Consider the following 72,089-nt stretch of genomic DNA (forward strand, 5'->3'; position numbering starts at 1 on the left):
AGCTATAGGGAGAGACTGAATAGGCTGGGGGCTGTTTTCCCTGGAGTGTCAGAGGCTGAGGGGTGACCTTATAGAGGTTTATAAAATCATGCGGGGCATGGATAGGATAAATATGCAAGTTCTTTTCCCTGGGATGGGACAGTCCAAAACTCGAAGATGTAGGTTTAAGGTGAGAGGGGAAAAGAATAAAAGGGACCTAAGGAGTAAATTTTTCATGCAGAGCGTGGTGTGTCTATGGAATTATCTGCCAGAGGAAGTGGTGGAAGCAGGTGCAATTACAATGTTTAAAAGGCATCTGGATGGCTACATGAATAGAAAGGGTTTAGAGGGATATGGGCCAAATGCTGGCAAATGAGTCTAGATTTATTTAGGATATCTGGTCAGCATGGACAAATTGGACCGAAGGATCTGTTTCCATGCCGTGTATCGCTATGACTCTATGACTTACAGGATTTCAGTTTTCAAAACTTATGACATCTGAGAACTTGCATCCACTGTTAACTTTGGTCAAAAAGTCCAGTTCCAGAGACCCTCAATTCTACCTAAATCTCAGGAAGAAGTCAGTGAACCAACAGATGAAATACAGCTGGTTTTTACCTGCATGTTTCAATACTTGGAGAATTTCACTTAAACGATTACTATTTCTAGACTTGTAAGCTTAATCTGGTGAGCACATCACTGATACTTACCTGTGCAGGTCAAGGAAGAAATGTCCCAAATCTTTAAACTCAAAGTCTTTTCCATTGCCTCTGGACTATCAAAATGTTTCACTGACATTCACCTTGAGATATACTGTTATTGCCTCAGATAAATCATTAAAAAAGACTGGACTATTATTTTTATCTCCTTCCATAGACTTACTTGCACCAAAATCTTCATCCTCTTCCTCAGTCCCTGGTCTCTATTTCATGGTGAAACAGACTGTCTGTAAATATAGTGCCCTGTACAAAATGGAGCTCAGCTTCCAATCCTTTCTTTTTTACCATCGCAAAGGCTACCTTGGACAATACCCATAATATCAACCATTTTCACCCTACCTCCAACATTGTCCATATGCCCCAGCCCAGTAGAAATGCTGCTGAAGCCTTCATTCAAATGTTTGTCACCTCCATGTATGATAACAGGATAATGGTTTTCTTGCTGGTATCCCATCCATCGCTTGCCATGTGCTTCTGAACATCCAAAATTCCATTCTAATAGTCTGTCTGGAATCAGGTTTTACTCATTCCCAATGCCAGAAGACTTCAAACTTTAAACTCATCCTCATCACAATTGTTATAGCATGGAAGGAAATTACTCAGCATGTTGATGCCAACTCTACAAATAAACAATTAACTTAGTTTCATTTCCATACCTACTTGCCATCACCCTGTACGATTTTTACTTTTAGATAACCATCAAATTCTCTTTTGAATGGCTCAATCAACACACTTCATCCATACTCAGGAGCATCCCAAATCGCAATCCATTGCTGCATGAAAAACATTTTTCTCATGTCATCATTGTAAATGACTTAATCTGTGCACTCTAGTTGGTCCTTTCACAAGTGGGAACCATCTCCTCTGTCTATGCCGTCCTAACACCTTTTAATTTTGAAAACTTCTATGAAATTTCTTCTTGTTCTTTTCTCTAATCTACCTTTGTAACTGAATTTCATCATCACTGGAATTCTTTTTCTCTGCCCTGACCATTACCTTCACACCTGTCCTGGCATGAGTGGCCAGAACAGATCATAATATACCAGTTTAGGACAAACCAACATTTTAGACAATTTTAACATACCCTCCCTACCCTTGTGCACACCTTCCCCCATTAGTAATGCTAAGGATACTGTATGTTTTATTAGCTTTTTTCAACATTTACACCCATGTTCCTCTGCTCCTATACACTCTTTAGAGTTCATATTTTATACTTCCTATATTTTATATATTTTCTATACATTTTATATTTTCTCTCCATTTTCATCCTATCAAAATGAATTACTTCATATAGTACTGCATGGAACTTCACCTGCCACTTATTCATACATTTCAGAAACTTGTCTATGTCTTTTTCCGAACTATGCTATGGTTCACAGCACGTCAAAGTTTTGTATCATCTGCAAATTTGAATATTGTGCCCCATACACCAAGATCAAGATGATTCATTATCATGGAGGGGGGTTGGGTGGGGAGAGAGAGAGACCCCAGATTTGATAAACTACTCGAGTTGAAGGAAACCCCAATTCATCTCATTCAGGATTCTTGGACTAATTCTGACCCACGGCCTCAGAGTTTTTGATCAAGTCAGTGACATTAGTAATTAACTTGTAGAAATGCAACGTTAATGCTTAATAATGGCAATAGATATTCCACAAGACTTGGTCCAGTGGTTCTGTCTTCTGAAATCTCTGGGGCACACACTTTCCTTCTTCTTGTCTTGTGTTCTTGTTCCAATAGCCTGTCTTCTTCTAGATGTGCGTGAATGATGTCCCATACCTTATCTCTTTTATTCCAATTGAAAGACTTTACTATGCTATATTAAGCCCTGGTTTGCCCCAGCCAATACAACTGGATCAATTTAAAGTCATTGATGGTCCATCAATTCTCGACACTCTAACATTGGACACTTACAGGTGCTTTCTGTTTTCTAAGATTTATATTTCTGTTATTTGTTTCACATTTGCAGGTAGGAAGGAAGATAAACAGGTAGGACAGTTCAAGAGGGTGGTGCCGACCTTGGAAAGTTGGATCTAGGATAAGGTGGGGGGAGGGGAAGTGAGAAAACTGGTGAGATACACATTGATGCCGAGTAGTTAGAGGGTCCCAAGGCAGAAGATGAGACGTTCTTACTCCAGGCATTAGGTGGCAAGAGTTTGGCGGCAGAGAAGGGTCTGTGTAAGTGTATGGGTCTGTAGGAGAGTGTGTGTGTCTGTAGGGGTGTGTGTGTGTGTGTGTCTGGAGGAGTTTGTCTGCCTGTGAGTGTGTGTCTGTGTGTGTGACTGTGTGTGTGTCGTGCAGTGGGGTCACCTGCAGTGTGACACGAACCCAAGGTCCCAGTTGAGGCCATCCCCATGGATACCGAACTTGGCTATCAGTCTCTGTTTGGCCATTTTGTGTTGTTGCCTGTCCTGAAGTCCATCTTGGAGAATGGTCACCCAAAGGTGCAAGGTCAAATGTCCTGGACTGCTGAAGTGTTCTCCAACTGGGAGGGAACACTCCTGTCTGTTGATTGTTGTGCGGTGACCACTCATCTGTTACCGTAGCCTCTGCTCAGTCTCACCAATGTACCTTGCCTCAGGGCATTGTTGCCTGCAGCGTGTGAGATAGACAACATTGACCGAGTCACATGAGTACCTGCCATGTACATATTGGGAGGAGTCCCCACCTGTAATGGTGGTATCCGTGTCGACATTCTGACATGTCCTGCAGCATCTACTGTGACAAGGTTGTATGGTGTTGTCCTGACGCCAGAGAGTTTACTACGAACAGTGACCTGTTTGAGGTTTGGTGGTTGCTTAAAGGTGAGAAGTGGAGGTGTGGGGAAGGTGCTGGCAAGGTGCTCATCTTCATTGATAATGTGTTGCAGGCTGCAAAGAACATGGCGTAGTTTTTTGGCTCCTGGGAAGTACTGGACAATGAAGGGTACCCTCTCTCATACACAAGTTTTCTCTCATATGCTCACACACACATGCACCCTCTCACAGACTTAGACCCCTTTACACTCACATTCATGCACATACACGTACAAACACTCTCTCACTGACACTCATACTCCCCCGCCCTCCGCACATACATCCACATACCCACCCACATACACACACACATATAAGTTTGTGGGGTGTATTTGTACTTGCAGAATTACATGTTATTTTGCTCAAAAGCTGCATGAATGCATGTAAGATTCTGTTTTAGATAGAATCAGTCTGAACAGTGGGGTACAGACAGCCTCACACAGGGAAGGAACACCTTCAATGTATTATCTGGGCCAACATGGCACCTACGGTTAAAGTTCACTTGATAATGTAACTTTAAAAAAGTTCTGGGATTTACATTTGAAAGAACTGAAACCAACATGCCCTTGCTAAAAGATGACAAACTTAACAAACAATCCAGGTCTTTTTCAATATACAATTTCAGTTACATCACACTGCAAACTTTTGCTATAAATTCTGTGTCTCATGATCTTATACTCCACAAGCACCAGATGAAGGAGCAGCACTCCGAAAGTTAGTACTTCCAAATAAGCCTGTCGGACTATAACCTGGTGTTGTGTGATTTTTAACTTTGAACGATAAGTGTCAGTATGTGACGCTCTGTGCTTGTATATCTTCCCCTTTATCAGATGTGAATGGTTTCACATACACATATTCACATACACATTATCTTTTTGTTATATTAATTACTCTAATATTAATCTATTAGACAACCAATAGAAATCTACTAACTCCTAAACTTATAGATCAGGTAAAGCAAGGGTCCAAAAACTGATCCCTGGAGAACTCCACTCCAAACTCTCTTTCAGTCCAAAAGATATCAATTATCCACCACTCTCGTTCCTAAAACTCAGTCAGTATCACACCAATGTTAGTCCTATCTTTTTAATGCATGAGCTTATAAGTCTGGCCTTGTGGCATTTTGTGAATTGTGTTTTTGGAAGTTTACACACACCACATCAAGAGCATTTTCCTCATCAAACCATTCAGCAAGTTAGAATCAAAGAATCCCTACAGTATGGAAAGACGTTTTTTGAACTATTGAGTCTAAATTGACCCTCCAAAGAATATCCCTCACAAAATTAACCCCTCCGCCATATCCCTGTAACCCCATATTTACCATGGCTAATCCAACTGGCCTGTACAGCTGGAGGAAACTGGAGAACCTGGTGGAAACCCACACAGGAAAAATACTAGCACCTAAAATGGGACATGAGCACATGACTCTGGAATTAAGAGTCCTCTGCTCTACCAACTGAGCTAGCCAGGCCACAACTGAACTAGCGAGGTCATAAGTTAGTTAAACAAGATTTTCTCTTCTGAATCCTATATTTGTCCAAGTAATAATTAGTTTTGTCCTGATTCTCAAAATGTCTCCACCATGCACCCTTGGATTGATTTGCCCACATTGCTGGGCTTATGTTTATGTTCTTTTTTGAACGAAAGCGACACATGGGTCATTCTTCATTTCTCTGGCACCATTCTTGAGTTCAACACAACTGAGAAATTATTGTGGTGCCTCCATAATTTCCACCCTCACCTTGCTCAACATGTTTGGATGCAAGTTTACAGGTCCTGGTGCCTTATCAATTTAAAACTTTCTCTTTATCAGTTTAAAATTCTCTTTGTTCACCAAGGGACCACTTTTTCCTTGATAAATACAAATGCAAAGTTTTGACTTAATACCACAACTGTATCCCCTGCATCCATGAATAGATTCCCCTTTGGTCCCTAATCAGCCCCACTCCTTTTACTGTCTCTTTACCATTTATATGCATTTAGAAGACTTCCAAGTCAACTGCCTGACCCTTTCCATATGTCCTCTTTCTTTCTCTTCTTTGCTTTTACATTTGTCCTCTGAGCCTTCTATGATCAACCTAGCTCTTTGTTGTACTATTCATTTGATATCTGCCGTAAGCACAGAGGTTCTGCATTCATTCGTCCTATCTTTCTCTGGCATAGGCATATTCTTTAACTGTACCCAAAATATCACTCCTTTGAAAGTAGCCCATTATTTCTGCCAACCATTGATTCAATTATTTAGTCCTGATCCATTCTTACCCCTCAACAAATCTGATAAACATCCTTCTTGCAAAGGAAAAAGCAAAAGCAAGTCTTTCTTCCACATTGCTTTATTTACAATAGCCTGTACAATAGAAACCTAGGCTATTTTTCCTTTCCAAAGAGCTACTTCAACCGGTAGAAACTGGCATTAATAATATTTTAATAGCCTAACTAAGTCACACCTTCACAACAGCTGGGATTTGAACTCTGACAAATACAAAATCCATTTCAAATACTTTAACCTATCTCCAATTAATGTTAGCTAGTTATTATCACAATTTCAAGCATGCACACATACATGCTCAGTTGGCACAGCAGTTGAAACCTTAGCATGAAGTTTGCTTTCCCCCTGTAATGTCCAGGAATTGTTCTTTGTTCTTTTCCACAGCCAACCAAAGATATAATGCTCACTTAAGGAGGTCTTGTGCAGTGGTAGTATTATACCTCAGGACAAGAAGGATTTAAGTCTCATTTGACCCAAATATATTTTATACCATGTTTGAGCAGATTAATTACTGTTCCTTGTCAGAGTCAAAAAGTGAAGAGATGGAAAAGCACAGACATGACATTCCTGATGAAGGGCTTATGCTTGAAATGTCGACTCTCCTGCTCCTTAGATGCTGCCTGACTAGCTGTGCTTTTCTAGGGCTAAACATTTTGGCTCTGACCTCCAGCATCTGCAGTCCTCACTTTCTCCTTCTGATTACTGTTCAGTAACCATTCCAGTACTGGCTTGCGTAAGTGCATCTGGCCTTGTCTTCTCTGTAATTGTAACAATCGGCAATACGATGCTCTCAAATTCCGACTTCCTCTCATTATAACAGCTCATGCATTTCTCTGTCCTTTCATTCCACAGCAGGTGAGCCTAAAGCTGGCTGAGTCCCATGATCTAGAATTCCCTCATTAAACTCCTTCTCTTATTACAGCCCTCACTAAAAGCCACCTCTGTGATCCAGTTTGTGACCGTTGCTTCTCATAATTTTGTTTTGGCTTGGAATGCTGTCTTTTAATTAAAAGAAAATTCACAGGATGTGGGTACTGCTGACTGAGCCTTTATTGCCCATATCTAGTTCCACTGAGGACTGTGAAGAGCCTATTGATTTGGTCTGGGGTCATATGTTGGCCAGCAAATCTCCTTCCCTAAGAGGGCATTAATGATCCAATGACTCTGAGATTACTATTAGATATTCATTGCAGATGTTGTTGAATTCAAATTCACCATCTGCTATGACAGGATTTGATTCTAGAACCCATGGGTGCCTAGATTAATAGTCTAGCAATAATACAACTTGAGCATTACTCATCTATTACAGGACTATGTGTTCTGGGAGCTATGTAGGTGCAAATTATTAAGAATGTAGCAATAAGAGTTGAAGGGAAATCAAAGTAAACAAGACAGATTTAAAGGGGTCAATATGAAGAAGGGTAAAAGACAGCATCTTATTCAACTAATCACTAACCATGGGGGTGGGAGGAGTGTACATTGGTGTTATGAAAGTATTATCAGTTATCACATTTGGAAATACTCTCTATACTCATCACTTGCGAACAAGTATGATTGTCCACCTAAGTAAATTCCTGTGTTACTGGTCATGGGCTCTGTGGGTCCTTGAGTAGTTGATGAGCCCTATCCCAGAGCTGCATCTCCAACCACACATTTGGCAGGTGTTTCTGGGAGAAGGGATTGGTCCTTGGCCTTGAGATCATTGGCATTCCTTTCTCCAGTTCCTTTTTTGTACTTCCTCTTGCCAACAGGTGATCTCAAGGAAATATATCCTGCCCACAGGATTTTCTTCTGATGCATACATTGACATCTGTGTGGCATTTCTTGAAGGAAGCACTCAGGGAGTCTTTGAATATACTTTGTATGGCACACTCTGCCTGTATAGCATGCAAAACAACACTTCTCACTGTATCTCAGTACATGAGACAACAATAAATCAATTAATCAAACAATGCCTTTGACCTCCTCTCGTTCGAGTGTCTTCCTTGAGTTGAATGAATAAGATCTGCTTTGGTAGTCAGAACTTAGGCAACTTAAACACATGACTAGTCCAGTGGAGTTAATTTCGGATAATCATGGCCTCAATGCTGGCGTTTTTAGCTGCTTCATGGTTGCTGTTTTGAGTAGATCTGTTTTCCCACCTGATGCAGAGAATTCATCACAAACAACCCTGATGGTACTTTGTGATTGGCATCTATACATAGTTCAAGTTTTGGAACCATTCAAAAGGGTTGGAAGGATGACTGCCTTATTCACAAAGATCTTGGTATCAGGATGGATGACACAGTCATTGAAGATTCTCATCCTTAGGTTTTCAAATGTGGCGCTCACAGGTTGGATGCAGTAATGAATCTCTGCATCAGTATCAGCCTTAGATAGAGGTAACTTCCCAGCTAAGGGAAACGTTCCATATTTAGGAGATTTCTCCATTGATGTTAATGGAGGGATGGACCAGAACATGACCTGGGATGGTAAGGGGTTAGAATCTTCTTGAGATTGAGGCTGAGACCAATTCTTTGATTTGCTTCAGCAAAGGCATTAAGTGAGGCTTGAGGATTCCCTTTCAAGACAGCAGTAATGACATTGTCTCCACAAACTGCAGTTCTACAAATGAGGCCAGTGTTGTTTCCTTCTTTGATTTCAACCGGTTGAAGTTGAAAAATTTTCCAACCATCCTGTATATAATGATCACACCACTGGGACGTTTATTCTTGATCAGATGAAGAATGGTGGTGAGGAAGATTGAGAAAATGGTGGGGGTGATGACACATTGCAGTTTGACTTTTGTTTTGATCTCAAAGGGTCCTGTCCATTACTGATATGTTCTAACAGAGGAATTTGATTACTTTCATTGGACAGCCAGCTTTTGACAGAGTCTTCCATCACACTTCCTGATTAACTGGACACAACCTGTCCATGCCAACCAGATATCCCAACGCAATCTAGTCCCACCTGCCAGCATCCGGACCATATCCCTCAATATATCCATCCAGGCACCTTTTAAATGTTGCAATTGTACCAGCCTTCACCACTTCCTCTGGCAGCTCATTCCATACACGTACCACCCAGGGAGATAGTGAGGAAAGAGATCAATATGAGACTGGTACAGTTGAGAAAAGAAGTGAGTCAAACAGTCAGGGCAGGCAGGGACAAAGTAGGACTAATAAATTAAACTGCATTTATTTCAATGCAAGGGGCCTAATGGGGAAGGTAGATGAATACAGGGCATGGTTAGGAACATGGGACTGGGATATCAAAGCAATTACAGAAACACGGCTCAGGGATGGGCAGGACTGGCAGCTTAAGGTTCCAGGATACAAATGCTCCAGGAAGGATAGAAAGGGAGGCAAGAGAGGAGGGGGTGTGGCATTTTTGATGAGGGAAAGCATTACAGCTATGCTGAGGGAGGATATTCCTGGAAATACATCCAGGGAAGTTATTTGGGTGGAACTGAGAAATAAGAAAGGGATGATCACCTTATTGGGATTGTATTATAGACCCCTTAATAGTCAGAGTGTAATTGAGAAACAAACTTGTAAGGAGATCTCAGCTATCTGTAAGAATAATAGGGTAGTTATGGTAGGGGATTTTAACTTTCCAAACATAGAATGGGACTGCCATAGTGTTAAAGGTTTAGATGGAGAAGAATTTGTTAAGTGTGTACAAGAAAATTTTCTGATTCAGTCTGTGGATGTACCAATACAGAAGGTGCAAAACTTGACCAACTCTTGGGAGATAAGGCAGGGCAGGTGTTTGAGGTGTCAGTGGGAGCACTTCAGGGCCAGTGACTATAATTCTATTAGATTTAAAATAGTGATGGAAAAGGATAGACCAGATCTAAAAGTTGGAGTTCTAAATTGGAGAAAGGCCAATTTTGATGGTATTAGGCAAGAACTTTCAAAAGCTGATTGGGAGCAAATGTTCACAGGTAAAGGGATGGATGGAAAATGGGAAGCCTTCAGAAAGGAGATAACAAGAATCCAGAGAAAGCATATTCCTGTTGGGGGAAAGGAAAGACTGGTAGGTATAGGGAATGCTGGATGACTAAAGAAATTGAAGGTTTGCTGAAGAAAAAGAAGGAAGCATATGTCAGGTATAGACAGGATAGATCGAGTGAATCCTTAGAAGAGTATAAAGGCACGAAGAGTATACTTTAGAGGGAAATCAGGAGGGCAAAAAGGGGACCTGAGATAGCTTTGGCAAATAGAGTTATGGAGAATCCAAAGGGTTTTTACAAATAGGACAAAAGGGTGACTAGGGAGAGTATAGGGCTCCTCAAAGATCAGCAAGACGACCTTTGCGTGGAGCTGCAGAAAATAGGGGAGATACTAAATGAGTATTTTGCATCAGTATTTACTGTGAAAAAGGACATGGAAGATATAGAATGTAGGGAAATAGATGGTGACACCTTGAAAAATGTCCATATTACAGAGGAGGAAGTCCTGGATGTCTTGAATTGGGTAAAGGCGGATATAAATCCCCAGGACCTGATCAGGTGTACCCTAGAACTCTGTGGGAAGCTAGAGAAGTGTTTGCTGGGCCTCTTGCTGAGATATTTGTATTGTTTAAGAAGAGTGGTAAAGACAAGCCAGAGAACAATAGACCAGTGAGCCTGACGTCAGTGGTGGGCAGGTTGTTGGAGCGAATCCTGAGGGATAGGATGTACATGTATTTGGAAAGGCAAGGACTGATTAGAAATAGTCAACATGGCTTTGTGCATGGGAGGTCAAGTCTCATGAACTTGATTGAGTTTTTTGAAGAAGTAATAAATTGCATTGATGAGGGCAGAACAGTAGATATGATCTATATGGACTTCAGTAAGGCATTCAACAAGGTTCCCCATGGGAGACTGGTAAGCAAGGTTAGATCTCATGGAATACAGGGAGAACTAGCCATTTTGGATACAGAACTGGCTCAAAGGTAGAAGACAGAGTGGTGGAAGGTTGTTTTTCAGACTGGAGGCCTGTGATCAGTGGAGTGCCACAAGGATCGGTGCTGGGTCCTCTATTTTTCATCATTTTATAAATGATTTGGATGTGAACAGTTCGTAAGTTTGCAGATGACACCAAAATTAGAAGTGTAGGTGACAGCGAAGAAGGTTACCTCAGATTACAACAGGATCTTGATCAGATGGGCCAATGGGCTGAGAAGTGGCAGATGGAGTTTAATTCAGACAAATGTGAGGTGCTGCATTTTGGGAAAGCAAATCTTAGCAGGACTTATACACTTAATGGTAAGGTCTTGGTGAGTGTTGCTGAACAAACAGACCTTGGAGTGCAGGTTCATAGCTCCTTGAAAGTGGAGTCGCAGGTAAATAGGATAGTGAAGAAGGTGTTTGGTATGCTTTCCTTTATTGGTCAGAGTGTTGAGTTCAGGAATTGGAAAGTCATGTTGCAGCTGTACAGGATATCGGTTAGACCATTGTTGGAACATTGCATGCAATTCTGGTCTCCTTCTTATTGGAAAGATGTTGTGAAATCTGAAATAGTTCAGAAAAGATTTACAAGGATGTGGCCTCCTCTATATTGGGGAGACAGGCCGCCTACTTGCGGAATGTTTCAGAGAACACCTCTGGGACACCCGGACCAACCAACCCAACCACCCCGTAGCCCAACACTTCAACTCCCCCTCCCACTCCACCAAGGACATGCAGATCCTTGGACTCATCCATCGCCAGACCATGGCAACATGACGGTTGGAGGAAGAGCACCTCATCTTCCACCTGGGAACCCTCCAACCACAAGGGATGAACTCAGATTTCTCCAGTTTCCTCATTTCCCCTCCCCCCACCTTGTCTCAGTCAAATCCCTCGAACTCAGCACCACCTTCCTAACCTGCAATCTTCTTCCTGACCTCTCTGCCTCCACCCCACTCCGGCCGATCACCCTCACCTTGACCTCCCTCCACCTATCGCATTCCCAACGCCCCTCCCCCAAGTCCCTCCTCCCTACCTTTTATCTTAGCCTGCTGGACACACTTTCCTCATTCCTGAAGAAGGGCTGATGCCCGAAACATCGATTCTCCTGTTCCTTGGATGCTGCCTGACCTGCTGCGCTTTTCCAGCAACACATTTTCAGCTTTACAAAGATGTTGCCAGGGTTGGAGGATCTGAGCTATAGGGAGAGGCTGATCAGGCTGGGGCTGTTTTCCCTGGAGCGTCGGAGGCTGAGGGGTGACCTTATAGAGGTTTACCAAATTATGAGGGGCATGGATAGGGTAAATAGGTAAAGTCTTTTCCCTGGGGTCGGGAGTCCAGAACTACAGGGCATAGTTTTAGGGTGAGAGGGAAAGATATAAAACAGACCTACGAGACAACTTTTTCACGCAGAGGGTGGTACATGTATGGAATGAGTTGCCAGAGGAAGTGATGGAGGCTGGTGCAATTGCAATATTTAAAAGGCATTTGGATGAATATATGAATTGGAAGGGTTTGGAGGGATATGGGCCAGGTGCTGGCAGGTGGTACTAGATTGGGTTGGGATATCTGGTCGACATGGACGGGTTGGACCAAAGGGTCTATTTTCGTGCTGTACATCTCTATGACTCTATAGCTTCTGCCCGAAACGTCGATTCTCCAGCTCCTCAGATGTTGCTTGACTTGCTGTGCTTTCCCAACACCTCACTCTCGACTCTGTTCACTAATACGAGGTAAAAAACAATGACTGCAGATGCTGGAAGCTGTTCACTAATACGGTCTAATGACAGCATTCCAACAATCGGTACTGTTTTCGTACACCAGTTGGAGTTGAATAAGAACACTTTCAGTGATCAAAACCCGTTAGATAGTTGGAAGTTGTGATAACTATAGCCACCTTTGTGTGGAGATTTTCTTTAAGAAATGGAGTTTCCTAGATCGCGCCAAGAGAAATATACCATTTAGTTCCAGACTCTTTTCATAAAGGACAATAATGTCTCCTCAGTGTTTTTTCCCAGAGATTTTCTTTTTATCCGCTAAACCGACAAAACACATATCTCTTCTCGTGAAAAGGCTGTGGGCGGGGGAATTATACTCATGAATAGTAGCGGACTCCAATATCATTCATAAGCTCCGACTGAGCTGGTCGCTCGATCGGGATATCTGTTTACTGTAAACTCTCCGCTTACTTCCAACAGTGACTGTCTGGACTTTCTCCAGATACCCGTAGTAACTAGGTTTCAGAATACTGTAAGTTGGGAGAGGGGGGAGGTAGAATTAAAGAGTTCTGGCTCTTGCCAAACTCAGAAGAACAACTTGTGCTGTCCGTGAACAGAATGCGACTTGCATTTCTCAAATATCTGAAGCAGCCGAGGGGGTGCTGCGGATTCCAGCAGCAGTTCCAATAGGCGTCCGAAGTGCGAACCCTTTCCAACGCCCCTCGCCCGCCCACTCAAGGCTGGCAATGCTGCTGTTGGTGTTATTCCTGAATCCTTGGAGGAGGAGTCAAGGAGACGCAGAGAGCCACTCGTTTCCGCCAACTTCCCTCATGTTGTTCAGAGGCCAGAAGGAGGTTGTTGCTGACCGAGTACAGAGCAAACTCTGCACCGTTTAAATGGGGACTAACGTTCAGCTGGACGATTTCATCGCTGGATGGATTGGAGGTAGGTTTATGGATTTATTATATAAAATGCAAATCACTATCAGTTTAATCACACTGTTTACAAGTTAATTTACTTTGAAACAACTTCCACATTGTGACAATTTCACAATTCTGACATTTCACATTCTTCGCAAACTAATGTTGAAAGCCTAAGAATTTAATTTAAGAGAATGAGTTCGTGTTGGTACTGGGTCTTTTAAGCCCTTTAATTGACTGCGTTCCTTCTTTATCGGTGGCTGCTAGGACCGTACAGTTACACGGCTGTGGAACTTCATTCCTCACCCTTCAAAATCCCCGCAGGTTCTGCTCTGTCTGAAATAAAAGCCAAAAAAAAACTGTGGATGCTGGAAACCTGAAAAAAAAACAGCCCAAAACTGCTGGAGAGACTCAGCAGGTCTGGCTGCATCTATGGACAGGGAAACACTTCCCCCCCACCCGCCAATGGTATTTCTTTGGAAATCAGGAGACCTGCTGAGTCTGTCCAGCAGTTTGTTTTTATTCCTGTTCTGAGATGTGGCAGTCTACTAGTCCGTAGGTGGAACTGGTGCCCTTGGTATTCCACAGCCAGGCAAATCGCTTTGCATTGTTATTCACCATGGCCGCTGCAGGGGTAAATCTGGGAAGAACATTCCGCTGTTTTTTGTAACTCAACCCAATTTTTTCCCCCCTCATGGTAGGTGCGGCTAGTGTGATCGTAGGCCACCCCCTGGACACGGTGAAGGTAAATTTCCACTTCCAATTCCGGTCACAGTTAGATTGGGAAACTCTCTCTCTTGTTTATATAAAATTCTGTAAACAGCGTCGCTCGCCGCTAAAGTCGCCGAAACCGAGTTTGTGTTTTCTCTGCCTGACTTTGCAAAGTTCATTGCTTTTACAGACTCGCTTGCAAGCCGGTCACGGTTACACCAACACGGTGCAATGTGTGCGAACAATCTTTAAAAACGAACACGTGAGTCTTGCTTGTAGCTGTCCACTTGCATTTAAATTCCGCTCGTTCCGGGAGTAAAATGAGGTCAATAGAAGGTGCGGAGGTGGCTGATTGTGACTGAATCCACTTCCAGGTGGCTGGATTCTTCAAAGGGCTGTCCTTTCCGCTAGCCAGCATCGCCGTCTATAACTCGGTGGCACTCGGGGTGTACGGGAATGCCCAGAGGTTCATCTGTCGCTATCGCTACGGGGAGGACCTCCACCAAAGCCCCGCTCTCTCAGACGTGGCGGCTGCCAGCGCCCTGGTGGGTCTTGTCACGGTGGCCATTGGTGCCCCGGTGGATTTGGTCAAGATCAGACTCCAAATGCAGACACAGAGTGTGAGGCCAGGTAAGGCTCAGTGACAGCAATCCCCTCCCCCTCCCCCCTCCATCGGGGACCCAGCTTACAATTGAGGAAGGTGGGTGGGGGGTACTCTTGTGACCTTCTCCTTCAGCCAGAGATAGATTCAAAATATTTACAGTTTAGGGAGGAGGCAGTGTGGGAGATGCACGAACACCTAGTCGACCTCATTCGCAAATGTATTACTACATTTGTAAATATACTGAGACCCGAACCTCGTCAATACTGTCAATATCGGAAATCTGGCACACAACAAAACCTGCTAGAAATACGCAGCAACTCAGGTGGCATAAGTTGACAGAAACAGTAGATCTTTGCACTGTTTCACTCCATAGCTGCTGCCTGATCTGCTTAGTATTTTCAGCATATTTTAATATTTCCCCGATTAGGTTTAATTTGCTCAGTAATAGTCCATTTTCAAGTCACAGTCTTTATGGCAGAGGAGGCGGCAATTTGACCTGTTGAGTCCATGTCAGCTCTTTGTAGATCACTCCAACAATCCCATTTCTTAGCTTTATCATTCTGTCCATTCAATTTTCTTTTGAAATTATTGATCATCTTCACTTCAACATCCTTTTAGTGCCAATTCCAGATCATTACCGCTCACTGATTTTCAAAAAAAGTTCTTCCATGCATCTTCTCTTACCTATAATCATAAGTCAGTATCCCTGGTCCTGATAGTATCAACAATTTTTGTTTGTCCACCTTATCTAAACATGTCATAAGTTCAGTCCTGGTACTGATACAATGATTTGACTTGATAGCTATCTGTGTTTGTCATAGTTTCAGTCTAAGGTCACTTTACTTCCGGCTTCCATATTTCATATGGTTTTGTCCCCCATTCGGAATATAAATTCCTGTGTCTACTTTTATAATTAGATTTGTGTAAATGTGACACACTGATTTCTGAGGAGGAAATTATTGTTCCAGTGAATACTTTTAACTATTAAAATCAATTTGAAAATCAATAAATCTTGTAAGCTTTAATTTTTTAAAATAATTTGGTTTATCGATTAAAAAATAAAATAGTTCTTCACTCACCTTTTGCATTTCACATTCCTGCTGCCCATTTTAATTACTCTTCTTTATCAGCTGAACATTCCTTGAAGTATAAGTGTACGTTTCCTCATGCATAATTTAAGAAATAACCGCCAGACTAGAAACTTTCAGCATGATTCTTCTTTAGTAAAGCATGCTGGGTTCCCAATTCTTCATTCAGATGTGATGTTCTGCACTTTCTGCCAGCATTATAACTTCATTTGGAGATTTTTTTCTGCTAATATTGATTTGTTCCTGGTAGTGGTAATTACTGCATGATCTCTGGGCTGTCATACTGAGGAACAGGGAATGATTAAGTACAGAAGGAAGTAATTTGGTCTGTTGTGCTGGCTCATTGGTTGAATAACCTAACACGTCCCACTCTCCTGCTTTGCCAGTACTGTATATTCCAAGTAATTGTCCAGTTTCCTTTTGGAAGTTCAGTTACTTTACTTCCAACATCCTTTATGATATCCCATTTCCAGATCACAACTCACTGCGTATGGAACATTTCCTCATGTCAGTTTTGACACTTTTGCCATCAGCTTCCATCTGTGTACTATGGTTACTGAGTCATCTGCCACTGGAAACAGTTTATCTTTATTTTCTCTATTGAACCCATTCATACTTTTGCGCACCTCCATGGCAAAACATCTTAATATTCTTTGTGCTAAGGACACTAACCAGTTTCTCTAGTCTCATTGTGTAACTTGACCTCTATCATTCCTTTAACATTCTAGAAAGACCAGAAGATGTAGGAGCAAAAATAGGCTATTCTACTCAGTCAGTCTGCTCCACCATTCGATGAGATCATGGCTGATCTGATAATCCTCAACTACTCCACTTTTCCCCATAACCCTTGATTCCCTTATTGAGTGAAAACCTCAATCTTGAATGTACTTAATGACCCTGCCTTGACAAACCTCTGCAACAAACAATTACATAGATTCTCTACCTTTTAGAGAAAAGAATTTCCTCCTCATTTCTGTCTTAAATGTGTGAATACTTGTTCTGAAATTATGCAATCTGTCCTGGACTCCGTCATAAGGGAAAATAGCCTTTTTGTATCTACCCCATCAAATCTACTGAAGGATCTTGTATGTTTCAATAATGTCATCTCTAAATTGCAATGACTGCAGCATAACCTACTGAACCTCTCCTTGTGAGACATACCCTCTGTCTGGTATCAGCTGATTGCACTTTATTTGACCTGCCTCTAATGCCAGTATATCTTCTGATAGATGAGGAGTTGAAAGCTGTTCACAGTATTCCTGCAATACTCACTTTGGGGCTTTGCCAATCTTCCTAAATTGACATATGTATCTGACACTCCTTAAAGACTATTTGAACTATATTGTTTCTACACATTTTTTCTTACAGAATGTAATGCCTTGTAGTTTTCTGTATAAAATGTAATCTCCCATTTAGTTTATGGGAAGACATTTCTTCGATCGCCCGTCCAACGTGAATTTTCCTGGATGTGTTGGGGACCTTCGAGGTTGGATTCACCCACTATCCCCATGTATTTTGAGCGTGACTCTGTTGTTCATGGTTTTGCAATGTTTATGTGCATGGTGACTGGGGTTAAAGTCTTATAATATTCTGTTTGCTGCTTCTGTATTTTAAATCATCCTCGTCTATTGTCATAGAGTCATAGAGTCGTACAGCATTGAAACAGACCCTTCAGTCCAACACGTCCATGCCGACCAATTATCCTAACCGAATCGAATCCCATTTGCCAGCACTTGGCCCAGGTCCCTCTAAACTCTTCCTATTCATACACCCATCCAGATGCTTTTTAAATGCTGTAATTGTACCAGCCTCTATCACATCCTCTGGCAGCTCATTCCATACACGTGCCACACTCTGCGTGAAAATGTCGCCCTCTTAGGTTCCTTGTATATCTCTCTCCCCTCTCACCCTAAACCTACGCCCTCTAGTTCTGGACTCCCTCACCCACGGGAAAAGACTTTGTCTATTTATCCTATCCATGCCTGTCATGATTTTATAAACCTCTATGAGGTCACCCCTCTGCCTCCGATGCTGCATTGTCCCATTTATATTCTATAACTTATTTCTTGTCATGCTGAAATGCTGTTTCAGAGTTGCTGTTTCTAAATATTTCTCTTCAGTTTGTTTTCCTATTTCCTATTTCATTGTTTATTTTTAACTGCAGCTGTGCTCTTTGCTCCCAGTATTGGTACTTGTTTGTGAACTGTAATTCTTATTTTTTAAACCACTGTCAGTGTTGCTCTTTTATCAATTATATTGTGGATATTCCTCTGTTAAAGCATTTTTCTATTTTTTTCGAACTGTTGCTCTCAGTACTCATTTCCTTTGGTGTTTTCCCAACACGCAAAGCTTTCTGCTTTTATTTGATATGTCTTTATCTCAGTCCCAGACCAACTCATGGATAATATCTGAATGTTACCACACGCCTGTTTAAAGCTTTTCACTGTTATAAACTTCTAGGGCCACATTTATATTGTAAGATTCCAGAATTGGCTCCCTCTCTGGCAACTCCTAACTTTTAAAATTCTTATCTAATTTAAAATAAAAGAGTTAGTAAAATCAGTGTGCTCTTGTCAAATCCCTTTGTAGCAATGTCCCATTTAATGTCTATAATCTCCCCAGACCCTACATTCCTGCAAACCTATGGCCTAAGAGTAATTTTCATTAGTCTACCTTTGATGGATATGACTTCCACTGCTGAGGCCCTCGCCTTGGGAATTCCTTCACCCAACTTTTGGCTTCTCTACGTGCCTTTTCTCATGGAAGCTACTCCATATAACCTTATGAACCAAGGTTAATGAGCTATACCCTTACATGGCTCACTTGATACATTTTGTTTGGTATCGGCTCTGTGAAGTGTCTATGGATTACTTAAAGATGATTCATAAATGAAGGCTCTGTTGGGACCGCAACTAGTCACATTATACATTAACGATCTGGAGGAAGGAACTGAGAGCATTGTTGCCACGTTTGCAGATGACACAAAAATAAGAGGAGGGACAGATATTGTTGAGGGAGGGGGGGAGACTCCAGAAGGACCTGGATAGACTAGGACAGCGGGCAAAGAAGTGGCACATGGAACACAGTGTAGGAACATGTAGGTTATGCACTTTGGTAGGAAGAATAGACATCTGTACTACTTTCTAAATGGGGAAAGGCTTTGGAAATCTTCAGCACAAAGAGACTTTTTGCTGCAGCAAGCTATGGAGGCACAGTTAATGGTTGAGAAACATATCAGCCAAATTCAAGTGGCAGAGCAGACTTGGGCCAATTGGCATAATTCTGCTTCTAAATTTTATGTCTTATAAACTCTTATTGTTGCACTATCTCAGTTTTACATCTACCTTTATGATTTGAATTTGAAAGGAACTCATTCAGTCCAACCAACTCATCGTTCTTGTTTTCCAAATAATCGATATTTTGAAACTTAACCCTTAAGTTAACTATATCAAAGTATATAAAAACCAAAGATTACATAAACTTAAGCTAGGAACTGAACAATGTCTGTGTGCCTTTGTCTCAATATTACCCATATTCTTAACACCACATCACTTGAAGACTGCACTTGTTTTTCACTTCTAGTATGCAAACCTGTAGGAGTTTAGTTTTTAGTGTATTTTTCACTCATTGCAGAGGATTTTTGGCAACTGGAAAGGTGAAAGTTGCTGCAGTTCTTGCAGCAGGTGCTACGATTACATTCTGTTTTTAATATGCCAAACACATGTCACGAGTCGGACATGGCCAATGCTTTTCCATTTTCAACTGTCCTGAAACTCTGTTGGTGGAAAGAAACTGACAAGTGAACTCAGTCAGCCACTGGATTGGTCTGATGGTTCTGAATGCTGCAATCATTTCAATGATCTCTATGGTCTTTGCATTACTATAAAAGCAGTAACAATGGTGATTACACATAAGTCCTAAAATCTAAAGAGAAGCATAATGAGCTCTATACATGCCTTGTTTAGCAAAAGAAGGTGTGAGTTGAAGACAATTTGGATTTTGGAAGCTTATGTGGCATTCATAGCATGCAAAAAAACCCACTATATGTCGTCCAATATTTTCCTTAATTTATCCATCTACCATTTGCAAATTAATAAATACAAAAGGATTGCAATAACAGAAATTCAAATCTTTCTTGAATAGTTCAACAGATAAATAGATTTTTAGTTGCTCTCAATCTGGTCAGTATACTGCAGTTGGGTTCAGTATAATTTTTGCTCTGGTAAAGAAAAAAAAACAGCTACCTAGATTACACGTCCTCCCACCCTGCACCCTGTAAAAACGCCATCCCATATTCCTAATTCCTTCGCCTTCGCTGCATCTGCTCCCAGGAGGACCAATTCCAATACCAAACAACCCAGATGGCCTCCTTCTTCAAAGACCGCAATTTCCCCTCAGACATGGTTGACGGTGCTCTCCACCACATCTCCTCCACTTCCCGCTCCTCCGCCCTTGAACCCCGCCCCTCCAATTGCCACCAGGTCAGAACCCCACTGGTCCTCACCTACCACCCCAACAACCTCCAGATACATCGTATCATCCTTTGTCATTTCCACCACCTCCAAACAGACCCCACCACCAAGGATATATTTCCTTCCCAACCCCTATCAGCATTCCGGAAAGACCACTCCCTCGTCAGATCCATACCCCCCACCAACCCAACCTCCACTCCCAGCACCTTGCCCTGCAACTGCAAGAAATGCAAAACTTGTGCCCAAACCTCCCCCCTCACTTGCCTCCAAGGCCCCAAGGGATCCTCCCATATCCGTCAGAAATTCACTTGCACCTCCACACACATCATTTACTGCATCCAATACACCCGATGTGGCCTCCTATACATTTGCGAGACAGCCGCCTACTTGTGGAACGTTTCAGAGAACACCTCTGGGACACCCGCACCAACCAACCCAACCGCCCTGTGGCTGAACACTTCAGCTCCCCCTCCCACTCCGCCAAAGACATGCCAGACCATGGCAACACGACGCCTGGAGGAAGAGCGCCTCATCTTCCGCCTGGGAACTCTCCAACCACAAGGGATGAATGCAGATTTCTCCAGCTTTCTCATTTTGCCTCCCCTCACCCTTTCTCAGTCCCAACCCTCAGACTCAGCACCGCCTTCTTGACCTGCAATCTTCTTCCCAACCTCTCCGCCCCCACCCCCTCTCTGGCCTATCATCCTCATCTTAACCTCCTTCCACCTATCATATTCCCAACGTCCCTCCCCCAAGTCCCTCCTCCCTACCTTTTTATCTTGGCCTGCTTGGCACACCCTCCTCATTCCTGAAGAAGGGCTTATGCCCGCAGCGTCGATTCTCCTGCTCCTTGGATGCTGCCTGACCTGCTGCATGTTTCCAGCAACACATTTTTCAGCTCTGATCTCCAGCATCTCCTAAAGAAAAATATCATCAAGCATTCCTACACTTGATTTTTGTCTGGTGATCTCTGCTGTAAAATACATGTATTAGAAATTGATCTGGCAATTTTGTCCTCATGTACTTTCTGTGAAAAGATCTGCTGAAAATCAGTTTTTCATCATGGACATCCAACCCCTCAACATCTCTATTCACAAAAGAAGGGCCTTAAAAGAAGTGGCTAGTGTGATAGTTGATGTCTTGATGTTTGTTTTCCAAAGTTTTCTAAATTTAGGAAAGTTCGATTAGAGTTTAAAATAGGAAGCATAACTGCTTTGTTCAAAAAGGGGGGGAAACAGAAAGCAGAAAACTGCAGGGCAATAAGCTTACCAGTTGTGATAGGATAGATGTTAGAAACTGTTATTAAAGACTTGAACCTCACTTAGAAAAGTTCAAAGTAACCAGGCATTGTTGACATGGTTTTGTGAAAAGAAAATCATATTTAACAAATTTATTTGAAGAAGTAACCTGCTGTGGATGATGGGGAATAGATATACACTGTACTTAGATTTTCAAATGGGATTTAATAAGATTCCATTTCAAAGGTTATCAGGGAAATAAAAACTCACAAGTCAGGAGTCACACATTGGCATGGATAGAAAATTAGCTAGCTAACAGGAAACAGAGGGCATAAATAGGTCATTTCCAAGTGCCAAGATATAACAGGTGCCGTGCCACAAGGATCAGTGCCAGGAGCTTACCCTTTTACAATTTATATACTATATATGACATAGAAGAAGGGACCATCGATTTAGATGCTGAATTTGCTGGTCACACAAAGATAGGTAGGAAAGTAAGTTGTGAAGTTAACATAGGAGCCTACAATGGGGTGTGAATAAAACAAATGAGTACATAAGATTTAGTAAATAGAACCAATGTGGGAACATGTAAAACTGTCTAATTTGATTGAATTTTTAAAAAATGAAATTAAGTGAGAGAATAGAGGTCTGAAATGCAAGTGCATGAATCACAAAATATTATTTTGCAGGTCCAGCAATAATTAGGGAAACTGATTGATTATTATTACTTAATGTGAGAATATTTGAATACAAAATTAGGGAGGCCATGCTTCAATTATACAGGAATTGTGAGACCCCATATGGTGTTAGGTGTAATGTGTCGGTCTCCTAATTCAAGGAAGGTTGTAAATGCATTGGAAACATTTTAAAAGACAGTTTGAGACCAGTTCATGGAATGAATGTATTGTGTTATGAGGAAAGGTTGGACGGGTGAGACTTACACTCACTAGGGCTCAGAAGAGTAAACTGTATCTTGATTAAAACACATAAGCACATAAAAGATTTTTCCACTGTTAGAAAATTTAGAACTAGGGGGTCACAGTTTATAATAGTATCATCCCATTTAAGACTGAGATGGAAAAATTTTTTTTTAGAGAGTCATGAATATTTTGAACTGTCATCTTCAAAACGTAGTGGAAGTTGTCTTTGAATATTTATTAACTCAGAGGTAAATAGATTCTTGAAGAGATAGTGATATGGTATTGGAATAGGCAAAGATGTGAAGTAATTATGTCAATTATGATCTTGATCAATAGCAGAGCAGGCTTAGGTACCAAATATCTTACTCTTGCACTGAAACTGTAGCTTCGTATGCATGTGTCACTGCTAAGAGCTTCCATAACCACCAAATTCAAATGCAGTCTTGATAGTTCACTATCCGATGGTATCACTTTTACTCAGTGCTAAACTCCTCTCCAGTTTCTGCTGTAGTGCAAACAGTGCATAGGACATCACCAGTTTCACAATAAGTGAAAATCTCATCAATTTGTACCATCAGTTTGCATGTTGCAAATATTTCTATTTGATGATCTTGGAAAGCCATTTCAGTTTTTTGAAATGTGCACAGAATTTCTTTCTAAGAAGCTTGAAGTATCCTTTGCTTTACTTTTGGTCATATTTTTAACTTACCGAGAAAGCAAAGATTTAAAATATTAAAAGAACTGTAACTTCCTACTTGCATTAAGTTCTTCTGGAATAGTTACCTGCTTGCTGGAGTTTGTGCTGCTTGATGCTCCTGTCTGCTTCAGACTGTAAACTTCCTGGGAGTCCTCATTTCTATAGGCTTTTGAGCTGTGGCCTGGCCTCCTGCCCTTGCATAAGCCAACCCCATGTGACGTAGCTGTGACAAGACTTGTGTTTGTTGATCATAAGCTAGAGCTCCAATGATGTGCAAGCTGATGTGGGAGTGCTAACTGCTCAGCGTTGACCAATAGTTTGGAATGCCTGGGCTTTGTGGCCATGTGATGCACAGAGGGCCATGGGGTATATGCTGGTTTTCTTTGCAAATTCATCTGCTCTCAACCCTTTTCTTCGAGACTCACAATGTGATTCAGTTTAAATGCCACCAGCCTGCAAATTGATTGGATCACCCATTTCTGTCACTTTTAGCATTGTGACAACACCAAATATATTCTTCCATTCATTCTTCCAAAGAGACTGTGTACCTTCCACCACTGCTTTAGCTATTCCTGAATTACTCTCAGCACTTCCTTATAGGCCCATGACAGCCCAGGAGATGCAACATGTACCCTTTCATTTTCTCCCTTTCTACCATTGAGACTTCACACCACTCCTGCCAGGTGAACCAGTGACTTTATTCTTTTTTGAATTTAATTCACTATAGTTTTTGTTCATACTGGGGCTTCATATACACTGAGGGGACCGAATGCAGATTGAGTAACCACCTTACAGAACACATGCATGATCCCGAGTGTCAAGTCACCTATCATTCTCAACCCCATTCACACTCTGACCTCTTTGTCTTTGGTCTCCTACACTGTTCTGTTGAAGCAGGAGTAAAGTTGAGAAACGGCACTTCATCTTTCAATTCGGAACTTTTCAACCTGTCGGACATTCAGTTCAACAATTTCAGATCTTAACCTGTTCCTATATGTCAGAAAACAGCTCTCTGATGTTTCTGTTATTGTCATTTACACCACTAAAACAATTTTAAAAAAATCTTTCCCAACTATCATTACCCGTTGCCTTGCCCTATCCACTTTGTTTTTCTTTTTTTTTTCAGTTTTTAAACCACTTTTCTTCCTCCCCTTCCCCCATTTCTACACTTGCAGTTTAAGTGTTTAAGATAGAGGTGAAGAGCATTATCTCTCTTTTGAGGCTTACTGGTAAGTGTACTTTTCTTCCCTGGACAGTCATGGAGACTGGATCATTGAATTTATTTCACATTGATTTAAATTTTTGACAGATGATGGAGTAAGAGTTAAGCAACACAATAGAGCTGAAACCATAACCAAATCAGCAATGATCTTATTGAATGATGGAGCAGACCTGTAGGACCATTGGCCTGCTCTTGTTCCTGAGTCTTATTGTCCTTTTTTATAAAATGTAATGATGGCTAGTTCGGGTTCAAATATGCTGCAGCTCTGAACTAAGTATCTTTTGCCTTTAAGAATCCAAACATTCATTCCAACATATTTTCTGCAATTCTGGATTATCCAGTTATATAAGACTTAAAATATAACTTCACAAAGTGAATTACAGAGCCATCCAGGTTTTTTTTTTCCATTTGCAGCCTCAGCTTATACACAGCTACAGCAATGGTCAGAGACCACTGGATGGAAGGGTTCCTCTGCCAAGATGCACCCTGGCAAGTGTAACCAGTTTTTAACTACAGAATGCCTATAAGTTTTAAGAGGACATCTTCAGTTTGAGTTGTTCTCTCTTCATCTCTTACCTGCATCCATCTGTAATGGTGGGGCATGCTCTCTGTGGCCTTCTAGCCTAAGGAGCATTCCTGTTGTTCTTAACTGAATAGCAAGCAGCATGCGCATTGGCCAGTAATTCCTGATGTTTCCAAAATATCGAGGATCTCACATCAATGTATTGTGGCACTGGGACACGGAAAGTCATCTAAAGTTAGGGTCCCAACCTCAGAGCAGAAATCCAATATGGCATTCCAGGCTGATAAGCTGTGTTCAGAATTTTTGAGTTCAGTGACCACAATCTTGGAGAAATGTAACTGCCTTTGGACTGCTTTTGGCTGAGGGGATTGGAGATGAATTGTTTAGTTGAAAATGCTTTCCGTGTGAACAGATGCTGCAAAGTGCAGCATGGCAATGAGATGGCAAATCTGCATTTCCAGCTCAGGGACATCATAATTGTCCCCCTTTTCAAGCTGACATGAACACACTGCACACCCATGCTAGCACCATTGTAAGCAAGACTTGAATCCAATGGTATTCCATACGTATCACATTTTGTGACTCCTTTGCCTTTGAGTTGTGATTCCCTTCTACTTAGGGTGTCCTTTCCAGCTCGTCTTATTTATCTCTACACCATCAACTTCAGGCCAAGTTCCACTACTGATTCCCACATGTGAATCTTCTAACTTTCCTCAACATGCATAGTGGTAGTTCTGAGGAGCCAGGCTATTCTTACATTAAATATTTTCAATCATGTCATGAAGATAAATAGGGTTCGTAGAATGTTGTCGTGGATACAAAGTTTTTGCATCTTGATTTTCTTTTGTGCTTCCTTATTCTGGAATATTATGCAGCTTTTCACTTACGGTTTAAAAAAAAGCTGATTTGTTTCAGAACATTAGCTACATTCAAGATTTGCTAAATCTTTTTTACACTTCTACAGCTAAACTAAACTTGGTTGGTGCGAGTGCCTTGCACTCCCTTGCACTGAATGATCAGCCTCTATACAGGGGGCCTGTGCACCTCATTAGCAGAATACTGCGGACCGAAGGCATTGTTGGACTGTATCGAGGTGTTGGAGCCATGTACCTCAGAGATGTTCCAGGATATTGTTTATACTTTGTTCCTTACATGTTGCTGTGTGACTGGATGACACCCGAAGGGAGCAAAGCACCCAATCTGTTTTGTGTGTGGCTGGCTGGTGGTGTGGCAGGTAAGAGTTCTTCAAATTTGAGAAAATGTGTGCAATGCTTTCTTTCCTGTAATTAAAATTTGTTGATGTTCTTTTGAAATGTAGGATGCTGTCTTCATTGGTGATTAATTAACGAATACATCACTTTGTGCATTATTAAGCTCAGAAGAAGACTGCAGCAATGTCTTTTTGCAGTGCCAGACATTTTTGTGCTTTCTTTCAGTGAGATAGACAAATTATTTTGAAGGAACAGGATGTTTTGTGCTGTGAACTCATGCCTGCAATGAAATGGACTGAGACTACCAAAGTTAAGTTTTGTGTCAGTTGGCTCCAAGAGATCAAGAGATACACCCTTACTGATAATTTCCACAGCGATTCGCCAGGTCATCTTCTGTAATTTCAGTAAAAATTCCAATAATGCCTCAGAGTAAACATTGTTTACCTTGTTTTGATTGTGTTTATGTAAATCACAAACCATTTACTAATCAGGGGAAGCCCTGTGGACAGTTAAGCTTGTCATCCTGAGTGATATTTGGAGCAATAGATTAACATTGAAAGGATGTTATCTTGTTTTTATTGCTCTAATTGAATTAATTTCAAATAGATGTTACACATTGATTAAAATTAACAAGGTGTTTTAAAATAGTCTTGATTTGTGAGATACAACCGGTACTGGCCTCTCCTGCATATTTATTATTAGCCAGTTAGACAGCACTGTCAGCAAATGTCTGTGAGCAAGTTGCCTTCGCTCAGTTAGGGAACACTAACCTGAAGAATTTTGGAGAATAATTTGAATAGGGGAAAGCCTTAGAGCTCCATAATAATATTTGGACTTTTCTTCATAGCAGTAACTAAGTACATTTGATAATGAACAATTTTGTATCTCTTATAAAAAGCATTTTAACTGACCAGCAGTAGAGAGTTACAAAATTCATATGAACAATAAATAAATTTAATTAAATTTATCAATGCAATTAGTGAAAATAACCATAGCTGAATATTTTCTTATGGTAAGAGGCAATAATATTTAAAGAAAAAGGAACTATTCACAAGAACCCATTTTAGTGAAATACCACCAAGTCTTAAATTAAATTAGGACATAATTATCAAAGACCTGAAACATAAACAATATTTCTACAGTACTAAAATTTGTGCAGGACTCTTAACAAGGCAATAACAAAATGCATATCAATATTTACAATTGTTCGTAGTTTAAAAAAAATATTATTTAGGGAGGGGGCAATATGGCAATGTTGCCTTTGAAAATAGTAGCTGTAAAAGTGCTTGCAAAATGTTTTAATGTTCAGGGGGAGGGAGCCAGCATGGTGTTCTTACACATAATTAAAAACAATAATATCACAATGAGGTTCATATGCCTTGTTTAATATCTCAAATGTCTTGCGGTCACTTACATTATTATGTCCTCTGTCTGTACACATTTGTTGTGCTTGAAGAAAATAATTTTTTGATTCTCTTCTGAAACAGTCATTCTAAAAAAAATCTGGAGTTCCTGGATGGCCAGTTAGTGAAAATACTCTTTCATGTTACTACAGATGATTCCTCCATATCCAGTTCCTCAGACTCGCACCCAATACCCACCACTGCCTCAGAGGAGGAAAGGGAGGATGATGATGAGGTGCCTGGTGAGGGGTGAGCAATCATAGCTCCAGACGGGATAGGAGGTCTGGGAATCCAGATCTCGCAGTGTGCTGTTGAGCTTGCATAGGACTTCACATCTGTGGCAGGATCCTCCACAGGGACATCTCTTACCAGTACAGAAATTCTGTCAAAAAAACTCACGGAATAGTCAGCCACTACTTCCAGCATGCACTGATAGCTCACATGAGAAGGTCATGCTCCTTCTTTATAAGGTCATTGAAAACATCTGTGCTCTGCGCAGTCTGGTAACACTTGAATGCACAGTAACAACACAAGAGCAGGACAGTGAGACCAATTGGAAAGTTATTTCAAAGAGCTGGCAAAGGCACAATGGACCAAAGAAGCCTTCTGTGCTGTTCCATATCTGTGTTTTTTTATGACACACAATGTCACTTTTTGCAGATTGGTGCTACAATTCATTTGTTAAGCACTGATAAGAAATAAATAGCCCTCATCCTCCCAGTTCTGGATTACATTCTATAAGTGCTCCCTTCAGTCCTTTGAGGATCGGTCTGTCGTAGCTGTTCATTAATGTTCTCTTCTTCAATAGCTGAGTGTGATCCTATGGAGGTACTTTGGGTGATGAGTCCTTCCAAAGCTCAGCAGCCAATCCTTTTGCAAGTATGTAAATTGAACAAATGAAATAGATTGGGCATATAAATGCAACACTTTTTAAAAACAGTATATGTATTTTAATGACATTTGTTATTTAATTGTGTATTTGTATTTAAAACATTATCAGTGCTCCTTAGATTTGCACACAACATATACAGTACTGAGTTTGAGTATAGCTGAAAAAAGACACAAAACCTTTCATCATGAACTCATCAGGACTATATGCAAGTGTAACGGGAAAACAGTACTGATACTGTATGGAAGGAGATTGGTGGACATGGACTCTAAGTGATTAAAATATTGCCATGGAGAGTGCCTCAGTTAGATGATGGCTGACAATTAAGCTTTGTTTGAATATTAAACCAGGCAGGTTAATGCTGAATGGTAAATGAATTATCTTGAGAAATGAACCAGAGAGTGACCATTCATTGATTTGAAACAGGTGCAGTATGTGTACATTTCATTCTGTCTGCAAAGAACAGGACACTACATATTAACATGTTGCTTTGACTGCATGTGAGTGCACCACACTGTAAACCTCTATAACAATGTTAAATGTGTTGTCAATATAATTCTTCATATACTGTGGATTATTGGTCAAATACTCTCCAGTTATGGAATCAATTCCAATTTGATGTTCACAGATACATGCTGATTGAGTACAGTTGCTAACCTGTTTGTTGCATACAGTTGTTTTTTTGTTACTTTCTGCTGGTCTTTTGATTATAAGGCCTAAAGTCTTAACATTACATTGGTACTGAAAATCTAATCATTCTAATCTCTGTACGGGAAAATGGATAGCTACAAACAATGGAAACACCCTTAAATGTAGTTTAGAAAAGGAAAGAAAGTGGGCGGCATGGTGGCACAGTGGTTAGCACTGCTGCCTCACAGCGCCAGAGACCCAGGTTCGATTCCTGTCTCAGGTGACTGTGTGTGGAGTTTGCACATTCTCCCCATGTCTGCATGGGTTTCCTCCCACAGTCCAAAAATGTGCAGGTTAGGTGAATTGGCCATGCTAAATTGCCTGTAGTGTCAGGTGAAGGGGGAATGGGTCTGGGTGGGTTGTGCTTCGGCAGGTTGTTGTGGACTTGTTGGGCCGAAGGGCCTGTTTCCACACTGTAAGTAATCTAATCTAAACTCAGTTGTGTGACAGGTGACCCCCTCGTCAGGTCCATAACCTCCATTCCCAGCACCTTCCCCTGCAACCGCAAAAAGTGCAAAACTTGCGCCCACACCTCCCTCCGAGGCCCCAATGGATCCTTCCATATCCATTGCAAATTCAACTGCACCTCCACACACAAGATTTACTGTATCCGCTGCACCCAATGTGGTCTCCTCTACATTGGGGAGAAAGGCCGCCTACTTGCAGAACGTTTCAGGGAACACCTCTGGGACGCCCGGACCAACCAACCCAACCGTCCCGTGGCGGAACACTTTAACTCTCCCTCCCACTCCGCCAAGGACATGCAGGTCCTTGACCTCCTCCATCACCAGACCCTGACCACACGACGCCTGGAGGAAGGGCGCCTCATCTTCCACCTAGGAACCCTCCAACCACACGGGATGAATGTAGATTTCTCCAGCTTCCTCATTTCCCCTCCCCCCACCTTGTCTCAGTCCCAACCCCCGGATTCAGCACCGCCCTCTTGACCTGCAATCATCTTCCCGACCTCTCCGCCCCCACACCCTCTCCGGCCTGTCACCCTCACCCTCCCCCTCACCTCCTTCCACCTATCATTCCCAGCACCCCTCCCCCAAATTCCCTCCCCCCTACCTTTTATCTCAGCCTGCTTGGCACACCAGCCTCATTCCTGAAGAAGGGCTTATGCCCGAAACGTCGATTCTCCTGCTCCTCGGATGCTGCCTGGCCTATTGTGTTTTTCCAGCACCACATTTTTCAACTCTGGTCTCCAGCATCTACAGTCCTCACTTTCTCCTAGAACATGTTTTTGGCTTGACATCAGAACTCCATTGAAAACACCACCTTTGTTGCTATTGCCTAGTTAGCATCACCTACTTCTCAAATGTTTGAGATATGTTGCCTTTCAAGGGTAATTTGAGATAGACCAAAAGTAATTTGGGACCAAAAGTAATTTACTAAATAATCCTTAGTGTCCACAGAATTATACTGAAAACCAATTTAAGATTGTCAGTTGAGGCTCACAGTCTCATTGCACATACTAGAACTATGTAACATACGGAATGATGTGTACACACTGTGCCTGTTTCAACTCAACAAAATAGGTGACACCCTTTTCTGGTTCACTTCTCAGAGCAAAACCCCTACCAAATGGAGCCCAGGTGCCAACCAGTCAGCTTTGTGCTCCCATATCGTTTAAATGTTTTTTCCTTTACATTATTATTGTTGTGAATTGTCCTGATGATTCCAGACAATACTTTTCAACAAAATATTGTCTTTTCTTAGCAATACTCAAGTGTACATTACCAAATGAATGTATACTTCAATTGTTATTTCTTACATTTATATTCTACGAAGAAATATATCAGATGTGAAATTTGATGGTTATTTGACAATATGGTTTGTTCTTTGACTTTGTCCTGTGTCATCTTCACTCAATTGTGCCAGTTCTCCTTTTCTGTTTCATGTGCAGGCCAAACTTACAACATTATAACTTCTCAATCTTAAGGTTTCTAGAAGATTATTCTTTTTGACGTCAGAGTCCCACTTTATTGATATTCTCATGTGGCAGATGATTTGTTGGTTTGTTAGAAACAGATAATTTCACCACCACACCAGCAGCTCATCTAAGCTTGCAGACAAGCAAAGTGTCTGATTTGATTCTTGGTCCAGACTAATTTAACTGATCACAACTCGGTTGGAAGTTCTCTGTTTGAACTCCTCCTCCTTGGCCCAGGCTAAAAGAGGGCTTTCCATTTATATAGTACTTTCACAACTATTATATGTCCCAAAGCATTTTACAGTCAATGAAAGTGTTCTCACCTGTTGTGGGAACAATGGCAACTCATTTATGCTCATCAAGCTCCCACAAACTGCAATGTATATAAGACCCAATATCTGGGCTTTTGGTTGCGGAGTACATATTAACCAGTGGACTAGTGATAACTCCCATTCTCTCTTTCAGAATAGCATGCAGGGATCATTTACAGATATCTGAGCAGGCAGATGAGGCCTCTGTTCTACTATCACATTTTTAAAAACATCAATATCTGCAATGGTTACAAACTGCACTAGAGCATCTAGCTTGAATTTTTGTATTTATGCCTGAGTGCAGATTGAACCCAGAACTGTGAGTCAGAAGGAAGAATGCTACTCACTGAACCACAGTGGAGAAGACTCAAGATTCTCCAGACTGATCATTTTCAAGTAACCTGGAATATGTGGGAGACAATAGGATTGGAGACAGGAAGAGAAACTGTCAATGGTATAAATCTAATGGATAATTAGCAAGTTCTGGGAATCCAGAAAGCAAATGAGAATTTATTTGTTCATTGGACGTGGCTGTCACTGGCTAGGCCAACATTTATTGCCTGTTTCTAATTGCCCTTGAGAAGGTGGCAATGAGCTGTCTTCATGGACTGTTGCAGTTTCTGGGAAGTAGCTGCACTCACGGTGCTCAAAGGAAGTCAGTTCTAGCATTTTAACCCAGAGTCAGAGATACAGTTCCAAGACAGAATGTTGATTTAAGAAACATGGTGAGGAAAAGCCAGGGAACTATAGACCGGTGAGCTGATATTGGTAGTGGGCAAGTTGTTGGAGGGAATCCTGAGGGACAGGATTTACACGTATTTGGAAAGGCAAGGACTGATTAGGGATAGTCAGCATAGCTTTGTGCGTGGAAGGTCATATCTCATGAAATTGGTTGCGTTTTTGAAGAAGTAGCAAAGAGGATTGATGAGAGCAGAGCATTTGACAAGGTTCCTCATGGGAGACTGGTTAGCAAGTTTAGATCTCATGGAATACAGGGAGAAGTAGCCATTTGGATATAGAACTGGCTCAAAGGTAGAAGATAGAGGGTGGTGGTGGAGGGTTGCTTTTCAGACTGGGCGCCTGTGACCAGTGGTGTACCACAAGGATCGGTGCTGGGTCCACTGCTTTTTGTAATTTGTATAAATTATTTGGATGTGAACAGAGGAGGTATAGTTTGTAAGTTTGCAGATGACACCAAAATTGGAGATATAGTGGAGAGCGAAGATGGTTACCTTAGAATACAATGGGATCTTGATCAGATGGGCCAATGGGCTGAGGAGTGGCAGATAGAGCTTAATTTAGGTAAATGTGAGGTGCTGCAATTTGGAAAGGCAAATTTTAGCAGGACGTATACACTTAATGGTAAGATCCTAGGGAGTGTTGCTGAGAACAGACCATGGAGTGCAGGTTCATGGTCCCTTGAAAGTTGAGTCGCAGGTAGATAGAATAGTGAAGAAGGCGTTTGGTATGCTTTCCTTTATTGGTCAGAGCATTGAGTACAGGGGTTGGGAGGTTATGTTGCAGCTGTGCAGGACATTGGTTAGGTCACTTTTGGAATATTGCATGCAGTTCTAGTCTCCTTCCTATCAGAAGGATGTTGTGAAAGTTGAAAGGATTCAGAAAAGATTTACAAGGATGTTACCAGGGTTGGAGAATTTGAGCTGTAAGGAGAGGCTGAATCGGCTGGGGCTGTTTTCCCTGGAGCGTCGGACCGTGAGGGGGTGCCCATATAGAGGTTTATAAAATCATGAGGGGCATGGATAGGATAAACAGACAAAGTCTTTTCCCTGGGGTGGGGGAGTCCAGAACTAGAGTATAGGTTTCGGGTGAGAGGCGAAAGATATAAAAGGGACTTAAGGGGCAACGTTTTCACACAAAGATTGGTGTGTATATGGAATGAGCTGCAGGAGGAAGTGATGGAGGCTGGTGCAATTATAGCATTTAAAAGGCATCTGGATGGGTATATGAATAGGAAGGTGTTAGAGGGATATGGGCCAAGTCCTGGCAAATGGGACTAGATTAGGTGAGGATACCTGGTTGGCATGAATGAGTAGACCAATGGGTCTGGTTCCATGCTGTATGACTTGTATGACTCTATTTTTGCTTGGAGGGGACCCTACAGTTTGTGGTGTTTCCATTTATCTGCTGGTTTGGTCCTTTTATGTAATAGAGATCAAAAGTTTGGAAGGTGCTGTTGTGGAAGTCTTGGTGAGTTACTGCATCTTATAGATGGTATACATTCTGTCATTGTGTGTTGGTGATGAAGGAAATTAATGTTGAAAGTGACGTTTGAGTTGAGCCAATTGAAATATTGCTCACTTCAAATATTTAGCTATCTAATTGATTAATTGTGCATTTCCAGTTTTTTTTTCTCATTTTGTATGAGGACAGAATAATTCTTGGCTGTAACTTCCATGATGCTGAGTAGTCTGTTGATGCTATCTAGGCTCAGATTTCCAAGTTAAGCATTGTATTAGAGTGCGGCTGATACCTCCAGTGTTCCACCTTAGCTTGGGCCAATATTTGTGATATGTGAAAGCTGGAAAAGATTCTCTCCATTGATTTTGTTTACTTTAACATTATAGATTAGAATGGAAATTGAAATCAGAAGATTATAACTGATTGCCAAACTATAGTCACTCATTTCACATTATACAAAGTCAAGAGCTAATTCACTTATTAGTGCAGGATTCTTAAAAAGTTTGAGTTCTGCGCTCACCTTTATTAAAAGAAGCTTAAATCTTCTTAAATTATTTGGTCGTGAATTGTGCTACTTCAAGAGAACGCTGTCATTCTTAAGAAGGAAAAATATATAGAAATAGTGAAACCTAAAGGATTAGGAACAGGAATAATGATTGGATTGGCAAAATAAGGTATCTGGAGAGATAGAGAAAATTGTTTCATTTTTGTGTTTAGTGGAGACTCTGATAAATGCATTAAAGAATATGGTTTATATATTAAAGGGAAATTGAAACAAACCAGTAGTAGTTGCCTACATTTGGATAAATATATTGGACAAAGGTCACAAAATCTCAAGCATAAAGGTTGTTTGCATGTCCATAGTACTGGAAGACAATGACCTTTAATTGAAGGAAGAATGAAAAGGGGAAAAGTTAAATTAAAATACACATGTTTTTCAAAAGAAAGATTTTGATAAGAACGCAGTTAAAAACACAATCCAAATTGTCCCAACTGATAAATAAGCATCAACTATCTTGCGTTCTCAGAGCTTTAAGAGTTGTGGAATTCTGGTTATATTTTATGGTCATTCCTGCCTTAAAGAACAGGTGGGATCTTGTAAAAATATGATAGCTGAGATATTTTTAAACAATTAAATTGTGATTATTTCAACATTTGTATTTTAGAAAATAATTTCTTTTCTAGCTGAGGGAAAGAGAGTGCACTGAGTTCATGGAAAAAAAAAGCAGGCTTAGTTATGAAATGTTTATTGATAAAGAAGGATGTTTGGAATGTAGCCAAAAATACATAAGCTCATAAATAACAGTAAAACTAAGAAACTGATTTTTCATGCTTTAAAAGCACAGGAGTCCAGAAATCAGGGATTGAAGGTGATTTGACAAGTTCCTGCACTCCATCTTGAAGTTGTAAACTCTGATGCAACAATGTATTGGTGTGGTGATGGGGTAAAGTTTTGAGATGGTGGATGTGATGTCTATCAAGGTGAACTTCAGGCTTTTGCCTGAAACGTCGATTTTCCTACTCCTTGGATGCTGCCTGACCTGCTGTGCTTTTCCAGCAACACTCTGATCTAAACCCTTGAGCTGTATTAGATACAGGCAACTGGGTTGTGTTCCAACACACTCCTGACTTGTGCCTTATCGATAGTGGATAGTCTTTGTGGATTCAGAAATTGAGTCACTCACCACATACCCAGTTTCTGCCCCCCTCTTGTTGCTGCAATATGTACATAGTAGGTGCTGTTCTGTTATTGGTCAATGGTGACCTCCACGATATTGATGGTGCAGAATTTGATTGTGTTAATTATATTGAATAAAGAAGGGAGGTAATTAGATTTCTTTTTTTGATTCAGTCTTTGCCATCACCCATCTATATGACACGAACATTACTTATCACTTACCAGGTGAAGCCTGAATATTTTCCATGCTCGGCCATACTGGGGACAGATGGTATTATGAGATGTTGTGAATGGAACTCAACACTGCAATAACCAGCAGAAGTCCCAACTCTGACAAAATATAGGGATATCCTCATCCCTAAAAGTGACAGAGAAGGTGGAGGGAAGGGAAAATAGTTAGAATGTTTGGCGCCAAGAAGATACTGGACCCATTTCCAACATCTCAAGAAGGACGTCCTGAACAGGAAGGTCCCTGATTGATCTACATGACTCACTGCCAATGAAGGGCCTTAAATGGTCAATGAATTACCACTTAAGCACTTTATTTCAATACGGGCCTGAATAACTGTGTTCAAGCAGATTTAAAAAAAGGGGTCACTGGACCTGAAATGTTAACTCTGCTTTCTGTCTACAGATACTACCAGACCTGCTGAGATTTCCCAGCAATTTGTGTTTTTCTTTCTGATTTCCAGCATGTGAAGTTCTTTGCTTTTTGTTTGACAAAGAGGTAATCTCAGAATAAGGGTTCACCCATTTAAGACAGAAATGAGAAGGAATTTGTTGTCCCAGAGGGTCGTGAATCTGTGGAATTCTTTATCACGCAGGGCTGCTGAGGCTGGATCATTAAGCATATGAAAGGCTGAGGTCGATTGTTAATCAGGAATGGAGTTGAGGGTTATGGCAATAAGGGGAAAATATGGAGTTGAGGTTTGTCAGATCAGTCATGCCAGGACTCACCTGGTCCTCCAATTCCACCCCATCAGCCTCCATATAACTCTCATCATCCTCCGCCATTTCTGCCACCTGCAAATGGACCCCACCACCAGAGATATATTTCCATCCCCACCCCTATCTGCTTTCCGTAAAGACCATTCCCTGTGCGACTCCCTCGTCAGGTCCACCCCCACCACCAACCCACCGTCCCCTCCCGGCACCTTCCCCTGCTACCGCAGAAATTGCAAAACCTGCGCCCAGTCCTCCCCCTTCACCTCCGTCCAAGGCTCCAAAGGAGCCTTCCACATCCAACAAAGTTTCACCTGCACTTCTGCACATGTCATTTACTATATCTGTTGCTCCCGATGCGGTCTTCTCTACACTGGGGAGACAGGATGCCTACTCAGAGAGTGCTTTAGTGAACATCTCTGGGACACCTGCACCAAACAACCCTACCGCCCCATGGCCAAACACTTCAACTCTTCCTCCCACTCTGGCAAGGACATGCAGGTCACCTCTCCCTAACAACCTGACACCTGGAGGAAGAACACCTCATCTTCTGCCTCGGGACCCTCCAACCCCATGGCATCAATGTGGATTTCACCAGTTTCCTCATTTTCCCTCTCCCCACCTTGTCCCAGATCCAATCTTCTAACTTGGCACTGCCCTCATGACCTGACCTACCAGTCCATCTTCCTTCCCACCTATCCGCTCCACTGTTGCCTCTGACCTATCACCATTACCCCCACCTCCATCCACCTATCGCATTCTCAGCTACCTTCCCCCCAGCCCCACACCCTTTCCATTTATCTCTCCACTCCCCAGGCTCCCAGCCACTTTCCTGATGAAGGGCATTTGGCCGAAACATCGATTCTCCTGCTCCTCGGATACCACCTGACCTGCCGTGCTTTTCCAGCACCACACTCTGGACTCTAATCTCCAGCATCTGCAGTCCTAACTTTCACCTAGATCAGCCATGACTCCATGTTATGAGCTTGTGAGGGTAAGAACAGGAGGTTAGAGCAGATGAATGCGTGGCTGAGGAGCTGTTGCATGGGAGAAGGGTTCACGTTCTTGGATCATTGGAATCTTTTCTGGAGTAGGAGTGACCTGTATAAGAATGACAGATTGCACTATAATTGGAAGGGGACCAAAATTCTGGCAGGGAGATTTGTAAGGAGATCTCAATTATCTGTAAGAATAATAGGGTGGTTATGGTAGGGGATTTTAACTTTCCAAACATAGACTGGGACTGCCATAGTGTTAAGGGTTTAGATGAAGAGGAATTTGTTAAATGTATAAAAGAAAAATTTCTGATTCAGTATGTGGGTGGACCTTCTGAAAACTTGATCTGTTCTTGGGAAATAAAGCAGGGCAAGTGACTGAGGTGTCAGTGGGGGAGCACTTTGGGGCCAGCGACCATAATTCTACTAGTTTTAAAATAGTGATGGAAAAGGGTAGACTGGAACTAAAAGATGGAGTTCTAAATTGGAAGAAAGCCAGTTTTAATGGTATCAGGCAAGAGCTTTCAAAAGTTGTTTGGGGACAGATGTTCACAGGTAAAGGGACAGCTGAAAAATGAGAAACCTTCAAAAATGGGATAAGGAGCAAATATGTTTCTGTTAGGGTGAAAGGCAAGGCTGGTAGGTATAGGCAAGTGAGATTGATGTTTTGGTTAAGAAAAAGAAGGAAGCATATGTAGGGTATGGACATCAGAGATCAAGTAAATCCTTATAAGAGTGTAAAGGCAGTAGGAGTATACTTGAGGGAAATCGGTAGGACAAAAACGGAACATGAGATAGCTTTGGCAAATAGGGTTAAGGAGAATCTAAATGGATTTTATAAATACATTAAGGACAAAAGGTAACTTGGGAAAGAATACAACCCCTCAAAGGTCAGTGTGTGGAACTGCAGGAGATGGGAGACATACTAAGTGAGTATTCTGCATCGGTGTTTATTCTGGATAAGGACGTGGAAAATATAGAATGAGGGGAAATAGATTGTGAAATCTTGAAAAAATCTCCGTATTGCAGAAGGGGAGGTGCTGGATGTCTTAAAATGCATAACTGTGGATAAATCCCCAGGACCTGATCAGGTGTACTCTAGCACTCTGTGGGAAGTTGAGGAAGTGATTGCTGGGTGCCTTGCTGAGATATTTGGATTATCAATAGTCATAGATGAGGTGCTGGAAGACTGGAGGTTGACTAATGTGGTGCCACTATTTAAGAAAGGTAGTAAGGAAAAGCTCGGGAACGATTGGTCGGTGAGCATGACATTGGTGGTGGGCAAGTTGTTGGAGCGAATCCTGAGGGACAGAATTTACATGGAGTTACATTAGGTAAGGACTGATTAGCAATAGTCAAGATGGCTTTTTGTGTGGGAAAATCATGTCTCACAAACTTGATTGAGTTTTTTGAAGAAATAACAAAGAGGATTGATGAGGGCAGAGCAGTGGATGTAATCTATATAGATTTTATTAAGGTGTTTGAAAAGGTTCCTCATGGTAGACTGGTTCGCAAGGTTAGATCACATAGGATATAGCGAGAACTTGCAATTTGGATACAGCACTAGCTCGAAGGTAGATGACAGAGGGGGTGGTGGAAGGTTGCTTTTCAGGTTGAAGGCCTGTGACAGTGGTGTACCACAAGGATCCCTGCTGAGTCTACTGCTTTTCATTATTTATAAATGATTTGGATGCGAACATAGGAAGTATAGTTAGTAAGTTTGCAGGTGACATCAAAATTGGAGGTGTAGTGGACAGTCTACCTCAGAGTACAGTGGGATTTTGATTAGATTGGCCAATGGGCTGAAGAGTGGCAGGTGGAGTTTAAATTAGATAAATGTGAGGTGCTGCATTTTGAAAAGGCAAATTATTGCAAGACTTAAACACTTAATGGGAAAGTCATGGGGTGTGTTGCTGAACAAAAAGAGACCTTGGAGTGCAGGTTCATAGCTCCTTGAAAGTGGAGTTGCAGGTAGATAAGATAGTGAAGAAGGCTTTTGGTATGCTTTCCATTATTGGAGAGAGTATTGGGTATAGCAGTTGAGAGGTCATGTTGCAGCTGTACAGAACTTTGGCTAGGCCACTGTTGGAATACTGTGTGCAATTCTGGTCTCCCTGCAATAGGAAGGATGTTATGAAACTTGAAAGGGTTTGGAAAAGATTTACAAGAGCATTGCTAAGGCTGGAGGGTTTGAGCTATAGGGAGAGGCTGAAGAGGTTGGGGCTATTTTCCCTGGGGCGTTGGAGGTTGAGGGCTGAGTGGTTTGTAAAATCATGAAGGGCATGGAGAGATAAATTAACAAGGTCTTTTCCCTGGGCTGGAGAGTCATGGGTTTAGGGTGAGAGGGGAAAAATTTAAGTGGCAATGTTTTCACACAGAGGGTGGTACATGTATGGAATGAGCTGCCAGAGGAAGTGGTTGTGGGTTTAGATGGATATGAGCCAAGTGCTGGCAGGTGGGACTAGATTAGGTTATGATATCTAGTCGGCATGGACGAGTTGGACCAAAGAGTCTGTTTCCGTGCTGTACATTCCTGTGACTCTATCTCACTGAATGGCAGAGCAGACTCAATGGGCTGAATGGCCTACTTTTGCGTTGTGTCTGATGGTCTAAAAGTGTAGCCTTCTCGACTTCTAAAACAGGCTGCTCTACTTGCCAGTTTTTAGAGGCGCTTCTCAATTTCCCCAATCTGAAGGCAACTGGGGTCATGGATGGTCTATCGGCTGTGCTGAAACACATTCCCCTTCTCTACCTCCAAGACCCTAATCCCCCTTTCCTGTGACCCTATCACATGATTCCACTTGCACCAGCTGCCAAAAGGTCACTTTCTTGCTGCTTTTGGTCTTCAGTGCTGCTGTGCACCCAACAGTCTGATGCTTCAAAGTAGCTCTGTTCCTCACAGTGACTCAGCAGCATCAAGTTGGGTGGAACATCACTGTCCCAGGAAGTGATTGACCAAGAAGTTTAAGAGGTGACTACTTAAAGTGTTTGATTTAGTTCTTGATTCAACATGCTTTCTCACTGGTGGTGTTGGAAGAAGTCGTGTTGCTCCCCACACTTTAACCAAAATCGGGAAAATCCTGGCATATGATAGGTGGATGTCATTGATCGAACAGTTCAAGATGTTTGAACCTTGGACACTGCTTTGAGAATGTCCTGCTGCAGTATCCTGGGAGTTGTGATGATTAGCCTCCGACAATCACACGTATTATCCTTTTGTACTCAGCGTAACTCCATCCAAAGGAGAGTTTTCCCCCGATTTCCATTGATTTGACTTTTTCCTCATGTATTTTATATCGCAGTACGTCAATTAGCTCCTTGACACCAAAGGAACTCATTCATGCCTGATCTGGATATCAGCTTGTATTATCCACATTCAGACCAAAGATCTTATGAATTCTGGAGGCAGCTTCAGTGGAATCCGAATGAAGCACTGACAGTGACCAATTTGTTGATGACAAAGCGCATTTGCTAACAGTATTGCTAATACCTTCCATCACTTTACAAATGTTTGGAGTATACCGGGGCAGTGGTTAACTGGATTGGATTTCCTTTTTGAGAGGATACAACACAGCAGTTTTCCATTATGTTGATTACACGTCAATGTTTGCTCCATGAGGAAAACATTGGATCAAGTACAGTTAGTTCTGGAGTTACAAGATTTAAGCACTAAAAGCCATCAACTTAAAGCATGCTTCTTTTGTCCTCACATCTGTCAGTAAGAAAGATAGAGTACGGTGGTTCAGTGGTTAGTACTGCTGCCTCACAGCACCAGGGACCTGGGTTTGATTCCACCCTTTGGCGACTGTCTGTGTGGGATTTGCACATCCCCTGTCTGCATGGGTTTCCTCCGGGTGCTGTGGTTATGGGGATAGGGTAAGGTCTTGGGTCCGGGTGGGATACTCTTCGGAGAGTTGCTGTGGACTTGGTGGGCCGAAAGACCTGCTTTCACACTGTTGAGATTCTATATTGGAAGATGCTAATTATCTGATTGTAGACAGGGATACTATCAGTGTAAAGCAAAGAAAGGGACACATGTTCTTATTGTGTGATCAGGAGAGTTTTCACAGCTGTATGCTTTCAGTACAATGAGAATAGAGGCATTACTAGATCTGGTACTTGGAAATGAGCAGGGGCAAAGTAAATAAAGTGTCAGTGAAGGAACATTTAGGGGGTTAGTGATTATTGTATTCCAAGATTTAGGTTGGATTGGAAAAGACAATAATCTAAGATTAATCAATAATCTACAATTAACTGGGGACAAGCCAACTTCATCGGATAAGAATTCACTTGACCAAGACAAATTAGATTCAAACATTGAAAGGCAAAGCAGTAATGGAACAAAGGACTGCCTTTATAGAGGATATTATTTGGGCGTTGTCAATGTATTTTCCACAAAATGAAAAGTTAGTCAAACAAATGCGCAGCACATTGGATGTCAAAAGAGAGACTAAAGTGAAGAAAATGTATGCTTATGACAGCTGTCAGATGGTCAGTACACTGAAAACCAAACTGAATACAGAAGATTTTGAAGGAAATTGAAAAATGTTAAAAAAGAGAAGAAGAAAATGAGAATAAAAATAGATTTGAATTGACATAAAGTGAATTCCAAACCCTTCATTGCCAATTGAAGAGTGGAAAGGTGGTAAAGGGAGGAGTGGAACCAATTAAGAAGCAGGAAAGGAATTTACACATGGAGCCAGGGTCCGTGATGCTACATAGGTCATGGTGAAAGAGGAGGGAGTCAAAATTGATGAGGGGCAGGTATTGGATAGGCTGCCTGCACTTTAATTTACTGAGGAACTAGGGCTGAATGAAATCCATTCAAAAAAAACTGAAGAAGTGAAAGTGCAAGTTGCATTTCTTACTTTCCATTACTTATTTCATTGCTTACTTAATTTTCCATTTCTAACTAGCCTTAAATTCAGGGGTATTATCAATAGACTGAGCACTGTCTAAGGCAAACGTGAGGACTGCAGATGCTGGAAATCAGAGTCTAGATTAGAGTGGTGCTGGAACAGCACAGCAGGTCAGGCAACATCCGAGGAGCAGGAAAATCGAAGTTTTGGGCATAAGCCCTTCATCAGGAATCCCGTCGATTCTCCTGTTTCCTGGATGCTGCCTGACCTGCTGTGCTTTTCCAGCACCACACTCTCGCCTCTGATCTCCAGCCTTGGCAGTCCTCACTTTCTACTGTCTCAGATATTCCCTTATTCAAAAAGGATGTAGAGAGTATAATTAGGACTTGCACGTATAGGTAAATAAAGCATGTGGCAGGAGAGGTTGAGAGAATGCTAAATAGAGCATACAGTATCCTAGGCACTATAAGAATACAAAAATGGGGAGGTTTAAGATAAATCTCATATAAAACATAGGTGTGGCTGCGTTTGGACTTGTTCTGGGTACAACATTTCAGGGATGATGTGAAGACACCAGCATGTAGAAAACATATACAAAATTATTTCCAGAAATTAGGAATTCCAGTTCTTGAAGAACAAGACTTTAATAAAAAGTGAACAGCTGTTTGAACTACCTGAAATAGTCATCATGATACATACAGTTTAAGTTTGTCTTGGGAACGGATACCTATGATAAGAGTAAACGGTTAGTGCCATTTGCCCAAACTAGATAGCTTTCTGGAATATAAGGGATGATGTAAGTGATAGGGACTGTGTTTAGATCAATGATTTTTTTTTTCTGAATCTCATCAAACTGGCTATATATTAAGTGAAATGACAACAAATAAACATCAAATAATAATCCTCATCTACAAACTCGGCATAACAGCTATTTCTCATTTCCCACAAGATAACCAAGAAATAATCGCATGAATAATTTCAGCAATTTATTACAACTACCTACAAAGATATTAACAATAAGATCACTTTAACTGAAACGTGGGGAAGAGAATAAATTAAGTTTGAAAGTTTGCTTTGCACTCTGCTCTTCTAGGTGAAGGGGTAAATGTAGGGGAATAGGTCTGGGTGGGTTGCTGTTCGGAGGGTCGGTGTGGACTTGTTGGGCCGAAGGGCCTGTTTCCACACTGTAAGTAATCTAATCTAATCTAAATGTAGAGTCATATGGGATGTAAATTAGATTACCGATCAAAAATCTTCTGCTTCCCACCTTGCTTGTTGGGTTAAAATGATCCTTTCTGGCTGCCGTCTTTGATCATGTAACCTTTTTTCTGCTCTAAGTTACCACGTCAAAGTGCTGCCTGAGGTTTACATGTCTGGGCTGCTGATGGTTGTTCCAAATCACAATGAATCTCTTGGAATAAAGGAGGAACTTCTCTTAGGTTTGGATAATCACATTAATATAAATCTCTCAAATAGGTTCTTTCATTTAGTGGCATCACATTAAATTAACTGAAGATAATATAAAGCAAAGAACTGCAGGTGCTGGAGATCTGAAGCAAAAATAGGAATGGCTGGTGAAACTCAGCAGATCTAGCAGCATCTATGGGAAGAAAGCAAAATTAACGTTTTGAGTCTGATGATATTTCAGAACCAATAGCAGCTAGGAAAATGTAGTATTTAGATTGAAGATGAAGCTGGAGAGTGGTGGGGGGTGGGAAGGGGACTGGTGAATAGATAGGTGGAAATGGAGTCAAGAGAGAGGGAGATGAAAGGTGTAGGTAAACAAGGAGATTATGGATAGTGGGACAGAAGAAAAGTTGAATAAGTGATCATTGTAGCAAAGAGTAGGAGAGAATGGGTGAGGTACAATGAAAGCAAACCATATACAGAGGAACCTTGACTGTCTGGAATTTGATTAACGGAATTTCAGATGATCCGAACAAGATTGCAAAGTCCTGATACATGGCTAGCTATGTTATCTGGAATTCGATTATCTGGAGTTTGATTAATCAAATGAAATACTCCCAGCCCATGTCCTTCAGATAATCGAGGTTCCTCTGATACGTGATACATTCTAATTGTCTGTTTTAGACATTCCTGATGAAGGGCTTGTGCCCGAAACACTGACTTTCCTGCTCCTCGGATACTACCTGACCTACTGTGCTTTTGCAGCGTCACACTTTTTGACTCTGTCATAGATGCTGTTGTGCGTGTTTTGACAATATTCACAAGAACACTACCGATATAACCTAAGAATTGTGCATCAGGAATATTAGGCTTCTGCTCTTTGCATAGGCCTAAAAGAAATAAAGAACATTTCACACCGGTGATATGACATTAAAGAGTACAGGCAATGCCTTTCTGATATTGTACCAGTTGTATACCGACTAAAATGTTAAAATTTCATCTTGTACTATGTTATGAAAAAGATTTCAAAATGAAGCAGAGTATTCCTGATTGCCACTTAAAACTAATCTCGGTGAAATATCTGGCCCATAATGCAGAGGAGCACTCTCAGTGCTGAAAAAAGTAGGAAACACAGTGTTATAAGTGGCAAGTAGTGATTGAACTCTGGTAAGAAAAGATCCAAGGAAGAATCACCTCATTTTCTTTTACTTCTCACCCCTTTCATTCATTGTCGTTGTATTAATGTACATGTTATTCTTTGTGTTTATGATTTGTTATTCCTTGTGTTTATGATTTTGCTTTTCAGACTTACCTTTGCTAAATATTTGGTTCTCATTCTGTGGCTTACTGACTCAAAAGCCATGCTTTGATCCACAAAATTCACTGTAGGTTATTTCTGTTGATCTCATTTTCCTAGTAGCCAAAGCAGCAGTGAAAGAAGTCATTCAGTTGGTGCTCAAGGTATTGTAATAGCACGAGAGACGCCCTAGCCAAGAGAAAGAGTAGGAATATGATACATATGTAGTTAATTTTGTTGCCTCTCTTACAAAGCTACAACTCTTGAGACCATCCTGCTATATCATCTGTACAAGATCACCAGTTGGCAATGGGACTGTGTGCAGTTATTCCATGGAATTCATTGCTACTTCTGTGACAGTTTTCAATGAACAGTTTCTTAGTTCTGAATGTTGACTTTAAATCTGTTTATAGGAACAATTTCATGGGGTACCGCGACTCCCATGGATGTTGTCAAAAGTCGCCTTCAAGCGGATGGAGTCAGTGAGACGAAGTATAAGGGGATAGTGCACTGTATTCAACAGAGCTACCGAAAGGAAGGACTGAATGTAAGTGAATTGCCAATGGAAACACAAAAAACAAAATAAATGAGACTGAAACAGATTTTGGATAAGCTACACTTTCACAAAATCATAAGCATTGAATAAACAAGGAGTCAAAATAATTATTGAGAGGTCAGAGTTCAGGTACAGCATAAACAGGGTAAAGTTGCATAGACACTTTGCAATTAAGAATTTCCATATCAAGGATAGCAAGGCTTGAATACAGTGAAAATCTCCTTTGACAAAATTAGGCTCTTCGTGCTGCTGCCATGAAACCATTGCAGTAAGAAATAGTGGGAACACTCCTGATCATTTATGGTGAGATCTGTATCAGTTGCTATGTTTTGAGGATGATTGCACAGGTGTTCCATGAAAGTGCCAGAAGTATTCAGAGTTAGTCAATCATAATACCAGTTTGGCATTGATTTGACACCTGACTTGTCATTTTGGATCTCGCCACTCTAATTAATCCCCAAATTTAAAAGCATCGAGCAGAACATGTATTCAGCTACATGACAGCCTTGTCCCATCCACTAGAACTATCTAAAGGCAGCACTATTCAAGCTGCGTGTGGGGTGAATTTTGACTACGTACTGTTTCGGATTTGTTGGAAGTACTATGTTAGAAGAGCTGAGAGGTGTTGTTTTAGCTATAAGGCAGTGCTGTTGGATGTTTGGAAGGAAATTATACCTTTTTGAAATGCCTCTGAATTCATCACTTGCTCCCAATGTACAGTCACAGTTCACCTTGAGAGAAAAGAAGGCATTGAAAGTGCTCAACAGAAGCGTTTTATCCACCTGTATCTTCAGGAGCACTTTTCCAATCTGGACCACAGCAAAGATAATTAAATTTGGCAGCTGTGCTTGGCAAGTGGTCAATCAACAGTACCAGTGTCTATCAACATCACTGTCTTCCCGAGTTTTTAATGCCTTTAGCTCATTCCACGCTAATTTAGGTGACATAGCCAACCAATTACAAATTCTTATCTGTAGCTGTGTTTGGAACAGTGTCAAGGTTCTGTATGTCAGGAGAGAGGGTTTTGTTTGTTTATTTATTCATTTGTATTAATTCATTCTATGAATCAGCTCCTTAGGGAATTCAGGAGAGATTTCTTTACCCAGAGAAAAAGTAAGAATATGAAACTTGCTGCCACTGTGATTGGGTGAGCGGCATAGTTGCATTTAGGAAAAAATATATTTAAACACACTAAGGAGTGAGGAACAAGCTATGTTGATGGAATGAACTGACATGAGTAGAGACTTGTGTGGACTATAAATGCCAGCATTGAACAATTGAGCTCATTTTTACAGACTATATGTTAATCCCTATGTCACTGAATGTCTTCCCCTTAACAGAGAAGTAGGAGATGTGCTTCATCAGGATAGTGGGCTTTCCAATGGTGCATGGATCTTTAGCTACACATACATGGTCCTGTGGGAGGTGCACCTCAAAGGGAAGATGTCTTATAACGGCAAATAGTACCCGGGGCAGTAGATGCGTGATCATGCCCAAGATATCATATTCATTAATGTCTGTTATCCTGCTAGCTGTCATGGTTCTTTCATACTGCTCTTGTTTGCAGTTCCAGCTGGCTTGAGCCACTCATCCAACCAGAGGATGGTTGTTTGGTGATGGCGGTTGTGTTGTGTATGAGAGTGTGGTGCTGGAAAAGCATTGGTCAGGCAGCCTCCAAGGAGCAGGAGAATCAACGGTTCGGGCATAAGCCCTTCCTCAGGATTGGCATCCAATTTTCTGCATCAACTATTACAAATTTACCATTCTAGACTGCAGTTAAGAGTCCATCACATTAGTTTTGATTCAGTTTGATTTGATTGATTGTTGTCACATGTACCTAAGTACATTGAAAAGTTTTGTTTTCAAATAGATCATAGGGTATTTAGACAGAGTGAGGCATACAAGGTCACGGCCGCATAGGAAGTGCACAAAAGCAGTTTGAAATTAGAGAGGCCCATTCAGTAGTCTAAACCAGCAGGAAAGAAGCTGTTCTTGAACTTATATTTAAGCTTCTATCTCATCTACTTGACGGAAGAGGTTGGAAGAGAGTGTAGTCAGAGTGGGAGGATCTTTGATGATGTTGACTGCCTTTCTGCAGCAGTGAGAAGTATAAAAGAACTCCATGGATGATGGTCTGGGCTGTGTTCACAATTTTCTGTAGTTTCTTATAGTCCTGGGCACAGCAGTTGCTATGCCAAGGCGTGATGCTCCCAGATTGAATGCTTTATATCGTGCATCTGTAAAAGTTGGTGAGGGTCCTTACGAACATGCCGAATTTCCTTAGCATCCTGACGAAGAGGCATTGTTGTGCCTTCTCGTTTGTCACATCTACGTAGGAGGGCCAGGATAGGTTGTTGGTTATCATCACTCCCAGGAACTTGAAGCTCTCGACCTTGTCCATAGGAAGTCTGTTGTCTTATCTTCACTGATTGCAGTCTATGGGTCAGGAAGCCAGTTAAAGAGGGTGGAGTGAAGACCCTTCATCTCGGTTATTGGAGATTAGTTTGGTTGTGATTATAGTGTTAAAGGCAGAGATGTAGTCAATAAATAGAAGCTTGAAATAGGTATCCTTGTTCCAGGAATGAGTTCGGGAATGGGTTAGGGAAATGGCATCTGCTATGGACCTGTGGCATTGCTGGGGAAATTACAGGAGACCAAGGCAGGCTGGGAGGCTCAAATTATTATGTAGGCCAGACCAGGTGAGCAGAGTAGATATTCTTCCTTAAAGGGCCTTAGTGAAGTTCATGGGTTTTGATGGTAGTGGATTCACGGTCACCACAATTTTGTTGTCAGATTTATTAATTGCCCTCATGTTCCACCAGCTGCCATGGTAGGATTTTAATATCTCCATAGCAAAAGACTGGGTGTATGGATTGCCAATCCAGTGACATTACCATGGCACCGCTGTCTCCTCAACTTGTGTGGCTTAGAAATGTGACTGCAGCCCCTGTGGGATAAGTTTCCAATTGCTGAGGAATTAGTCTGAGGCAATGCTATTTGTTTGCCACGCACATGCCTCACGCAGAGAGTTTCCACAGGAAGGGCCACCTCTCATTGTCACTTTTCATGTTTCAATGTATAGCAGGCTATTTGCCAGTGCTGACAGTTGGGAATATCATACACACTCCTACAGTACTACAAGATTCTTTGATTCTGCCTTACAAGTGGGAAAGAACTGAGTGCATTATACAAAATAACTGAAGAAACAAGAATATGTGTACCTAGCCATTATTGTGTGAGAGATATTAAAAATGTTTGTTTTTTGTTTACTAGGTATTTTTTAAAGGAGCAACTGTGAATGCTATCCGTGGATTTCCTATGAGTGCAGCCATGTTTTTGGGATATGAGCTTGCACTGAAAGTATTGCGAGGTCAATGAGCAGAAAAATAACATTTGACTTCTGATGTTTATCAAACTTGGCCAGTTACATAGATCTATGCTGAGATCAACAGTAGATCAGATTTATAAAAAAAAGTGACTAGTCTTCCTTGAGTTCTTGATTTCAAACTGCCAAAACTTATTGTCAGAAACAACATCAGGCACTACAGAGCCAACTGGGAATGATGGTGTGCTTCGCATGTGATGTGCAGTGTTTCCTGGGGAAAAGAGAATGACTGGATTAAAGAAAATCAGCAAACATTGAGAAGCAATCCTCAGGAAGGACCATTACACTTGAAACATGGACTGATTAACTGTCGGACAAAGGTTGCCAGACCTGCTGAGTACTTTTGCTTTTTACTGTTTCTGTTTTTAAATTTTGAGTAGGAGGGAGGGGAAGGGGTTAATTTGCCAAAGTATTATGATGATCTCTCTATGATGATCATAGAGAGTTTATCAGAGTGAAGTTGCCACCTGGAGTTGCCGGTATGTTTGGAGGTTTCACAACATGTTTCCAATTGATTGTCCTCCCCCACCCAACTGCCATTTTATAACTAATTTAAACATTATTAAAAATGAGGAAAAAAGAATTTTAACACTTTTTTTTCAATGGTTGCTACAAGCTGTATCCTGACAATTTATCTTTAATTTCTGGAGGTTCCAGAATGATCCTGGCTATTAGGCTATCTTATGTCCAAGTGTTTTTGATAGATTCAATATACTGAGTTGCTGTAATTGCATTACTGCTCTCAGTTTGATTTATATCAGTAAATCACTGTCAGAGACGAACCCATAATGGGGAAAAAGAAAATGCAACAGGTTTATTCTTCAGTATTCATATACTTGAAAAGCTTTTTTGGACTTAATTTGTTGAGCATTTCTGATGATCAGTTACATAATTAAGTAAGAAGAATAGGTTAAATGCTTTAACATTTATAAGATGGATATGATTGCTGCTATTTTTCGTGATGTGTGAAGTATGGACTGTTAGCTAGGATCATTTGGGAGATTGCAAGTATTTGGGCTATGCACAAACATCAGATACAAAAATAATGGTGTTAATGGCAAAAAGAGTTAATGCGGGCTTCGTGTGACAACATACAACTGTATGACAGGTAGAGAGAAAGAGCAGGGGTTTGGGGAAGGGTAAATTGAAATATAGCAGGGCTGAAGCTGACTAATTGAACTTTGTTAGACTGAGAATGCGACTAATATGTTTTGTATCAAGCAGGAGGTCTCCGGTCTGTAAAACTAAAAAGATATAGGCTAGCATAGGTTGTGAATCAGATGTTGATGTGTTTGCACATGAAAGGGCTAACATATAAAGTGTGCATGAAGGACAGTGGCTGAAAACAGCGTGTGCAAGAGAGGGTGAAGCAATAAAATAACGAAATATAAACAGAGTGAAGTGAAAAAGGTGAAGGGAAAAAAAAGAGGATGAGAAAGGTGGGAGAAATAAAGAAACAGAGTTGAAAGGAGATTCTGGACAGAGTAGGAAAGGCACATAAACAGACACACAGGTTTTTTTTTGATCAATTTCTCCTTCAAGTCCAGATTATTTTTCATTACCCTTATGATCTAATTTTTGCAATTGCATCAATTTATGAAAGAGCGCAAGGAGGGGAAATAATAAATGGGTGAGAACTTGCAAGATGGGTGAATGCACAGACGAGAAAGTCAGACCAAAGGTATTCTCAGTGTCAGGTATCAAAAGCAGTTTGCATTTATATTCTGCCTTAAAAACATTGCATTCAGAAAGCTTGCATCATGTGTAGAGAGAATTAAGTTCATAGTTGGCATTCTGTACAAGAATAAGTGGTTAACAGGGTTAGCTCACTACTTTATCCAGAGATACAACTCGTACCAACTCCATAAGTAAAATACCCACCTACCTTCTGGTGTTAAATAGGAATATGACTCAAAGGCAAAAACCTTTGACTCATCATTGACATTAGGATGATGGACATAGTGAATTGGGCCTTATGTCAATTTTCAATAGGATATAAGTTTCAATATTAATGAGGAATAAAGCAAAATAACCAAAGAGGATTCCCATGTAGACATAAAGCATGGATGGGAGTCACTGAGCCCATTATTAGTTATTTCAAAGAGCTAACCAATTAGTCCCATTATTGTGCTCTTTCCCCATATTATGAAAATTATTCCTTAATATTTTCAGGTGTTGTACATCCCTTGACTCTATTTGCTGATGTATGCTTATTAACTGAGAAGCTTTCATAAAGGATTAAAGAAACTGAGATTTGTTCCATGAGCTGGAATACTATGCCTCTCAGTTGTTTTTTTCAGTTGTGGGGCAGAGGAAGTGGGGGCCCATATAGCCAAAAGCTGCTTGGTCCATCACTTTCCCACAAACCCCTGAACAATCCCCCAAAATCTGCAGCCCGCCTACCATATTTAAACAAAGAATTAAAGGTCGATTGAACTTGTTACCATGTCAGTTGGCTGAGATACTGTATAACAACTGAAAACCAGATGGCTCACTGGACCCAAACTGTTACGACTTCATAGATGCTGCCAGTCCTGCTGAGTTTTTCCAGCAATTTCTGTTTTTGTTTGTGACTGGGATACTGTGTTGTCCAGGTCATCAAATGTTTGGTGTGTGAATAAGTATACAGGAGGGGGCAGTTGATATTTTTGAGGTCAAGATGAATAAAAGTGAAACAGAATGTAGGATGGTGAGACATATCTCTCAGGGGCGTTCTGTGCTCACGTGGGGAATTCCCAATGACGTTACCCTCCTGCTTCCCTACTTTGTTCCTCACCATCTACTTTCCAAAACCTGGGCTCCCGCCACCCTTATCTCTCTCCTTCTTGGGCTCTTGGATCCCTCCCCTCTTTAAAAGCCTCAGAATTGCCTGCCTCCAGCTTCCATTTCTCCACTTCCTTCTCTTCCTTGCAACCTTGGCAGCAGGACTTCCTTCCACTGAAGAGCAAAACTCCTGCTCTCCACCTTGTTTGATCTGCCGAAAGGTTGTTATGGTTACACGATGGGCTTCTTTTCAGATGTGTCAGTCATTGGCTAACTTTCCTTCTGTGAGCTGTAGTGTGCTGTAATATTGTCATCCTGCTTTATTCATTAAAATCTTCTGTCACCTTGGAGTGCCAGTCTTTTTGTATGTATTATAATACGATCTGATTCACTGGCAGATAAGAGTTGAAAGACTTGATCTAGGTGCTAACAGACTCAGTGCTAAGATGCTAAACATGATGAACTGTATTTTGCTAGTGTACTTTTAATGGGTGATTCTGTGGGCACAAATCTATCCTATAACAAAATAAGATACTTTCTGTTTCCTGTAAATACGTGCTGGTGAATTATCATAATTGAATACTGCTTAAAAAAATGGTTGGGTGCAGAGATTAAATTGGGGAAGTCAGAAGGGCGTTTTTTTTTCACCTGACCTGTTGATGCTTATGATAAGCTATTTTGTCCTTTATCATCTGTGGGTTAGTGATTTCTAATGACACTATATTCACGTTTACTTGTGTGTTGTATTTCAGCTGACGATATGTTAAAGCGAGATAATATTATTTATATTCTTCACTGTGAAATATGTCTAATTATAGAGTGTGAGTCAAACAAATCTTCAAGTCTCGAGTGGAATTGTTATTCAATGTAAAATGAAATTGATAAGAGTTTTGTAAATCTCTAATCTTTATTTGGATATGCTGTTGGCAAGCGTTTCCTTGTTACTAATTTACTGTGAGACATGTCTTCCATTATCTTTTATCAAATGATAAAATGGATCTATTTCAAAATGTATTACCTTATTTCCTTGTAAGTTAGATACCATGTATCTGTCCTCTATATCACTGATGTGAGTACTGTTTATGACAGTAATTACTTTGCTGTTTGTACATTTTATCCTATTTGCGATTTTGGAGAAGATTGGACAACGCATTCAGAAACAACAGGTACCCGAGAAGTGCAGTCTGCCGTTTCCTACATGCAGACCTTAACAAGAAGACACAACATGCCCAGAAACTCTAGCCACCCTGCCATACATTAAAGACACCTTGGAAATAAAGATCAGACTACTCTGGCCCCTAGGCATCATAGTAGCCAACAAACCTACCACCACACTGAAACAGCTCCTGATGAATTTAAAGGACCCTGTACCAACAACGAGCAGCGTGCATGTCATATTCAAAAATATCCTACAAGGACTGCAACAAATATTAAATTGGACAGAGGGGCAGAAAACTAACCACCAGGCTACATGAACACCAACTAGCCACCAAAAGACATGACCAACTATCACTCGTATCCATATACACAGACAAAGAGGGACACCAGTTCAACTGGGTCATTGCATCCTGGGGTTGCCTAAAGAAAGACACACACAGGAATTCCTGGAGGCCTGGTGTTCACACCAGGACGCCAGTAAGAAACATATTGACTTGGACCCCATTTACCAACCTCTCCGATAAAGATCCGGAAGTGAAATCACCCACCACAATAGAACAAGAGAGGTAAATAGCAATTAGGACAGAACACCAGTGCTTCATTAGAGGCTCACTGATGATGTTATCTAGTGTGGTGATGAAACGTGCTGGGTCCTCTACTTTTAGTCATTTACATAAATGATTTCTATGTGAGCATAAGAGGTACTGTTAATAAGTTTGCACATGATACCAAAATTAGAGGTGTAGTGGACAGCGAAGACGGTTACCTCAGATTACAACAGGATCATGATCAGATGGGCCAATGGGCTGAGGAGTGGCAGATAAGTTTAATTTAGATAAATACGAGGTGCTGCATTTTGGGAAAACAAATCTTAGCAGAACTTATACACTTAATGGCAAGGTCCTAGGGAGTGTTGCTGAACAAAGAGACCTCGGAATGCAGGTTCATAGCTCCTTGAAAGTGGAGTCGCAGGTAGATAGGATAGTGAAGAACGTGTTTGGTATGCTTTCCTTTATTCGTCAGAGTATTGAGTATAAGAGTTGGGAGGTCATGTTGCAGCTGTACAGGACATTGGTTAGGCCACTTTTGGAATATTGCGTGCAATTCTGGTCTTCCTATCGGAAAGATGTTGTGAAACTTGAAATAGTTCAGAAAAGATTTACAAGGATGTTGCCAGGGTTGGAGGATCTGAGCTATAGGGAGAGGTTGAATAGGCTGGGGCTGTTTTCCCTGGAGCATCAGAGGCTGAGGGGTGACCTTATAGGGGTTTATAAAATTATGAGGGGCATGGATAGGATAAATAGGCAAAGTCATTTTCCTGGGGTGGGGGAGTCCAGAACTAGAGGGCGTAAATTTAGGGTGAAAAAGGAAAGCTATAAAAGAAACCTAAGAGGCAACTTTTTCATGCAGAGGGTGGTTTATGTATGGAATGAGTTGCCAGAGGAAGTGATGGAGGCTAGTACAATTGCAACATTTAAAAGGCATGTGGATGGGTATATGAATAGGAAGGGTTTAGAGGGATATAGGCTGGGTGCTGGCAAGTGGGACTAAATTAGGTTAGGATATCTGGTCGGCATGGATGAATTGGACCGAAAGGTCTGTTTCCATGCTATACATCTCTATGACTCAATCTATCAGCTCAGCGAGCAAACTTACAACTTCATTTTATCCTATTTCATATTGCTGTCTGTAGTCAATGAATAAAATTACACACTGTAGCACAACTTTAAGGAATAAACATTTGCTCTGCTGTGTCCCTATTCTTATCAGTATTGTGGCATTAGTCAGAGGCTAACCATATCTCTGGAAGGACAGTTACACCCACAATTATATGTCTTCTTATTCTTTGGAAAATGTTCTCCAAACAAGATTTGTTGCTGGTTTGACTGACACTTGGACCTGTCAGAAACAGAAACTTTAGGAAAAAAGGGATGACACTTAAACATCTGTGCAGTGTGTACTGAACTTAGAAATATTTTTCAACAATAAAGATCAATTTAGCCAGAAATGCACTGATCCTCATGATAAATGACAACTAATATCATAAAACTAATTTGAAAATGTTAAATACTGCAAAACATTGTGCAGTACAGAAACTGTACAGGATTATTAAATAGGTCAGATACAGAATCAAAGAAGGGCAAACAAATTACTTTCAAACTTTACTGTTCTTTTTCAAGGGAGAGCTCTACCTATTTTGATGTGTTTTAATCCTGGCTGTTTTTGTAATCCCCAGGGAGTTTTGTAACACTTTGTTTTATAGCCACGAAGGAGTAACGATTTAGCTTGTGTACAAACACATTGTTGGTTGTTGTGAAAGAACAAGGGAGTTCAGAACTCTGCTTTTCTATGTGGTACAAAGTTAAAAATCACACAACACCAGGTTATAGGCCAACAGGTTTATTTGGAAGCACTAGGTTTCAGAGCACTGCTCCTTCACCTGGTGGTTGTGGAGTATAAGATTGTCGGACGCAGAATTTATAGCAAACGTTTACAGTGGGATGTAACTGAAGTTATATATTGAAAAAGACCTGGATTGTTTGTTAAGTCTGTCATCTTTTAGAATGGGCATGTTGGTTTCAGTTCTTTCAAATGTAAATCCCAGAACTTTTTAAAAGTTACATTCTCCAGTAAACTTTAACCAAAGGTGCTATGTTGGCCCAGAAGGTGTGAGGTCCCTGTGTGAGGTTGTCAGTGCCCCAATGTTCAGACTGATTCTAATCTAAAAGAGGGATTTACGGAATCTTACATGCATTCATGCAGTTTTTGAGTAAAATAAAATGTAATTCAGCAAGTACAAATTCACCCCACAAACCTATGTGTGCATGCGGGTGTGTGTGTGTGCAGGTGAGTTTTAACTTTGTACGCCCCAGTCCAACACCAGTACCTCCAAATCATTTCTACATGGTGACTTCTAAAGAAAGAATGGGAATTCAAAATGTGAGACATATGTGTGTTCACCAGCGTACATTGTTAGCAAAAGATTAATCATTAATGCTGATCAGTGAGATAATAAGAATAAGAATATAATGTAAAACAGCCTTTGAAATTAAAGCTAGTGAAATATATAAAACAATAAATAATCCGTGTTTTTGGGTCGTAGCATTGCAGGACGATATTGGGATTACTCTGGAAAAGAGCAAAAATATGACGTTAAACAATCACTTTTGACTTATGTTCTTCTGTGCTTTGAAAAGTCGTTATTACATTACCATAATATGAAGAACAGAAAATGATTAGGATTCAGGAAAAAAAATACTCATATCAACTGCTGAGATATTTGTATCATCGATAGTCACAGGTGAGGTGCCAGAAGACTGGAGGTTGGCAAACACTGTACCACTGTTTAAGGAGGGTGATAAGGACAAGCCAGGGAACTATAGACCAGTGAGCCTGACCTCGGAGGTGGGCAAAGTGTTGGAGGGAATCCTGAGGGACAGGATGTACATGTATTTGGAAAGGCAAGGACTGATTAGGGATAGTCAACATGGCTCTATGCATGGGAAATCATGTCTCACAAACTTGATTGAGTCTTTAGAAGAAGTAGCAAAGAGGATTGATGAGGGCAGAGCTGAAGATGTGATCTATATGGACTTCAGTAAGGCATTCAACAAGGTTCCCCATGGGAGACTGATTAGCAAGCTTAGATCTCACGGAATACAGGGAGAGCTAGCCATTTGGATACAGAACTGGCACAAAGGTAGAAGACAAAGGGTGGTGGTGGAGGGTTGTTTTTCAGACTGGAGGCCTGTGACCAGTGGAGTGCCACAAGGATTGGTGTTGGGCCCTCTACTTTTTGTCATTTACATAAATGATTAGGATGTCAGCATAAGAGGAACAGTTAGTAAATTTGCAAATGACACCAAAATTGGAGGTGTAGTGGACAGCGAAGAGGGTTACCTCAGATTACAACAGGATCTTGACCAGATGGGTCAATGGGCTGAGAAGTGGCAGATGGATTTTAATTCAGATAAATGTGAGGTGCTGCATTTTGGGAAAGCAAATCTTAGCAGGACTTATACACTTAATGGTAAGGTCCTAGGGAGTGTTGCTGAACAAAGAGACCTTGGAGTGCAGGTTCATAGTTCCTTGAAAGTGGAGTCACAGGTAGATAGGATAGTGAAGAAGGCATTTGGTATGCATTCTTTTATTGGTCAGAGTATTGAGTACAGGATTTGGGAGGTCATGTTGCTGCTGTACAGAACATTGGTTAGGTCATTGTTGGAATATTGCGTGCAATTCTGGTCTCCTTCCTATCAGAAAGATGTTGTGAAACTTGAAAGGGTTCAGAACAGATTTACTAGGATGTTGTCAGGGTTGGAGGATTTGAGCTATGGGGAGAGGCTGAACAAGCTGGGACTGTTTTCCCTGGAGTGTCGAAGGTTGAGGGGTGACCTTATAGAGGTTTACAAAATTATGAGGGGCATGGATAGGGTAAATAGGCAACGTTATTTTCCCTGGGGCCAGGAGGTCCAGAACTAGAGGGCATAGGTTTTGGGTGAGGGGGGAAAGATATAAAAGAGACCTAAGGGATAACTTTTTCACACAGAGGGTGGTACGTGTATGGAATGAGCTGCCAGATGAAGTGGCGGAGGCTGGTACAATTGCAAATTTTAAGAGGCATTTGGATGGGTATATGAATAGGAAGGGTTTGGAGGGATATGGGCCGGATGCTGGCAGGTGGTACTAGATTGGGTTGGGATATCTGGTCGGCATGGACGGGTTGGACCGAAGGGTCTGTTTCCATGCTGTACATCTCTATAACTCTATAACTGACATTTCTAAGAACTAAAATGTACCTTTTATTCACGAGGCAATTATAAACGTACAAACTGGCATTGAATATGCACAGCTTATGCTTCTGCCTTGTCTTTTACTTTTCTTGTACTTTCCTGTTGCATGATATTCTGATTCATAAAAACATAACTTCTGGCATAGGACTGATTTCATTTAAATAATTTTACCAGAATGTAAAGGAGATGCAGGTTCTGCTGAATTGCTTGATATATGGTACTTGTATTGTAAACAAAGATATTCTTGTATTTATTAGTTCCTCTTAATTGAACCTTATCTCTTTTAGTTTGAACTGTAGTAGCTTCAGTTTGGAATTTCCTGTCACACACCAAATGACGTTGTGGAATTCTGTTTCAGAGTAAACGTTAACTCAGTAACTCATGAAACCTGTCCTAACCACAAATCATCTACTGTTGGCTTAATTCTGCACCTTGTCCAACTAAAATAAAATTCTAAAATACTGCAATCACAGAAGATGCCTGTTTACTTCCTCCCTCTCACCGTCCAAGACTCCAGGCATACGTTCCAGGTAAAACAGTGATATGCCCGCACTTCATTCAATCCAGTCTTTTGTATTGCTGCTGAAAAATGTGTTGCTGGAAAAGCGCAGCAGGTCAGGCAGCATCCAAGGAGCAACAGAATCGACGTTTCGGGCATAAGCCCTTCTATTGATGTATCGCTGCTCATAGTGCAGTCTACAGTGGGGAGACAAAACACAGGCTGGTGACCATTTTGTGGAACATCTACATTCTGTCCACAAAAATGACCCCAAGCTTCCATTTGTCTGCCACTTCAACATACCATTGTGCTTCCATGCTGACAGTTCTGGCTCAGACCTGCTGCAGTGAAGTTGTGAATGCAAGCTGGAAAAACAGCATCTCACTTTCCTTTTAAGGACTCTGCAGCATTCAGGACTCAATACTGAGTTCAATAATTTAGAACTGAAAACACTGTCTCTCAAATTCTTGTCAACATATGCTTTCATAACAGGCAACCCAGTTTCACCTGTTAATGGTTTCTATTATCAGCTTTTGTCCTTCCAAACATTATTTATCCCTTTGTTTGCCGGTCTTTTGTTCCCTCTGTACTCCGTCTCCACCTATCCTGCCACTCCTTTCAACTACCCCCCCCCCACTCCACCCAACCTTTTGCTGACTACTACTAGGTCTAATGAAAGGTCATTGCACCAAAACATTGACCCTGCTTTCTCTCCACTCATGCTGCCAGACCTGCTGAGTTTCTCCAGCATTTTTGTTTGCATTCTATCCAACTACTTCATGTCCTGAGGGAAGATTGAATGAGTTAGATACAAATATCTTACAAATCTTGGATTGTAATCACAGATTAAAATGCTGTCCTGTTGCTTTTTTCATCCTATATCCTTCAACAGAGTACGTAATTAATCAAAATTTCATTTAAGTGGGAAATCTGCTGAAACATTAACTCTCTGTTTCTCTCTCCACAGGTGCTGGCAGACTATCTGAACATTTCCAGCATTTTCTGTCGCTATAATAGAGACACTTGTTACTCTGATACCAAAGATGAAAACTTTTGGTTTCAAGGAAGACCATGGGAAAATGGAATAGACTGGGAAAGATTATGGGAAGATTGAACAAAGGTATTAAGTATCCAGGCAGCAGATGGCTGACCTCAAAACTGATGATAGCCCTAATGATAGTTAGTTAATTAGGTGCCTCACCTCCCATATAATAAAAGTTAAGGTCCCACACTTACTGTTCCCCCACTCTGTGTTTTCAATCTGATATTGTGTCTCCCTCTGAAAACAAAACTTGTAATCCACTGTTTCTGTTATACGCTTTCTGATCTTGGTGTTTATGAATCCCCAACACCGCATCGCTACTGTCATGAGATCTGTAAATAATTTGCATGACCGTCTTGCATCCTTTGCTTTGTCCTAAGCTCTAACCATGAGGCATTATTTCTCTGTCCCTGAGGTGGTGATTATAATGGCAAGAGTAATGACTTCATTGGACAAGATAAAAGAAAATCAGATTCTAGGTGTTGAGAGAAACTGTCACAATTATGTTCTCTTTTTAAGGCCTCCTTAGATCTCAAAATTCTGTTCATCAGATACTGAGAAGCCTGCTAGCACTTCCTGCCTGTGGTTAACTTCTCCCCAATTGAGAAACTTGATACTTCAGAAATTTGACAGTAAAAGCTAAGCATTTAATTTACTCCTCAGACTCAGGTATGCTCTTGGTTATGCAGCCATCTTCCTTTGGAACTTGAAATAATTTTAACTACTGCAGGGGATCCTACAGTCAATGGGAATGTTCTCCCTGGACCGTCCATCCACTTCCCTGGGCAATTGCAACACATCAACCTCAGATAATAAGTCTGTTTGTCGTCAGTCAGGTTCAGGTGTCACTTGTTGGCTTAGGAGTACCTGTGTAGCCAGGTTGGAGAAAGTGAGCACTGCAGATGCTGGAGATCAGAGTCGAGAGAGGGGGCGCTGGAAAATCACAGCAGGTCATGCAGCATCCGAGGAATAGGAGAGTCGACATTACCGAAACCAGGTCTCCTTGTCTTGGAGCTATACGTTTAATGCATGCAGGCAGCTTGGAAGCTTCTGTCTCAGAATAGTGATTGCAGAGTGAGGGGCAAAAAGCAAAGGCAAGCATGAAGAATACATGCAAAAGTCCTGTCGAGGATGGTAATGTCACTGCACAGAGTGACACTATATTGACATGCAATAGTGCCAGCAGCTTTTGTGGTAAACAGACAGTATATGCTTGAATTGAATGTTATGTGTGAAAGTCAAAGCAGAGGAGTTTATAATGGGGTAAAGGAAGATTCCAGTCAGTCAGTGAGGGGTACAACCTCCATCAGTTCAGGGGTTGAGCCAAATCTAGTCCAGAGGCCGGTCACAGTGAGGCAATTGATCCAATGCAAGTCGAGGAATGTGCACAGGTGAGGGGGAAGGTGTGGTGTTGATGGCAGGTGGTTGGGGAGGATAGAACATAATCAGGGGCTTTTCCAGGGTTCAGTCCATGGGGTTATCAAGGCTGTCCAGGCAGTTCAAGTCCAGACATTAACCTTATTGTACTGAGTCTCTAAGGGAATGGCCACATTGATGGGGGGGCAATAGCAGTTAGTAAGGTGGGGCTTGGTAGGTCCCAAAGTGGTATTGCACAGCCACTCTGGCCTCAATGTTGGGAGGATATGGTATCAACAAGATATTGGGACCTTAAGAGTCATGTGTTCTGAGAGTCACATGGGCACATTAATTGTGATATAAAGAGGCTGACCGGGGTGGGGGGAGGTAAAGGGTCATTCACGTTATAGGGATGTCAGTAGTAAAACGGAAATGAACAATGGGGGGTGGGGGGGAGGAGAATTCATGGGTCATGGATGGAGTTTGAAAATCATTCACCTAAAAGCAAAATTGGAACTTCATTATAATAATGTGAAAATCAACTGCACATAAAGCCCAAAATGTGAATGAACATCTTGCAATGTGGCAGGAGTGAGCATTCTTTCTTTCAAAGGGGACAGAATGATGACTGTAAGCCTTTCTAAGGAGTTATTGAACTCATCATTATTCAAGAGATTTAACAGTGTTAGCAATCGCCTTCAATTCAGACTTAATCTGCATGTGAACACTCTTCAAATAATTACATAACTTTGCAATTGTTTGAAAGTTTTACTTCCATAGGATCTGAGTATTGCTGGTTTGTCCAGCACTTGTTACTTTTCCCTGATTGCCCTGGAACTGGGTGGCTTCTTGGCTGTTTCAGAGTGCAGATAAATTGACATGTCGGCCACACGTACTGAGGTTGACAGATTTCCTGTCCTAAATGATATTAGTGAACCAGAATCATTATTAAGACTTGTTTTCAATTGCAGATCTACTAAATGAATTAAAATTCCACCAGTTGCCATTGGATTTGAGCTCATGTCCTAGAGCCATACAGCACAGAAACACATCCTTTGGTCTATACGGACCAGATATCCTAAATTAATCTGGACCCATTGACCAGCATTTGGCCCATAGCCCTCAAAACCCTTCCTAATCATGTACACATACAGATGCCTTTTAAATGTAATTTTATCAGGCTCCTCTACTTCCTCTGGCAGCTTATTCTACTCAAGCACTACCCTCTGCATGAAAACGTTGCCCTTTAGGTCTCTTTTAAATCTTTCCCCTCTCACTTTAAACATATGTCCTCTAGTTTTGGACTCCTCTATCCTAGGAAAAAGATCCTGGCTATTCACCCTATCCATGCCCGCCATGATCTTATAAACTTTTATAAGGTCACCCCTTAGCCTCTGATACTACAGCAAAAGTAGCCCCAGCCTATTCAGCCTCTCCCTGTAGGGAATTATAGACAAGTGAGCCTGATGTCAGTGTGGGGTAAGTTAGTAGGGAGGATTCTGAGGAACCAATTTACAAGTATTTGGAAAGGCAAAGACTGATTAGGGATATCAACATGGCTTTGCGTGTGGGAAATCATGTCTCATTAACTTGATTGAGTTTTTTGAAGAAGTGATAAAGATTGATAAGGTAGAGTGGTGGACATTGACTATATGGACATCAGCATAGTGTTCAACATGGTTCTGCATGGTAGACTGGTAAATAAGTTTAGATCACATGGAATCCAGAAAGAGCTAGCAATTTGGATACCAAATTTACTTGTTTTTAAAACATTAGCTCTAGTGGAAAACCACTGATGGAATCAGAAAATGGAAAAAGTTGACATTCTAGGAGACTAAAAGTCCATAGTCACCAAATAACAGATGTCCATCACCAACTAGGAACTGGAACTGGAAGCTGTTCTGGTCAGCCGTCAAAGGACACATGTTATTTGTACAATATGAATCCATTACCCTTTAACTAACTCAATATTCCTAAACTTTATTCTATATTCTAAATTTACATTAATATCTTAAACTATATTAATATATATAACTATAATTTTTTTTTAGAGTTTACCCTATAGCCAATTATAACCACATGATGATACCTGCACCAAATGTCCTTGCATAGTCCACTGAATCCTACCCGTGGTAGTCATGGACAACAGAATTCTGAATACAGCTTACAGTTTTCTTCATCTGTCATTGAAGATTTTAAAATTTCTCATGTCAGGACCATTGTTAGACAAGAAAAATCCTGGGTGAACGGCTTGAAACATTCAATCTCAAAGAAACTGTTGTTCTGTTCATAACCACTTTCCCCTTGCATCCATGACAAATCCAACATGGCCAGGTTTGGTCGCTTTGTTAAAATTCTTAATGTCTTAGCCATGACTTTCTTATTCCAGGCAACTTCCAAAGATTTGTTATCAGCCTCAAATAGAATTGTAACCTCAACCACTGAAATATGTTGGTTCTTCTTAAAGATGAAGTCTGGTTTCCAAAGTTGTTCCAAAGCCATGGTTCAATAAATATAGTGTCTATCCATATTTTGCCCACACTCTGGTAATTTAGTGGCTATCTTATTATACCATTTAATCCATGCATTTTTAACAAACCGGCAATTATCTGAAATGCGCGCTAATGTTCCTCTAAGAGCTTCACATCTTTGACACTGCTAGGAGTATGGTCTACCTCTAGATAAAATAGTCCTGGTGGGATATAAATTACATCAGAATAGTAATCTGTTAATTAGTCTTGATGGCTTATCATTGCATGAGGAATTTCATCCAAGTGTTTGAAACTAAAATAACCAGTCCTGAGATCTTTGGCTTTTCGATTCTAGCCATGTGCATGAATCTACTAAGCTATTCAAGGATATGGGACCAGTGCAGGAAATTGGGATTAGTGCACTTTTAGTGGTAGTCATGTTAGTTCAGACTCGATAGGATGAAGGGCCTTTTCTGTGCTGTGTGGATCTATGAATCTATTTGACCATTTACCAATCCCTCCACACTCTGTAATTGGCAGATGGACTGCCCAGATGTTATATTTTCAAATCAGTGTGATTTAGGGACTCATATTTAGGGACTAATGTAGGATCTGCTCCTGTGCAAAGATCTTCAGTTCATCCCTTCACAATATCTAGATTGTTCTTACCTGAATACTGAAAGGAGTCCCTAGTGACAGGATCTTCTGAAACTTCGAATGCTTCACATTTCCTAATGATGTGGCAGGAATTTGCATTTTGAGTTTAGGTAAACCTAGTCCTCCCTCCTTATTTCTGACATATACAGTTCCATCAGTTATATGGGGCAGGAGGGGTAGTAATTGTTTAGTGGCATTCCAAATTATTAAATCAAGTATATGGAGGGTGTTTTGAAATACTTCTGTAAGGATCAGATGATAATATATCCTAGTAAAATGTCTGCACTGTCTTTAACATTCCAGAATGTAGGTTACTCATCGGCACAACATCAACTGCAGAAGCAAAACAAAACAATTTATTCTTCTATCATTTAGCATCATGGATATTCCTGACTTGGCCTCTTCCATGTGTTACATGAGTAAAGATCTCTGATTAACTGTGCAGAAGCTTTGGGTTAATAGACTGACTGGAGAGCCATAATTAACATGTTTAGGCCATTATATATAAAGATAACTGCACCTATTCCTTTAGGCATCTTGAATGACAGTAACCAGAGTTGCTGCATTTGCTTTGCAACCTAGGATCACCGCTAAGAACCCCTTTTATTTAGGGTTTAGAGTTTCTTCACCATGCTTTTGTAAACAGGCGAAGTAAAATGGGATCAATTGTCATGGCCTCCAGGCATTCGTGGTCTTCAGTTTTAGGAATCAAGATTGTTTGACTGTTCTTGAGGGAGTCCAGAATTGAGCACAATCTCAACCACAGGGAGAAGAGTCAAAGTAGATGCATGGCATCCTCATTCTGGATATCTTGAGTGTTATCCAGTCTCATCCCATTTGAACCCGCTGCACTCCTTGGGTCTGTCTCCATGAAAGCTAGATTAACTTCTTCCTCCTCTATTAATTGGCATATTAATTGGCCATCCTCCCTCTGACGAGAATATTTTGTAAATTTATGAAAGTTTGCCTTATTATTCAGCATTGACAGTTTAGATTCCTTGTTAGAGAGAGGACAAAAAGATATGGCTGGTGCCCCATAATCTGCCAGGCTAATTGATGTTGACCACTTTTAATAAAGCACTTGTTTGGCCTTTATATTTGGCCTATTACTTCTTTTCACTGATGTTTTTCTTTCTGTTATGCCTTTTAGACTTCTTTAAATTCCGATCTATTGGCCTTGATTTAATTTTACTTTATTTGCCAAGTTATTTAGAACTTTGAACCAGCCGTAGCCCCAGTGCTTTGACCTCAGGATCACCTTTCTTGTTTAAAAGCTGTTTAGTCTCAAATAACTGATTGTCTATGTCCCTGTGATTAGGGATATTGATGGAGGGCAAATACTCCTTTTCAGTTCTTAGATGACTGACTTCTGGGTATCAGTATGATATTCACCATTCTTTTTCGCATTTGGAAGCCCCAGTTCTAATGTTCTTAATGTTTCTTTATCATGTGGCCTTTTGTTGTAAGGAGTGAATCACAAAGCACGCAAAATAACCCATCGATGGGATAAAGAATCACGGCCTCACCTACAGCTGTACAGCTGTAAGTCGGCTCAATAATGACAGACTCAATGTGCGGTGCCATATCAGATGTTCAGACACAAATATTAGTGTTACCACTTCAGTCAAATCAGTTCCCCTAAATCTTTAGTTACTTTTCTGGAAGGCTAGTGTTACTCTGTTGGTAATGTGCTCTTTTTGGGTGGGCCAGCCCTATAATTTCTTTTGTAACAGGCAAGTCAACATCTACTCTGGCAACTGAGGGCCTCTGAGCCTGAAGAATCCTCCAGGATTGAAGTCCACATCGGAAATAAAGTAAAGTCTATTGGGTCTGAATGCCATCTCTTCCATCTGAGTACAAACAGATTTCTTAGCCTGTGATGATGGCCTTGCTGGATCCAATGTAGCATGGGCACTTTTTGCAGATTGCTGCCATGTACATACCTGTGGGATGTTTTGCCTCTGGGATGCATCCCATCTGGACTGAAGTAGTTTGTTAAAACTCTCTATTCACAGCCCTTTCTAGGGTGACATCAAGCTTTGCAGAGTATCACAATCTATAGGATCACACATTGTCTCATTTTTTTCTGAAGGTCATTTGATCAGCCAGCAACAATTGGTCTTATTATTTCCAGTGAGGCCCACGGGCAGGCATGACCAACAATATAGGAGACAAAAAATGTAAAAACTACCATTGACCTCAAGAAAGGGAGACACATCCTCAAGTGTCTGAGTTGTCCCCGCTTGAGTGAATGATTCAATGCTCTAAGTTCTCGTCAACACAGTGCAAAGTTTGGTTGAACAGGTTCAACATCACTCTCTATGAAGGATCTCATGGCCCGGGTGTCCCTTTCATAACACTCTGTAATGTTGCACCTCACTGGGGTGACACAATAGAAACCAAGCCCCACTACTCCCAGAGTTATCACTAAAATTAAAGATTTTTAAAAATACACAGAATTTCCCAATTTACCTGTCTTGGCTGCCCAGGGAAAAAAATGAAACAAAACGACAGAACAAAATATTTCTTGTATCGCTTTACCAGTTATTACCAGGCAATTTCTAAATTCTGAGTTCAAATTGTATGTCCGCCAAAAATGAACATATCTGTATGTTTTGGAAATAAGTTCTATCTTTTCACAGTGCAAAAATACTTAATACATTAAAATTGGAAATAAAGTTCACAACATTAAACACAGAAATCCATATTTAAAACAGTTTTCATTCAAACAATTTTTAAAAATCTGTGTTACTTTTGAATCACCCTTTGTTTTAGCGATGACTTTAGGTGAATGTAAGGTGTAGTCTCATTGTTGCAGTCATGAATATCTCTGTGAATATACTCTGATTTCCAGTGAGGGCCTTTTAAATTTTACTGATGGAAAGAAATTTGTACTAATGACTGCACAGGAAGGTCCTTTCCCAACCCCATCTGTTCCTGTCCTTGCCCTGGCCCTCTGTGATGTTACACAATGTGCTTTCTTAGCGACACTAACAGAGGGGTAAGCGATTTCAATTATGCTTCTAAAGCAGCTGGTATCACATTGGGAAATGTTTTCGCCCCACACTGTCCCAGCAAAGTTCCAGGTCATCTGGTCTCTTTTCAAGATGCAATCACAATGGCCTGCTGTTTGCAGGTTTCTACCTGACTCTTCCTTTGCTCCTGATAGTGATTTGGATCCCATCTATATTCAACTCAATAATAAGGCATTAATTCCTGCCAGGATTTGTGATGTGCCTTTTGCAGAATTTGGATAGAGGTCATGGGTAATGATGACGAAGGAGCTCAAAATAATAGTATTAATTGCTAACAACCTCCATATGGATTTCCATCTCCCAAACCATCATATCAGAGGAGGGACACCATTTGACTGATTCTCAGGAACCCTATTTCTGCTTCCATTTTCTTTAGACGCTGTTTGACTTGGCCTGGTCCCCTCTGTGCAGGAGGAGGAGTTGAGAAGTAGGAATTCCTGCCTTTGTCATCTCTTTCCAATCTTGTTTATTATGGCAATCACAAGCATAATAAGTGAGTCATCTGAAATGGAAATACTGCTTGCACTCATTAGAACAAGGACACAAAAAACAGACTTGGAAAAACGAGGGACATTGTTATATTCAGAATGAGAAAGGGTGCTGATTAGTTAGGCTATATTTGTATGCAGGTGCAAGATGAACACTTAATTTTCAATCTTAATTTTTAGATCAGGTATGTAATTTTTCAAAGGATATTACAGATGAGTATTTTGAAGATGCTAATTATTAAACTAGTCACCATAAAAATTCAATTTTATTACCAAGTCTATTATGTTGTAGTTTATCAATGTCTTTTGTAAGTCATTTCCCCAACATCAACTGAATTACCTTCATCATCTCTCTTCATTACCTTATCAAAGAACTCAAATAAGTTTGTCACACCTTCCATTTTTTTAACAAGTCTCTTTAGAGTTTCATTAATTCAGTGCTGTTTTTCCAAATGAAATTTAGCTTTACTCCAAGATTGTGACCTCCATAATAGTGCTTCCCAATATTTTCCCCAGTAACCCCATTTTAAGGGCTGAAAGTTAGGATTGACTAGGATGAGATGGGGGGGTTAAAGCTATGAGAGTTTAACGGGGGTATGGGATGGGTTAAGCTGTAAGAATGGGGGAAAAGTGCAGAGTTTTGAGAGTGAGAACATTGTTGGAGTGGTAGGGCTGAGACCATGGTGGCGGGGGGGTGATGTGAAGTGAGTATGCCTGGGAGTGGGGTGGGGGGTGGGTGTGGTGGAGATTTGTAGAGCTGTGATGCTGGAGGTGCAGGAGTAGATTTGCCAGAGTAATGGGCTGGATGAGTAGAGCTGGAGAGCTGGGATTGGATTAGTCAAGCTGGACAGTTTGGGGTTGCATGAGTAGAATTGGAGAGTTAGGGGTTGCATGAGTAGAACTGGAGAGTTAGGGGTTGGATGAATAGAGCATTGAGAGTTTGGAATTGGATGAGTAGAGTTGTGAGAGATTGTGACTGGATGAGGAAAGCTGGACAGTCCAGGGTTGAATGAGTAGAGCCGGAGGCTTATGTGTTGGACGAATAGAGCTCTTCGAATTTGGAATTGGATGAGTAGAGATGTGAGAATTTGCAATTAGATGAGTAGAGCTGGTCAGTTTGGGGTTGAATGAGTACAGCTGGAGAGTTCAGAGTTTGGATAAATAGAGTCGGAGATTTAAGAGTTGGATGAGAAGAGCAATGAGAGTTGGAGTTGGATGGGTAAAGCTGGAGAATTAAGGATTGGGTAGGGAGAGTCAAGGGCAGCCTCTGATTCCAGCTAAAGGTCATAGAAGCAGTCAGTAAACCATTCTGGGCAGTGAGGATCAGTATGCTTTCTATCAGTCACATGAATCCTTCTGCCCTATTCTTAACTCTTTTTAACTCTTGGAATGAGAGAGAGGCCTGTATTAAGGGAAAGTCAAGATGAGTGGCAAGGCTTTAATTTTTGATGTAGATGTGGAGATGTCCCAAGTGAGTGCAGAGGGCATGCAAGATTAGTGAGGTTCAGGGTCGGGGTGAGTGACAGGGGTTGAGGGGAGATATTGCAGGAAATAGTGAATGAGGTAGAGTGTGATGGGTGTGGTGGTACAGATAGAGATGATGGTGGATTTACGCTTAATGAATGGAGAATGTCATTGACCTTTCCATAATTTTATGCATTCCTCCGGACAGTGAGGCTGCACATGGTAACCTTGGGCCATGGTCTGGTATTGTAGCCACCACTGTTAGTCATTGGGGAAGAGGAAGTTCCCTTTCTGTAACATCCCTTGTGAGCACATGGGATGTCGATTTCTCTCTGCCGTATTTGGGGCAAATGTTAGTAGCTATGCTGGGCAGCTCCAAACTGACGGTGCATGTTTGGGTGCACAATGGCCTTTGTAAATCACATGGGCACAAGGGTGAATGCTAGGAGATCCACTGAGTGGCAGGTTGTTCTGGAAACAGCATAACGTATCATAGAATCATATAGTTAGAAGTTCTTTGGTCCATCAAGTCTGTATCACCAGAGACCTACAATTAACTACAGACTCACTTTGCCCATAGCCTTGAATGTTATAACACCAACATGGCACAGGAATTGGATGTGACCCCATAGGGCCAAGATCGGTAGTCGGTGAGGCAAGTTTCTAAAGATATGTCAAGAAAACACACTGGGCCTTACAGTGGAATCAACACAATTTGGATTCAGCCAAAAAATTGTAAGATTCAGTCCATAAATTTTCTAAATAACTTAAAACCTAAATTGCTACCATATCCTTGATGAAACTCCAGGCTTTAACCACCCTCGCTACATGCTTCAAGTTCCTCCTATTGGGTTTCCCTTGCTGATTTCCTGTCTCTGGTTTACATTTGTATCAGTAATGCCCCCAAGTTAGTGTTAATGAAATAGGGAAACCCTTTCCTTTCACACATTTCCGTTAGCCTGAGACTTATACAGGAGTTATTTAGCAGCCTTCCTCCTCTGAGGGCAGCTTCCTTTTCATAAAGACTGCAACTTTAAGAAGGAAGGCTGTCTGGAACATATGGTTTCTTCAGAACGTTTGTTAGGTCTCTGTGGTTATCAGCAGCAGCTAGCAAAGCTGCAGAGATATGCTCTGCATACGATTATCATGGAAATGAGGTGGGAACATCAATTGATGTAAGCATACCACAAATTGAGGCCACTGCTTCTAAAAACTGAGATAACTGATTTTCCATCTCCCATTACTTATAACTTCACCAAGCCAAAGCCCAAGATTGCCATGACAAATTATCCAAGCTGTGCATGGGTCATTTCACCAGGGAAGCTGGTACATTTCTGGGCAAGATAGAACAAAATGGAGATAAGGAGAAGTGATTGGGTACTGGAAACTTGATGGGTAGTTCAATTTCCTGGCCCAAACTATTTCACCTTCACTATAGATGTTCAATCTCTACATTTCTCACATGATGGCTTCAGAGGTCTCTGTTTTTCCCTCAAATTGAAGACCAGCCAATCTGGTTGAGCTGGTTCTTACAATGAACAACTTCAGCTGTACTCACTTTCTCCAAATGAAACAAGTTGCTTGGATATCTGCAAAAGTATTACCTATGTCTGTTTTCTTGCAGCCTTGTTTCCAAATTCTACCCATCCCTACCTTCACCCTGTTCATATCTGACTCTTCCTTTCCTTGATTTCGCTGTCTCCATTTCATCAGATAGGCAATGAACTAATATTCACAACAAGCCCATGAACTTTCACATCAAGCTCAAAAACACTGCTTCTTTCAGTCTTGTCTTCCCAATTTCTCTGTCACATCTGTCCAGATGATGCACTCTTCCATACTGGCATTTCCAATAGATATTTTTTTCTAACACATTTCTTTGCGGGATGTGGACATTACTGGCTAGGTCAGCTTTTATTCCCTATCCCTAATGGCCCGTGAGGAAGTGCTGGTGAACCATTGTCTTGAACCACTGCAGTCCCTTATGCTGTACATGTAACACAGTTCTGTTAGGAAGAGAATTCCAGGATTTTGACCTGTCATGTTTTTCTTTCCTGTTTGCTGAGGAGTCCCACACAGCATCTGAAAAGCCCCATTGCTGTTTTAGTTCCACGTCCCTAAAGTCAAATTCCATTGGTTAGCAATTATATTAGAATATAATAATCAATAAAATTCAATACCTTACTACGGGGAAGAAAAATAAGCACCATAAATTTACTTAATCCCATTGAAGTATAGAATTGCCTCTTCCAAAACAATGTAAATTCCTCAATCTGTTAATCTTAATGAAATACCTATGATAATTTGACTTTGATGACAAGAACCTTGTCTTGATAATATAACTCCATAATAAAGATTACTTCAAAATGATCCTGAGAACAGAACCTGAGAATAAGATTACAATGTACACTGTTATAGTACAGAGCTCCCTAGTGGTTGAAAGTGAAATCAAAACAGTAACATCAGAGAATGCAATGCTTGATGTTGAAGGAAATGTTTACACAATATTATAGAGAAGGGTCACTGGAAGTTATGACAACAACGGTTTTGTAAAACGGTGCACGCCTCCCAAAGACATATCAAATAAAACTAACCAAAGTTCTGTAACGTTACTCAAGAAAACTTTGAAGATGAAATGAGTTACCTGAAAAAGATATTAAAATTAACTATTATATATTAATTAATATATTAAACTCAAAACAGGAGAAAAATCAATTAAATATTGTGCTGTAAATCCATTATTAATGTAAACAAAATATTGAAACCTCTTATTTCCTAGTTTAGCTGACTGAAGTATTAATTTCACCTTTGGTTTGATGACATTTAGTAAAGAAAAATCATATTTAATCTTGATAAATACTTGTACAATAAGGTAAATCTGAATTCATAGGAAAAAGACACATAGGTGGTGAAAAGCTGAGATGTCGAGTTTCATCACAGATGATAATTGTAAATAGAAAGCGAAATGAAAAACCGTTATTTTAGAGCAATGAGTAGAGGAAATCAGCCAGCAATCAGAGGCCAGGAGATTGAGTGCAATCAATTCGTCCATGTAAAAAATGTTTACAACAACTAATAAACACAATGGTTCAAATGATGAATTCATTATTTTTAATAACAGAAAACTAAGGCTTTAATTTGAAATTATTTGTCAATAACCATGCCCACATAAACAGCAATGTCATATTTGGATTTGGGTCCTGATCAGTCAATTGGAAAGGTATTAGGTACTAAGAAGATCAGTGTGTCTGAGAATTATGTCCCTTTCAGGCATAAAATATCGAATAAGGTTCAATTCACTATTTCAGCAAGATATTTTGAACAACACAATCAATTAAAACACGTTAAGGAAAATGTATTGTTCGATTTGGAACGAAATATCACACAAGCTCCAAAATGAAGCCATTCCTTTTCAGAAATGGGGAACAGTCAACAGGCAGATCGGACATCAATAAAAAAGAAATTGACCTGCTTTGGAATAAACTTCACATTCAAGAGGAAATCTCGTATCTACTTTTCAGAACTGAATTCTCATTAGGGCAGAAAGACTATTGGATGAAAATGGAATTGTGTAGGGCTTCAGATTGGTTTCACAGGTCAGCGCAACATCGAGGGCCGAGGGGCCTGTACCGCGCTGTATTGTTCTATGTTCTATATTCTAATATTGGAATTGACAGACATTGTAAAATACAAGGTTTGATTTTCCTTTGGATTCATTTGGTAAGGAATATATTTTGTTTTCTGAGTAATGTATGTTCATTTCCTCCAGAGTAGTGGTTAGTAAAAGACTGCATTGCCTGCAGTGCTAGACAAAT

General features: G+C 40.9%; 1 protein-coding gene across 5 annotated transcripts; it reads left to right on the forward strand.

The window, feature by feature from the left end:
• The first annotated feature begins 13,175 nt into the window (after positions 1 to 13,175).
• Positions 13,176 to 51,661, forward strand: slc25a48 (solute carrier family 25 member 48). Of its 5 annotated transcripts, none has more exons than XM_072590696.1 (9): positions 13,176 to 13,340; positions 14,017 to 14,060; positions 14,217 to 14,288; positions 14,401 to 14,656; positions 24,682 to 24,756; positions 25,755 to 26,024; positions 28,213 to 28,283; positions 45,021 to 45,154; positions 48,437 to 51,661. In XM_072590696.1, exons 1-8 carry the CDS (start codon positions 13,292 to 13,294, stop codon positions 45,111 to 45,113), a joined length of 930 nt encoding a protein of 309 aa, XP_072446797.1. In that variant the 5' UTR covers positions 13,176 to 13,291; the 3' UTR covers positions 45,114 to 45,154; positions 48,437 to 51,661. The 5 variants fall into 5 exon arrangements, 4 of the variants coding, with proteins under 4 accessions (XP_072446797.1, XP_072446795.1, XP_072446796.1 ...); XR_011963478.1 differs by lacking the exon at positions 28,213 to 28,283 and adding an exon at positions 27,557 to 27,653 and having other exon boundaries at positions 13,177 to 13,340; XM_072590694.1 differs by lacking the exon at positions 28,213 to 28,283 and having other exon boundaries at positions 13,179 to 13,340.
• Positions 51,662 to 72,089: the final 20,428 nt, after the last annotated feature.

This window comes from Chiloscyllium punctatum, chromosome 20, assembly GCF_047496795.1.
Source record: "Chiloscyllium punctatum isolate Juve2018m chromosome 20, sChiPun1.3, whole genome shotgun sequence".
In the NCBI taxonomy this organism is placed as follows: Eukaryota; Metazoa; Chordata; class Chondrichthyes; order Orectolobiformes; family Hemiscylliidae; genus Chiloscyllium; species Chiloscyllium punctatum.

What these genes read in the sequence shown, in the direction of transcription:
- slc25a48 (XM_072590694.1), top strand. Translation starts at nt 13,292, where the DNA reads ATGGGGACTAACGTTCAGCTGGACGATTTCATCGCTGGATGGATTGGA. An exon ending in CAATCTTTAAAAACGAACAC is followed by an intron (nt 14,289 to 14,400) that starts GTGAGTCTTGCT and finishes ATCCACTTCCAG; the next exon opens with GTGGCTGGATTCTTCAAAGG. An exon ending in GCTGGCTGGTGGTGTGGCAG is followed by an intron (nt 26,025 to 45,020) that starts GTAAGAGTTCTT and finishes ATCTGTTTATAG; the next exon opens with GAACAATTTCATGGGGTACC.